General features: G+C 31.3%; 3 protein-coding genes and 1 long non-coding RNA gene across 10 annotated transcripts in view; all 4 read right to left on the bottom strand.

The window, feature by feature from the left end:
• Positions 1–200: 200 nt before the first annotated feature.
• LOC112714626 (polyphenol oxidase, chloroplastic-like) lies at positions 201–2230 on the bottom strand. The gene has a single exon (XM_025766258.3). The coding sequence runs from the start codon at positions 2175–2177 to the stop codon at positions 429–431; it is 1749 nt and encodes a 582-aa protein (XP_025622043.1). The 5' UTR covers positions 2178–2230; the 3' UTR covers positions 201–428.
• Positions 2231–15845: 13615 nt separating this feature from the next.
• On the bottom strand, positions 15846–25267 carry LOC112714623 (uncharacterized). 3 transcript variants are annotated; one of them, XM_072204430.1, is made up of 7 exons: positions 24761–25267; positions 20817–21640; positions 18894–19083; positions 18391–18469; positions 17518–17908; positions 17212–17369; positions 15846–16416 (listed from the first exon to the last, which is right to left on the bottom strand). In XM_072204430.1, exons 3-7 carry the CDS (start codon positions 18983–18985, stop codon positions 16120–16122), a joined length of 1017 nt encoding a protein of 338 aa, XP_072060531.1. In that variant the 5' UTR covers positions 18986–19083; positions 20817–21640; positions 24761–25267; the 3' UTR covers positions 15846–16119. The 3 variants fall into 3 exon arrangements, with proteins under 3 accessions (XP_072060531.1, XP_025622041.1, XP_072060532.1); XM_025766256.3 differs by lacking the exon at positions 24761–25267 and adding an exon at positions 20359–20407; XM_072204431.1 differs by lacking the exon at positions 20817–21640 and having other exon boundaries at positions 24761–25175.
• Positions 25268–39019: 13752 nt separating this feature from the next.
• LOC140175924 (uncharacterized) lies at positions 39020–39781 on the bottom strand. Its single transcript, XR_011867037.1, has 2 exons — positions 39436–39781; positions 39020–39322 (listed from the first exon to the last, which is right to left on the bottom strand). It is a non-coding gene; the product is annotated as an uncharacterized lncRNA (long non-coding RNA).
• Positions 39782–55615: 15834 nt separating this feature from the next.
• LOC112714621 (protein NLP9) overlaps positions 55616–60948 on the bottom strand; it is a 15540-nt gene continuing 10207 nt past the window's right edge. For 2 of the 5 annotated variants that reach the window (XM_025766251.3, XM_072204427.1), the window contains exons 2-7: positions 59215–60277; positions 58482–58526; positions 57637–58335; positions 57449–57572; positions 57015–57284; positions 55616–56933 (exon numbers count right to left, since the gene is read on the bottom strand). In XM_025766251.3, coding sequence (XP_025622036.1) covers positions 56377–56933; positions 57015–57284; positions 57449–57572; positions 57637–58335; positions 58482–58526; positions 59215–60156 — 2637 coding nt within the window. In that variant the 5' untranslated portion in view covers positions 60157–60277 and the 3' untranslated portion in view covers positions 55616–56376. Of the gene's footprint in view, positions 56934–57014; positions 57285–57448; positions 57573–57636; positions 58336–58481; positions 58527–59214; positions 60295–60948 lie in introns of all 5 variants that reach the window. The other 3 variants (XM_072204428.1, XM_072204429.1, XM_029289539.2) reach the window with 3 other exon arrangements.

Genomic DNA, 60948 nt, shown 5'->3' with positions numbered 1-60948 from the left:
ATATTTAAAGTAAGAATATTTTTTTCTTGAAGCAATGCAAGAACTTATTTCATCATCGGTTCATCTGAAATTACAATAATGATAACATATTTAATACGGTGAAAACTCAGATGAAGTCGACTTGACGTAAAGTTAATATCTGAAAGCCTTTAGATAAAAATTTAGTCAAATCAATCAAATCATCTAACGACTCTTAAATATATTAAACTTCACATCTAGATTGCACCTGAGTTTTCACCATTCAACATATACAAATATATTGTATCAACTTCACGTGAAGACTGCACCTGAATTTCCACCATTTAACATATACAAATACATTGTTGTAAGGTATTATTAACGAGGATTATTCTTCGTATGCATGAGAAACATGGATCATATTACACACATGACACATCCATCAAATTATTAATAAATGGTTGAGATGTTTAATCTGCAACAAGCTCGATCTTGATGCCTCTAATATGAACTTTACCCTTCCCATACCTTGGAACCAACGTAACCATAATCTTATCATCATCTTCTACTTCCAAATCTTCCAACAAATCCGTCAACCCTAACCTCAAAACAGTTTTGATCTTCTTGTTCTTGTGCTTGTGAGAGTGAGGCACACTCACAAAGCTTCCAGCAAACTCCGTATTGTTGGGTCCCACAACCTTGTCATCTTCATCGTTGATAAACACATCAAACTTCACCGCCACACTCCGATCAAACTCGATCCCTTCGATCACCAGAACTTCCTCTTCTTCCTCCTTCTCCTTCTTGCTCCTTGACTTCTTCGGCCGCTTCACCATAGTACTCACAACAGAATCCAAAACCAACGGAAACTCGGCATTTCTCGAAGTCTCTGCAGCCAAAGCCGCGCCAACACCAAAACGTTGTGCCACCTTTTTCGCCTTAAGCCCACGCCGTGGCGTGGGCTTAGCATTCAGCCAAGGGATGTCTACGTCTTGGTAGACATACCCAAGGCTTTTAGAGTCAAGACAATCCTTGACTCTAACACGTACAAGGTTTTTGTTCTCGTCATAGAACAAAAACCCTGACTCTAACCAATCAGGATCAGTAAAATCCTTTCTTTTTCCTCCGAGCGATTTCCATACTGACCACATCCTGTCTACGTTGGAATGGTGGCAATAAAATATAGGATCTCTCGCAGCTGAATAGAATGTCCCCATGTCCTCGCCGTTAGGCTGGTTGATATCTCCTGTCCACAAATGGACAGGACCATGGGGAACATTCTCCAACGATCCCAAACCAGGATCAGGATCGTCGCCGGCACGGTAAGGGTTTCCAAGGAAGAGTCTAGAAGTCTTTCCATTGGAAACAACTTGCCTATACATTATAGAGAGGTTGGAGGAAACTTGGCCGTTGGAATTAGGGTCCTCAATATTGAAATCTAGGTCAACTAGAGTTGGTGGTTGATGAGTAGGGTTTCTAAGCTTGTCATAAAGAGAAGATTTGGCGTCAGCATAAATGGAAGGTAGTTGCATGCCACGTGGAGCATCCCAGTTCCAAAAGGGTAGGGCAAAGGTAGGATCATCAATCAAGCTTGCCAAGATTCTCTCATGGAAGTAAAGGTACCAACGGTGAAAAGGAAAGAAGAGCCATGAGTTGTGGACTTGGAGATCAAGATCCGGGAACCCTACTTGGTGATATGCACCATCACAATAAGCACAATGGATATTGGCTTGTTGGGTGAAATTTCTTGGATCATCGGACGGTAGGGATTTCATAAGGTCAACGGCTTTTTTGTACTTTGCCAAATACTCATCGTTGACCAAATGTGCTGCTGGTCTTACCTTTAAGGGTGGGTTTGAAGGAAGCTTGTAATCTATGATGTTTGTGTTAATTGGAGGGCAACAATTGGTGGGTTTTGCACCATTGGGTAGGTCAGGTGCACCGCACGTGCTTAGGTCCGGTGGGGATATAGGAGCAGCATAGGCAAAAGGATTGTTGTTAGCACTTAGGGTATAAGCACCACAAAGCCCTCCTAACCCTATTAGAACATTTCTTCTAGGTGTTTCTGAAGATGATGATTCATTGTTGGTGTTTTGGTTATTATTACTACTACTACTATTGCATACAATTCTATTAGAAACTTGGTGTTTTGAATTTCTACTAGAGACATTATTGATGGTGGATACGAAGGAGAAGGGTGACGAGATAGTAAATGCCATGTTTAATTTCTTAATGTATGTATGTGTGTGTGTGTGTTTCTAATTAGAGTTTTCTCATTCCTTTTATAATTAGAGCTTGCATTGCATTGTGTGAGGAAATTTCTAAAGTAGTTTGCGTGTGGTTCGAAGTTTCCATAGTGCAATTCTAAATTGAACACTCACACCGTCACACACATAAGTATAACTAACTAAGTTTGTATATAGTTGAAACTCGATTTTAGTTAATATGAATAATGAATAATGCACGTTATTTGATATGTATTTTTATTAATATCTGGAAAAGTACGAGGAGCCAATAGAATATTTGTACAATGTGTACAATAAAAGTTTATGGGATATTAGAGATATAATCATCAGTGTTACCTTTTTCTATCAGTTGAAATTTTTGGGATGAGTAGTATCATAACATGGCATTAGAGTACTAGATCCAAAAGTTCAACAGTTCAATCCTTGGTGAATTCCAAAATTGGTTATTCTAGATAATATGGGGATGCTTATTTTAAAACTCAATAACTCATTGTACACATTGTACAAATAGTTCATTGTCTCCTTAACAGAATCTTAATATTTATATCGGAAGTCAATATATATCTCTATTATGAAGATCTTTCGGCCATCTAATTCCACGTACGTAACAATATATATATATATATATATATATATATATATATATATATATATATATATATATATATATATATATTGCACATGTTATATGTAATTTTCTTTTACGATATATGGGAAATTATATTGACTAATCCCTTAGGATAAAAATATAAAACCAAAAATTTCAACTCCAATTTTCCTTGTCACTATTTCAACCACATTTTTGTACTAATAACACGCCATAATTTCTTTGCAATAAAAAGTCTATGCGTGATATCTGCTATCTTTGACAGAACTGATCAAATTATTTGCAATTAATAACTGCTTTATTTAAGATTATTCAAATTAAATTAGTATGCATTCAACGTTAACATCATGATGATGACTATACTAAAGCATGCAATTTAATGCGTAATTAACATGACTTTAAATCTATGACGATGAAAATCGAGTTTAATTGGTTAAGGATTCAAAGTTGCAAATGCAGTAACATGATGAATAAGACATCATACGAAAAGATACTGAAAAAAAAAAAGTGCCACTCTCAAACTTCTTATATACTCTAATAGGTAACTTAATACACTTTATGCAAGGATGTCATATGATTTAATTAATTTTTTGATAATTAGTATTAGAGTTTTTCTTGTGCACAAATTTAACTCTTTGGTTAAATTACACCGTTGTTTCCTACCTTTTCAGTGAAATTGCAAATTAATCTTTACACTTTAAAAGTTTATAATTAGATCTTTAAAGATAATTAAAATTTGCAATTTAGTCATTGTCGTTCAAAAAATGTTTGATTTAATAGAATATTCTCAACATATTCTCTATTTTAACAGAATATTCTCAGCATATTCTGAAAATATTATGTTAAATCAATACTTTTTGATTGACGGAAACTAAATTACAAATTTTAATTTTCTTTAGGAACCCAATTATAAACTTTTAAAGTGTAAAGACCAATTTATAATTTTACTAAAAATATAGGTGTAATTTAACCTAACTCTTTTTTCTTCTTTCGTTTTTTTTTCCGTATTATCTATGAAAACTTAGTCCACCATATTAATTCCTGAAACGTATAATTCATTACCTATATGTCTATAACGAAAATTGGGTTGAATTGAGTAACTAGATTGGTCCTCATCTTGGTTTTTAATTTTACACTTATTTTCAATTTATCTTATAACAAATTAAATACATAAACGATTATAAGTTTATAAACGGTTCATTGTTGTTTAAAAAATTTGATTCACCAATTATACTATGCTCTCGTTCTCTACTTTCTCATAAACAAAATAAGAAATATTAATACACCACCACTTTAGAAAAAAAATAAAAAAATCGACTACTATTAATTTAAATACAAGATAAACACACATAAAAAATGGTTAGAATTTAAAATTTAAAGTTTAGATTTAAAATTTATCATTTTTCTATCAAAATTAAATTTAGGGTATTCACATATGGACTAGTTCGTACCCAAACATATTTTTTGAATTTAAATTTATTATTTTTATTCATATAATTTTTGGATTGAGTTCAATCGGCGGATAGATTTACATTAATTTAAAAGGTAATATTTTATAATTAAAATATATATTTTATGTTAAAATTAATAATAAAATATTATATTTATATAATTTAATTAATATTTTTTTATTAATTTATTATATATAATTTACAGTATTACATACGCTAATTATATATTAAATCAATCTAATTTAACTCAATTTATTTTGGATTAATTTAAAATAAAAAAGTTCAGACAAAATATCTTAATCGAGTCTAGATGTAACCAAAGTGTCATAACCCACAATTTAAAAAAAGAAATATTAAAAAATTATTAAAATTTATTATTTTTAATTATTAATTAATTATTAATATTTAAAATATGAGATAAAATATATTTATATATTTTTTTTATTTTTCACGGTATTTTTTAGTCCGGCAGGCCAATAAATTACTGCATGTACAAAACAAAATTTAAACTTTCACACTTATTTAAACGAACTAGTAAACTAACCATTAGACCAATCCAACTTAATTATATATTATTAAATTTATTAACCCTAAGCGGACATGCATGTAAATGAATAATCTAATAAAGTCTAAACAGATGTGATCATAGTGTGTGGCCAGAAAAAAAAAAAACCAGAAAAGTTTGACAAGCAACTTTTTATGCGTTGAGACCTCACTTATGTTTTGGCGAGGAATTAAGGTTGCTTGTCGGCTTCAACTTTCTCTTTCTCTACTTTGATTTGCTCCTCTAAAGTCTAAACTCGTTTCCAGGCCAATTGCTAGCTAGCACTACACAAGTTACTATATTACTAGTATTTTGTCCGTAATAATAATGATATATAGAAATATAAATATTTAGAATTGTATTAATTTTTGTTGGGAATAAGATACCATTTTTTCTTGAGAAAATATCTTTGACAGAGAAATAAAATAGACACAATCACAATACAAGAATTTAATGTGAAAACTCCAATTAACGAAGAAAAAACCACGGCCGTTGTCAAATGACAACCAGAGAATATCACTATGTGAAAATTGTTACAACACATAGACTTCTTTCTCTCTAACACCGGCACCCCAGTATACCCACACTCTCTCAAAGCAAATATCTAACTACACCTCACAACACTCTCTAATCAAAGAGTATAGAGGAAAAGAAAAATCAGATACAAGCTTAAAGTGTTTCCAACTGGTGCAAAAACAAATGGAGAACTTAGCCTCATATTTATAGCCTAGGCCACCCACTCCATTTGCTATCCTAAGCAATGTGGGACTAATTCAACCAAATCCTAACAATCTCCACCTTGATTGAAATAGTCACACATCTTCAGCTTCCATTGTCAACACCGACAATTCTTTGCTGCCATTGTCTATACCAACAATCATAGTTCAGAGAACTATCATACTCCACCATGAAAGTATACTCACTTGGAATTAGACCACTCCAAGCATTTTACCTTAGTACAGATCGAAACCTTGCTGAAAATTCATGGTGCAACTTCCAAATTGGCTTTTTCTGGAAGTTCTTCAGCCATCGACCTAACTCCGCCACACACCTTGCATCTCAACGCCAACCAATGTCCGTGTGCAATTGTGGACCGATTGCCACAGCTTATCCTTATCCATGGCAGTGCGGTAATACCATGAGGATACTTCTTGTCTTCTAGAGAACATCATCTTCTCTCATAGAGAGAGCAACCAGAGATCTTCTCCTTCAACGCCTTGTGCAAACCTGATTGTATCAACACATCCTTGACTTGTATTTGCCACAAGCCAAAATTGATTCTTCCATCAAATTTCTCTATTTCAAGCTTCACAGCACTTGAATATCCTGACATTGTTACAACCGTATACTGGAATAATATAACTCAACTGTAGACCGTGCACTAGGAAGGGTCCCCAGAAAAGAGAGGTGGGTCACAATGGACACACTTAAATACCAGGTCTTTTCTTAGCCAGAACCTTTCCAAACTGCACTTTCACAGTGTCACACTGCCTTCCAGCAACAACAACAGCAACCAAAGATCAGCCTCAAGCCACAGGACAAAATTATTTTCTGATGTGGAAGGTCAGATTAGGCTGCAACCACAAAACATACTAAGAATAAATCCCACCAAACAGAAGCTCTGATACCACTTGTTGGGAATAAGACACCATTCTCCCTTGAGAAAATACCTTTGACAGAGAAATAAAATAGACACAATCATAACACAAGAATTTAACGTGGAAACTCCAATTACCGGAGAAAAAACCACGGCCGTTGTCAAATGACAACCAGAGAATATCACTATGTGAAAATTGTTACAACACATAGACTTCTTTCTCTCTAACACTGGCACCCTAGTACACCCACACTCTCTCAAAGCAAATATCTAACTACACCTCACAACACTCTCTAATCAAAGAGTATAGAGGAAAAGAAAAATCAAATACAAGCTTAAAGTGTTTCCGACTGGTGCAAAAACAAATGGAGAACTTAGCCTCATATTTATAGCCTAGGCCACCCACTCCATTTGCTATCCTAAGCAATGTGGGACTTTCAACCAAATCCTAACAATTTTATCCTGATATTATAGAGATAAAAAATTTATAGAATTAAATTATTTTTATAAAAATAATTTAAGGGATGAATATTCTCATCAACTAAAAAGATAAATATTTTTGTAGATTAAATAATAAATTTTTTAGTTATTATTTTTATGTGAAAGACTTTAATCTTTTATTAATAATTAATTTTAATATTTATTATTTAAAATTTAAACAAATTTAATATATATATATATATATATATTTAATTAGGTATTAAGTCAATTATACAAATAAAAATACAACAACAACAACAACAACAAAGCCTTGTCCCATTAAGTGAGGTTGGCTACATGAATCAAACGACGTCATTGTGCTCTGTCATGTATCATGTTTACAGAGAGACCGTTTACATGTAGATCTCGTTTGACCACCTCATGGATGGTCTTCTTAGGTCTTCCTCTGCCTTTCGTCCTTTGTCCATCTTCCATCTCATCCACCCTCCTGACTAGATATTCTATCGATCTTCTTCTCACATCTCTAAACCACCTGAGACGCGATTCAACCATCTTTTACACAATGGGTGCTATATTCATTCCTTATTTTATCCAATCGCGTATGACCACTCATCCATCTCAACATCTTCATCTCTGCCACACTCAGTTTATGTTCGTGCTCCCCTTTAGCCGCCTAACACTCCGTACCATACAGCATAGTGGGTCTTATAGCGGTGCAATAGAATTTACCTTTAAGTTTTAAATGCACTTTTTTGTCGCATATAAAACCAGATGCACTCTGCCATTTTGACCAACCTGCTTGGATCTTATGATTTACATCCTTTTCAATCTCTCCATTATCCTGTATGATGCACCCAATATACTTAAAACTTTTAACTTTTCCTAGGATGTTTTCTCCAATCTTCACCTCTATATTGGGATTTTTCCTTCTCAGACTGAACTTACATTTCATATATTCCGTCTTGCTACGGCTTATGCGTAGACCATACACTTCTAAAGATTCTCTCCATAACTCCAACTTCTTATTTAGGTCTTCCCTTGACTCTCCCATAAGGACGATATCATCGGCAAAAAGCATGCACCATGGCACAGGCTCTTGGATGTGCTCTGTGAGTACTTCCAAGACTAATGTGAAAAGGTATGGACTTAAGGATGATCCCTGGTGTAATCCTATACCAATAGGGAATTCCTCCGTCACACCACCTTGAGTTTTCACACTAGTTGTGGCCTCGTCATACATGTCTTTAATTGCCCGAATATATGCGATCCTTACTCTCCTCTTTTCTAAAACCTTCCATAAGACCTCCCTTGGTACCCTATCATATGCTTTTTCCAAATCAATAAACACCATATGTAGATCCCTTTTATTACTATGATACCTCTCTATCATCCTTCTTAATAGGTATATCGCTTCAGTGGTAGATCTTCCTGGCATAAATCCAAATTGGTTCTCTGTTACTTGTGTCTCTTTTCTCAACCTTCGTTCTATCACCCTTTCCTATAACTTCATAGTATGACTCATAAGTTTAATCCCTCTATAGTTTTCGCAACTTTGTATATCCCCCTTATTCTTGTAGATAGGTACCAAGGTGCTCTTTCTCCACTCATCAGGCATCTTCTTTGACATTAAAATCTCATTAAAAAGCTTGGTTAACCAATTGATGCATTTTTCTCCAAGACCCTTCCAAATCTCAATCGGGATATTATCAGGTCCTACTGCCCTGTCATTTTTCATCTGCTTTAGAGCCTCTTTTACCTCGAAGTCTCAAATCCTTCGATAGTAGTCAAAGTTTTGATTTTCTTCCCTTGTGCATAATCGACCAAGGTTCGGAAGAGTCTTCTGTCCCTCATTAAATAACTCGTAGAAATAGCTCTTCCACCTTTCATTAATCTTCTCCTCTTGAGCTAACACCTCTCCATCCTTATCCTTTATGCACTTAACCTGATCCAAATCTATCATTCTTCTTTTCTGGCTCTTTGCGATTCTATATATACATTTTTCTCCTTTTTTCGTGCCCAAAGACTGGTAGAGACCCTCATATGCTCTTGTTTTTGCTTCACTTACAGCCACTTTTGTCTCTTTCTTAGCCGCCTTATATTTTTTCTAATTATCTGCATTGCGGCATAAAGACCACTCTTTAAAGCATTCCCTTTTTATCTTTATCTTTTCTTGTATACTCGCATTCCACCACCAGGACTCCTTGTCTCTTGGTCCTATTCCTTTAGATTTACCAAAACTTTATTTTACTATTCTTCTAATAACTTCTGTCATCTCCCTCCACATCTCTTCCGCGCTTTCATTCTCATCCCACTTTGCTTCTTCTCCTACCCGTCTTAGGAAGCTTCTTTGTTCCTCACCTTTCATCTGCCACCACCTCGTCCTTGGGTTCTTCGTATGATGTCTTTTCCTCAACTTTTGCTCAACGCGAAAATCTATGACGAGCACCCTATGTTGTGTTGTCAAACTCTCTCCTGGGATAATTTTACAGTTAATACAAAATTTTCGGTCGACTCTCCTCAACAAGAAGAAGTCGATTTGAGAGCTTGTCATGCCACTCTTATAGGTTATAAGATGTTTGTCTCTCTTTTTAAAACATGTATTTGCGATGAGAAGATCAAAGGTTGAGAAAAAGTCCAAAATAGTTTTACCTTCGGCATTGATCACCCCCGAAACCATGGCCTCCGTGAATACTCCCATATCCAGTCACTTCTCTCCCAACATGGCCATTTAAATCTCCTCATAAGAAAATCTTATCTCCCAAAGGTATGCCTTGAACCAAACTCTCTATATCCTCCCAAAACCTTATCTTGTGTTGTTCGTTCAAACCCACTTGCGGTGCATAGGCGCTAATCACATGGAAAGCACATCCCTCCACCATAAGTTTGATAGAGATGATCCAATCTTTCACCCTCTTGACATCCACTACGTCCTTCTTCCACTGCTTATCCACAATTATTCCAATCACATTCCTATTCTTCACCTTTCCTGTATACCAAAGTTTGAAATCAGAAGTATCCAACTCCCTAGCCTTTGCACCAACTCATTTCGTTTCTTGTAGGCACATAATATTAATCTTCCTCCTTGTCATGGTGTCCACCACCTCCATGGACTTTCCTGTTAGAGTGCCTATGTTCCATGTCCCAAATCTCAACCTTCTGTCGCTTCGACCTTTACCTTTTACTTTGTGAACTAGCTTATTTACCCTCGTCCGTTCACGAAAACGCGAGAACCCTTGCTCATTTAACACTACATCCGGGCACCGATGCAGTGGCTCTTGCTTTGACACCATACTCGAGCCATACGGCGCGTTGCTTCCGGGCAACGACCTAGCTTTAGCGCAATAATGTCTTTGATTCATGTCATGGGGTTCGACTATATTTTTATGTTGGTTGCCGAAGACCTAACACAACCCTCCTCCTTTATCCGAGCTTGGGACCGACTATGTACCGCAAGTGTAACATAGGCGGAGTTTATACAAATAAAAATAATTAATTTTTATATTTATTAGTTAAAAATAATATTTTTCTCTCTTTTATATAAAAATATAATTAGATATTAGTATAAAAATTTATGTTGATAGTTATAAAATCAACTCAAAATTAATTTTTTAAACAATTGAATCTTGATTTTAATTATTAATTGTAATATTAGTATTCTGTCTAAATTATATGTAATAAATATTTGAAAAAATATATATATATATAATAATATATTTTTTATGTGAATAATATTATATAAAAATTTAATTATATTTGATTATAAATTTAATGTATTTTTTATGATTTTATGAATTTATTTAAATTATATTATTTTATTAATTTTATTTTTTATTGGAATAGATCAGAAAGATAAAAAGAGATAGAGAATGAGAAAAAAAAAGAGACAGAAAGTTAAAGAAAAAGAAAAAAATGTTAATTTTAGAAAAAAATTTATTTTAATTATAAAAATATCTCGTAACACAGTTTAGTTTATCAAATTAGTAATATAAATATAAATATAAATTATAAGTTATGTATAGAATAAAAAGAAAAAAAATTAGAGAAGAAGAGAAGTAGAAAAGATGATGAAAAAAATTTATTAGTTTTTTAAAAAATATTTTATCTCACTTTTAACAAAAAAGTGTTATAAGATATATTTTTATTATTAAATCAGTAATATAATATAATTATATTATTTTAATATTTTAATTTTTAATTTTAATTTAATTACAATAAAAATATTATATTATATTATATATTTTAATTGTCAATTTTATAATTAATTATGAATAATAATATATAAAAAATAAAATGAATAAAAAATGAAAAAAATAATTCTTTAATTAAAAAGTAATTTTAATTATAATAAAAAATAATATATAATATATTTTAATTATAAAATTAATAATATATCATTCGTTAATAATGCATCATAATAATCAAGAAAATTGAAACGAATATTTGTTGTGTTTCTGTAAGTTCAGTTGTGACGAAATGATGATGTTATACATATCAAGGAACACATACCATTCAATATCAATTAAAAGTCAATACCATCGATCACATACTTATTCAAGGGGCTTTCCTTTTTTTTCAAGAGCTATTTGAAATAAAAGAATAATTGACTTTTGATCCACGTAAAATGTTTTTAAAAAATATCATAATAGATAATGAATTATTCCTAAAATCTGAAATCAAGAGTTTTTATTAGAAAACAACATATTAACTAATATTACGTTTAATTAATAAAATGACGGATAATGTCTATTAATTTACTAGTAGTAGTACATAGATATAATTAATTTGTTGACACAAAATTGAATAGAGATCATTTATATTTTGAGATAAAATAAATAAATCAACCCTGCTATCAGAATATTTATTAGGTTAACTAATCTTAGACGAGAATAAATTATGCTACTAAATTTAAGTCTTTTAGCTTGAAAGCTTAAATTTAAAATGTACAGATGGTCTTTTTTTAAATTTAAACATTTATTTAATCAGACTAATAAATTAATTACTAAATCAATTCAATTTAATTATATATAAATGGTGTTTAATAACATACTTTGAATTCTTCTATGTTTAACAGAAAAGTAAAACAATACGACATTAGGGTTTTTCTTTTTGCTCATGATGGAAGTTGAAAAGTACCATCAGTAGACAATCGAGAAGTTCCGTTTTTATGATAAACAAATAAAAGATAACAAAAAGACAAAGATTGAAATGGAATAAAAAAAATATATTGAAATTGAATAAAAATAAAAATGATAGATTGAAATTGAGTACAAAAATTAACTTTATTTTTGACGCAATAAGAAAGGGACTTTTTAACCTAATTTATCAACGCCATAATTTAGAAGAGGGCTGCTACACATACAAGTTTTTTTGACTTACAAGTCTTACAAATTGGTACAAGTTTAACAAAATACACGCATTACACTCCCACATTCAAGAATAAATAAACGCACGTTATTCAACCACTTCCTGTTTTCAAAGCGCACTACTCACCATGCATTATGAACGACTCTTCTTCTTCCTCCATGAAAACGAGTTTCTTGCCAAATTTAAAGATAATGGAACTTCAGAAATACATCCAAATGATTACAAAAATACACCCAAATGATTACAGAAATACACTCAAACGATTACAGAAATACACCCAAAGAATTATAGAAATACACTCAAACGATTACAGGAATTCACCCAAACGATTATAGAAATACACCCAAAGGATTACAGAAATACACCCAAAGGATTACAAAAACTACACCCAAAATTCGTTGAAGTACACCTTATGCATAATTTATAACTCTTTCTCTTTCTCCTCTTCATCTGCTGCTGCTTCTTCTTTAAAAATGATTTCAGAGTTTGATGTAAAAAAATAATGGAAATCGAGAATAACGAAGAAAAAAAATAGAGAAAAAAGTACGTAAATGAAGAAGGAGAAAGAGAAGGCAAGAAACAAAAGAAGAGAAGAAGAAGGTGCAATGAAAACGTGCAGTAATGGTTGAAGAAGGAGAAAGAGAAGGCAAGAAACGAAAGAAAAGAAGAAGAAGACAAAGAGGAAGAGGAAGAAGAACGTGCAGCAAGAAGAAGAAGAAGGTGCAGTGAAAACATGCAGTAATGGTTGAAGAAGGAGAAAGAGAAGGCAAGAAACAAAAGAAAAGAAGAAGAGGAGGAAGAGGAAGAAGAACGTGCGCAAGAAGAAGAAGGTGTACTTGTAAAGACTTGTATAAAAAACGCTTGTATGTGGAGAATTTCTCAATTTAGAAATTAAATCGAAAGGACTCCTCAATCTTCTACGCAATTTTTCAATACAATTAAAAAGGGACTCCTTAACCTCAATTGTCCACACTAGGGACGGATCCACTTCTTAGGGTGTGAGGGCAAGCGCCCCCACTACAATTTGAAATTTTATTAAGTAGTATATAATAATAATATTTATTTACCCCCACTAAATTATTAAATTTGATCTCATAATAATTTTTTATTCAACTTTCGACACTTGATAGCCAATTTGAGAACATCATATTAGATGTCCATTATAATGATCAATTTTCATATTTAAATAAGATTAATGTTCTTTCTTAGAAATCGACTCGAAAGAATATTATCTATCCATTCGTGTTTCTATTTTTAAAATTAGCTTTAGTTTTTTTCCGTAATAACTACACTAATTGAATAAACTTTTTCAACTATAAATATCATCAAGAGCTAATGGCATGAAAGTTGAGTTTTAAATAATTGTTTAACGATATATACAAAAAAAAAGACATTTTAATTATATTGTCAAGGTTTTAAAATATAAATATAAAAAATTAAATTTTAAATTATATGTTATTATTTAAATTACTATTTTAGTATTTTAATTTGTAATTAGATATTTTGAAACCTAATCATATTTTACAATAACAAAATATAATTATATCAACAATTATGCTATGTATATATAAAATAATCACTTATACAGAATAAATCTTAAAATACAAATTTTAAAACACAAAATACATATTAAAAATAAGTTAAATGATATTTGTATTTATACACAAATTTATAGTAGATAATTTGATAGCTAATTTTTTTATGTTAACGTAATATTTTTATTATAAAAATTTTTATCATGCTATATATATTTTACCCTTACTATCAAAATTTTTTGGATCCGTCACTGGTCTACAGCATAATTTCATCACGAAACCAGAAAAAAGGGGTTTTTGTTGACAAAAAATATTGGACATTATTTGAGAAAATTTTTCGTTTTGGACATAAGTGGATGTTTTCTCATTTTTGGACAGGATAGAGCGGGTGATGATTTTTAATTAAGTACTACAGATTTGTTGCTTTGTTGGGCCTCTATCCATTTCATACTTTTCTTTGGGCCTTAATTAACCCTTGTTTCATGCTCAAGTTTCATGAGAAAGATGGAAGTATGGAACACAATTTTTTTTGTTTGAAAAAAATTCATGAAGAAACACTTTCCCTGTAGGGTTATTAATTTGTGTTTATTAAGCGTATATTAGTAACAAAAGTTTTTGAATTTTATTTACTTTAATAAATACATAGAAAATGAAATATTAAAAATTTAAATTATATATTTTTTCTAAAAAAAATTAATTATTGATAATATTAACATCTATTCTAAAAGTATATATTAAAATTATGGCTAAAATTATTGCAAATTTTTACTTTAATAAATACATATTAAATATATTAAAAACTTATATTTTATGTAAATTTTTATAAGCTAGCTACCATATATGATTCTATGAATGTGCCTTTGATTGATGCATATTCCAATTTCTAAGACAGTGCGCATCATTAGCTAATGGGAAAAGAATGAAGAAGCAGCATAAGTTGCCTCTAAAAATGAAATTACTACTTTGTATACTCTCATTTTTCGACCAAGCAAAATTCATTATCATTGCACTTTATTTTAGCAAAAAAACAAAGATGAGTTGTCGTTAATTAAGTTGACTTGCTTGTTTATAGTAGTTGATAGTGAAATTGTTGCGCATTGAATCAATTCAATAAGCTTGTAAGAAAACCATAGCGGGCCACCTCAAAGAAACAAGTAGTATATATATTAAGGCTATTTATATTGCTTGGAATATTCCTAAACAAGTTATAGAAAATAACGAGAAAAATCTCATAATAATATGCTGCTTCTACTATAATGTATAATAGGTTCAAGAACAACTTCGCTACCACAATCTCAAAAGATATAACATAAGAGGCAAAGAAACTACACACTAAATCTTAATAATAATAAAGCCGCAGGCAATGACCATTTATTTCAGCCAATGAGCTGGTAAAGACTGATTATGCGACTAATAAAAATACTATTTATATATTAAAATCATTCATTAAAATTAATTACTAATATATTTATATATAAATAAATGTAGATTTTATACTAATTAATTTTAGTATATATATAACATAATTCACTAAAGTTACATGTAATGGTGGACTATACCTGCAATTACATTTGTTGACCAAAAAAATTGGTTATCACATAAAAAATTGTTAGTGACATAACACAATTTTTATCTGCAATTTAAGTTGTTACAAAACCTTTTACAGCAGTATTTTTTTTATATTAATGGTTGATTTTAATGTACATATAATATTACAGGACCCACCACTACTAACCTAATAAGATTGGGTTCATCCATTAGAATATTGCTGTAAGTTGAAAGTTTTAGGCTTCTTTTTTTTTTTTGGTCTGGACAACTCGATTCCTTTTTAGGCCTTGTTTGGAACCAGTAGCATAAGAAGACAGGCTATAGACAATTCATTATGTCGTGTTTCATAGGGGTCTTGGGGAAGAATTAGGATAATGTTATGGTGCATTGTACCTTTCAATGAAGAGTGAAGATTACTCATTTTATAATAGAAAAAAATCGTCTACAAATTTAGTTAGAATCTTCACTCTTCGCCGAAGAGTTTCCAAAGAATTAACACGGATGAAGAGACATATAGAAATCCATCCTAGCCATTGTAAGGGTAGTAATAGCAATTTTCACCCAAATCATGCCTGGGGGTTATTATAGACGAGATATACTGTAAAGGAGAGTCAGCAAAGAAGTCAATGTTCAGAACATATCTCAAAAGAATGTGGATTCGAGTCCTTTCTAGTTTCTATTGCTATGAACACTCTTTTCATAAGCACAGACATACACTCTGACCTTGGTTGACTGACCAATATTAAAGCCACCTAAACTTTGTCAATACCCATAAAAGAAGGGACAAGACACTATAATCAATACCCAGAATTCTTGGCGGAAGAACTTCTAAGATTGCTTGGAATCTTTTCTCACTCTACTCTTAGAATATTCTAATGACGAGAGAAAAATTACAAGAGTTGATAACAAGGCTACACTAAATGTAATGACAAAGACTAGGTTAGAATGTGCCTTTTTCCCAGAAGGAATTCTCCAAAGAACATCAGCTTCATACATAACATCAGCATCATTGTTGGTCAATTTGAAGAAATAATTTTGATTTTCTGACCTTTCCTTTGTGCTGCAGCGCACCAGAATATCAGGCATACCAAGTTCAACTGTGGAGTAGCCACTTTCATTTAGAGGCTGCAATAGAAGGAGAAGGAAGGAAAGAAAATCAGGTAACACAAGAATAGTCTAATATTCAAAGAAAACTAATTTTTGTTCTTTTCCATGTTACAACTACGAAGATGTTAGAAGTTTTAAGACTACTAGTAAAATTAAATTATCCTGATGAATAGATATGCTATTGATTATTAATGACTAAGTAGATACTGTCACCTCATTTCATCCAATAACTCATTATTTCTATTGAAGATTTCCACAAATATTTTGACTCAATAGCATTTCTCATTTTCAGATGGGGTTAAATTCCACTTGGACAATAAATATTTTGAAATTTGATTTGTGCTTCCAGAACTTTCAAAACAAGAAAGGATGCCATTGCCACTCGACACTACTAGAACCGATAACAGTAGAGTATTACCACATATCAGGGAGCCTCATGCAACAAAAGGGGGGCAATTCCTCCCCCCCCCCCCTCCCCTCCCCCCCAAACTTCAAATTTTCTTTATAAGTTGCAAACAAATTTTAGTTTACCCCCCTAAAAAATTTTATTTTACTCTCTTTCTATTGCAAAATTAATTTTTGGCCCCTCCCTAAAAATTCAACCTAGCTCCACCCCTGCGCCGTATATAGCACCAGTGAATAACAGAAGCAAATAGAAAAAAATGACTTTCCCATCTTTATATCATAGCAAATGCAAGACTATACTATAAGCTTTTATTTTTTAAAACATTAGATTAAAAAATATATAACTACAAGGAGCTAATTGAAAATGGCACTAAAAAAGAAGGGTAATTGAACTTAATAGCCTCTTACTTGATATCGCGCATGCAATGGAAGCTCAATCTTGATATCAGTTGGCTCTAGAAATTTATTTGGGTCAACAACCAAATGTATTTCAACAGCAGAACGATTAGACAAGAAGGAAGGAAGTTCCAGATTTGTATCACCAAAGACATCAACATCATTGAAGACTGCAAGGAAAGAAAAAAGTTCATTGGCATGAAAAAATGAGATAGTCCTTTTTTTGTGTCTAAAAATTAGGTTTTTTTAAACAAAAGTGATAGTCCTGAAACTATGAATTTCTTTTCCTTTTTATTCTGAAGCATGTAAAGTACATACCACCACGCTGAACAAGTCGCTGTAGTTCAAATGGATCAGCAAAAACCCCGGTAGGTAGTCTTTCAATAATTATGAAGTCACACGAGGAGCTTAGAAGTTGGGACGAAGACTCTAATTGCTGAGATTGAAATTTTAGTAACGTAGACACATGACGATGAGAACCTTCGCCAATAAGATCTCGCTTCAGAACTGACAATCTTGGCACAAAATCATGGTTTTCTGGAAGCACTTGACACAAACCAACATTGTCTTCTTGAGATATAAAATTATCAAAAACTGAATCATGTAATTCTATGTGCCTGTCAAAATAAGATTGCATCACAAATTTCTTGACGGGATGAAAGGTTCTTTCATTTCCACTGTTGAAGTTTGAATTTGCAGAATCCACAATCTAGAATTGCAAAACACGATTTGCCAAAATTAAAAGAAAATAAGGGCATGATGTGGATGTCTATATGAGCACGAGCATGATTGCATTGAATTCTTTCATGTGTGTATCAAAGATAATAATCATAAAATTCGATTATTGCTTTTGTCTTTCAGAAGTGACTTGGGCTAGAATTCTCCAAAATGAGAATTCTTACACTGAAAAAATTTAAAAAAAAAATTGTTTACATTTGTATAAATATATTGCATTGAGTGTAGATCCCCTTCCTTGATTTACAAGATTCTCACTTTAAAGGGTACAAAAGTACAAAACCACGAAGGTAATAGACCAAGCACAACTGACAGATCTGTATAGGTATGATCTAAAATTCTAAATTGCACTAAACAAACATGTAATGTATTTTTTATTTTGATAGGAAAATAAATACTATTGGAGAGAGAAGAGAGTAAGAGACAAATTAACTAAGAGGATATGAGATAGCTTACAGGAGATGATATAAATGAACTCCACACCAACAAATATATACACAGTCCAATAAATTGCCTCCAAGTCTTCATGGAGAAACTGAGTAACACCACAAATTTGAAACAGGTGAAAGATTAGAGAATCACTAACTAAATGATCAATGAATCACATATGCCATTTGTTTTCAGCTCCTGCATCATAGTTCATAGATGACAACTTGGCCAATTGAAAAAACATACTAATGTTCCTTCTTTTTCACCCAAAAGAAAAGGCAATAATCATGCTAATAATCATCAATTTTTTTCCGGCGAAATTACTGGGATATCTATTTAAGGCTAGTTAACTATGAAATATAGGCAGTGTTTGTGCAGTCAAAGCACAACACCATTTGCATTTTCTAAAATAAATCATTGAAATTCTGATTGTTTAACGAGTGCTTAAAAGTTGTATCAGACATTTACTGGATATAATAAAAGGGGTGCGCATACACACAGAGAAGAGCTCACATGGAAAGAGACCTTACCTGTACGCGTGAGTAAACCACCAAAAAGTTTCACTTAAGATCTTTGGTGTTACTACAGCACCAGCTAATTGAGAATTAAGACGAGACACCATCCTCTACAACAGAATTGTATGTCTTTGGCCACATCAACACTGAAGAAGCAGTAGGTTTATTTTCTGTTTAACTTTTCCAATCAGGACCTTGAACAGAACTGCAATAAATAAATAAATAAATAAAATTATAAACACAAACAAAAGGATAAAGAGCATGAAGGATAAGAAACCCTCAGCCTTGATACCAAGAACAGTAACTTACAAGCCTAAATCAAGTGTTGACAAAGAAAAAGGTTCAAATTAAGTTGAAAAATGATTCAGAACAAAAAGGATGACTTATTGTGGTAAAAGGATTTACTTATGTAGTTGACAAGATGACATACATTTTCCAAAGAACAGAGCACAACATGCATAACATGCTCTGTGGTAGGGGTGTTCGCGGTGCGGTTTGGTTCGGTTTTTGATGGAAAAGTCATCCGATCCGATCGTCTAATTAAACTGCGGTTCGGTTTGGTTCCAAAACTATCCGAACCAAACCAAACCAATTAAAATCGGTATGGTTTGATTCGGTTTGTTCGATTTTTTCAATCAATTCAAAAAAAAATACTACCATACTATTTCACAAAGCTATAACATTGAAATCGACAAACACAAATACACAATAGCTAACAAAGTTAACCACTGATAAGTGATCACAACAGTTGCCAAAAACAACATCAAGTTCCATCGCAATTGAAGATGAATTTGAATCTACATCTTTATCAAGGGGCAATTGTGATCACGTCACCTTTCATTCTCATTCAAAACATGATATTTCAAGTTTCTCACTCCAATATGATACTTGAAAATAGTTTAGTTACATGTTACCTTGTAATCAAGTAAACGATTAATCTTGATCCCAGATCAAGATTACAAAATGGATCAATGGAATGAACAACAAAGAAGCTCCATCTGATGGAGTACAAGAAGGAAAAAATATCTTGCCACTAAGAATCACAATAATCCTTGAGGAACAAATATAAATTTCGCTGGCAAGCATGACAGATATGTGAGGACCAATACATTTATGCAACTGCTAACTTTATGAATTGCAAATAAAACATAGCACATGTAGTAATGCTTACAAATGCACGTCTAAAATTTAACACAACCGTCATAATTTACGCAACTGCCAGGACAAAATTCCAAAATTCTTATGAAATGTCTCATTATATACCTGAATCATATCCTTCTAACTCATAAAAGGAGAAAAACTCACACTAATCAACTTCATTCTTGCAAGCACAAATTATCAAACGGAATTCAAGGAAGGGATTATCAAGCACAATTACTTAACTGTATAATATGCAAAGGAACAAGATGTCAATTATATTCCAAAATAAAAAAGTCTCCATAATTCTAAATTGATAATTTTAAGGCTCTATCATTGTCACCTGTTGCCATTCCCTAAATTAGGTGCCCAAGCAACATCTCGAACCCAATCTGTATGCATTTGAAGAGCCGGGAAGCAGTCCAAGTTATCAACATTCAACAATAAATCAATAACCAGCATCCAGCAATAAACTGAACAATAAATCAATAACCAGCATCCAGCAATACCAAATTATCAACAATAAAATGAACAATACACTGATCTCAATAAACTGAACAATAATTCAATAACCAGTAATACCAAATAACAACAAAAACTGAACAATAATATGAACAATAAAATGAACAATAAACTGATTTCAATAAACTGAACAATAAACAGCAACCAGCAAGGCAGCAACAATACCAACAATAAAATAATTCATCAATAATTCAATACCAAGTTACCAACTTTACCTAACAAACACTCAAACAGCAAGTAGCAACAATGCACCAGTAAACAGCAAATGGTAAACATTACCTGAATCGGTGGCTCGGGCTCCATATTAACTTGGGAGGAAGGCTGAGTGGGAGACTGGGAGGTGCTGGGTTGAACTGATGATAGTGGCCAGAACCCATAAACGCTGCTGGGTGGTGGCGTCTCAACGGAGACGGCGTGGTGCTGGGCTGCCCTGTTGAGTCAGTGGCTGGCGTGCTGGCCTGATGTGCGACAGCTTCGTGTTGGGATCTCTGCTCTGTCCGCGTCTCCGCAAAGAGGAAGGCTTCGGCGTTGGGATTCGGAGGAAGGCTTCGCGGTGGTGGGGCTTGGGAGGAACGTGGGTGCCGCAGGTGTGAAGATTTGGAGAAGAGAGAGCAACTGAGTACTGAGCTAGGTTAGGGATTGGGGATACGGGGGTTAGGGTCAGGGACGCTCACACTCGCGCAGCACCACGCGTTTCATTCGTTTGGGGGGGGGGGGGGGTTGGGTTAGTAATTTTTAGGGTTTTTTCCTAACCGGTTCGGTTCGATTCGGTTAGGATTTTTATAGTCAAAATCAAAAACCGAACTGAATCGCAAAATACAGTAAAACAAGTTTTTTCGATTTTTTTAGTTTTCGATTTATTCGGTTTTCGATTATTTCGGTTCAATTTGTCGGTTTAATTCTGTTTGGATCGAGTTTGAACACCCCTACTCTGTGGGTACATAGTTTAAATTCCCACAAACGCTTAACTCTACTTCTTGAAGTGCAGACTCACTTTGAAAATTACAATGGTTGGAGTGGTCAACTTTCCTACCTTTGGGAAGTAAATTCTTATATGAACCCCTAATTGTTGCGTTGAAAGGGGAGAGAAGATATGTGCTTTCCTATAATAAAAAAAAGCAAAAATGCAAATCAATTTGTGTACAAATTGTCTTTATATCAAACTCAATTATACACAAGTTTGAGAGTCTAACTTTACCTATAGTTTTTCTTTAGGAATGTACTGGTTAATTTTGTTCAACATGTATCAAGATTATTAGACTTTTATGTTTTAATGTTTATCAGTTGTATTCTGTTCAGTTTTGAAGAAGGAATCCGTAGGAGCTTAAAATATAAGATATTTTATTTTGGTAGGCAGCAATTAAGATGCTAGTAAGTTAAATGTTAAATCATGAAAATGTTATGTACTATAATTATGTTTATTTACAAATGCTTTTGTCAATGTATATTCTATCCGGCATAAGGACTGAGTCCACAATTCAAGTCTGCAGTAGCTCAACAAATATATGTTAACTCTCCAGCTTGATAACCATGTTGCAGAATGTCAAACAATCCAACAACAATCAGCTTTCAAAAAACTGTTATATATTTGACAAAAATGTGTAATATAATTTCCATTTTGGTGAACATAGGCGGAATAAGCATTATGCCATTATATCTTCATCTAGCATCATTAAACAACAGGAAAATCCAAATTTCACATGAAACATGTATGCTGAAGCTTATTGACATCCATATAAAAATCAACCAATCTCCCTAAGCACTTTAGCAAATTCTAAGACACCAATTCAATTCATACAAAAATTAGCTCGTGCACTTATGCTAGAGAGCTAACATATCAGTGTTTCTTAAATCTTGAAATATATGGCTTGCTAGGTAAAAAAAAAACAAAAAAACAAAAAAACAAAAACAAAAACTTGTTCATCAAAAGAGACTGACAAATGAGATGTGGGAATGTATTCCAAACTCCAAGCACATTCATAACAGCACAAGAAGCCTGACTAATTCCAAAAGAACTTCAATTTGAGCATTATTATTATTATAAAGAACCCCTCACTGCACAATTAATACAACCACAAGGGTATATTAATGCTCACATGTAAATAGCAATATCATGTGTTTAAAAACAAAAACAAAAACTTGTCCATCAAAAGAGACTGACAAATGAGATGTGGGAATGTATTCCAAACTCCAAGCACATTCATAACAGCACAAGAAGCCTGACTAATTCCAAAAGAACTTCAATTTGAGCATTATTATTATAAAGAACCCCTCAATGGCCAATGAATACAACCACAAGGGTATATTAATGCTCACATGTAAATAGCAATATCATGTGTTTAGAATGAGTCTTTGACTTTTTTCTCTCAGCCAAATCACTACTGCATTGGAGATTAAGAACTTCATAGAAATGCTTTGCACCACTTAATGTCACACACATCAAGCATATCCACATTCTTTTGCACTTAGATTGGGTGTGGAAACAATATCAAATAAATCTCCCACCTCATCTGATAGTGAAAAATGTGCATCAGCTTGCTGTATGAGACAAAAAGTGCTTACAAATAACATAACTCGGCATCCAAGGTAAAAAATGGATTGTATCAAAAAGCAATGAATTGAACAAAGTACAGGAAAGACAGTGAAACTGTGAAATGTACCATTGGCAATAAAAGCACAAGGAATGTGACATTCCATTATCATTCCTTGGCCAATGAAAAATAACATCAACGGATCTGAAACAATTTCGTCATCCTCAGACACGAGAAAGGTATCAATGAACAACCAACTCGCTGTAAAGATGACTCCAAAATTTCAAGCTTGCAGAAAATTTTAGGAACAAAAATTATAAAATTATAAAAGAAAAAAAAACTGAAGATATAAATGAGTCAAGAACAACATTTAGCAGCACGATTAACTTAGCAGAAAACACAAATGAAAAAGAAAAACGAATATGAAATAGCATTGTACTGTGATCATTTGGATTCCAAGGACTAAGCACTTTGCTTCAAGAGAGTGATCTGCGGCTATTCCAAACTCGATATATGAAGGTTAAGCGCGATCTAAACCCTAGGAGAAAAGGGTGTAAATTTATTCGTGTAAAAGGAGGACTCGCTGATTCAATTTTCCACAAACCGGATTCAATTTTTGAACCAGTTAAAACAAACCAAACCAATTCAAATCGGTTGGATTCGGCATGGTTCAGTTTCAGTTTCAGGTTCTCAACGTCGCTTACCACCGGATCGGGGTCTGGGTTCCTGGATTTCCTTGGCAGGGCTCGTTGGCCCTGCAGAGCATGGGCAATAATTCAAGATATCCAGATGCTTTTGGTCTAACGGGGACTCCCAGGGATGGAGTGAGGGGTGTACATGAGCCGGGTGAAATAGAGTTTGTCCTAACTCAAATCCGACTCTAAATATGTACCGGACGTATTTTACAGACCCTAATCTGGTCATAAATCCGATAAAACCTAAACACTTTTGGGCCACAATTATACGGGATAAAAACCGGGCTTTTACTAATAATTTGTTACAAAGAAGTTGTTAGCCAAAGTTGAACTTGAATCTCTCCATGAATCACAATTCCAGATGCTAGGAGACACAAAATGTAAACACTAATGCTAGTCATATCAATCCCAAAACTTATTGAATTCTCTAGGCCTTTCTTTCTCTCAAAGTGAACCTTCTCTTTTTCTTTTCCATCATTGCATTTACCATCTTTGAGACTTTCTGTCTCTAACCTCATTCTTCCATGCTGCCCTTGAATTCATCAATAGCAATGCACAAACATTAGAAGAACACAGTGCTGGTAAAAAAGAAAATCTAAGATGGTATTGAGCAACAAATCACCAATAATTAAGCATTGACATATTTTAATTAAAATCAGAACAAATCAACAATAATCAAAACATGTTTTAATTAGGATCAAAACAAATCAGAACCAAATAAGGAGAACAAAGCAACAATAATCAGAACATATTTTAATAAATTCAGAACAAATCAGACCCAAACATGGAGAACAAATCACCATTATATGTAATTAAAATAAAAACAGATCAGAACCAAACAAAGAGAACAAATCAATAATAATTAGAAGTTCAGAACAACAAATCAATCTTATAAATTATAATAATAAGTTCTGAACAAATCTAGCATTATAAATTATAATAACAAAGCTCAGCCCTTAATCCTAGTTTAGAAAAAAAAAAGGTTCAGAAGCATTACCAGAACCAGCGCCAAGAAGAAGAAGAGCGGCTGAGCAGGGGCTTGTGACCTTCTTCACCAAAAGAGCACTGGCGCCGAGGAGAAGAAGACGAGCAGCGCCGAAAAGAAAGGAACAGGGGAAGAAGAGGAGGAGAAGCGCCGAGGAGAAGAGGAGCAGGAGCAGAGCAGTGACCTTCACACTTCGCGGCCGCTGTTGGTGGCGTCGTGACTAAGGTTCTCCGGCGGGCAGTGCGGCGCAGAGAAAGCGCGGAAGCAGAGCAGCTGGTTCCGAGAAGCAGTCCAGCAGAAGCAGAGCAGCGCCTGTTCCGAGGAAAAACACAGTGAGGCCAGTGATGGTGGCCAGTGGGTGTCTGAACGGTGGCCGGTGGGTGATTCGAACTCTTACTGGGCCAGGTCGAGTGATTCGAACTCTGGCACAGATCCGGTTGAACGAGAAAATCTAGGTGTAGTAATTTTGTTAAAATTTGGTCAGTACTTAACCATCAAAAGTAAAATAAATAATTCTGCACTATTAAATGTAATCTCCTACCATTAAATATACTTATGATGGTTGATTAATGGCTATATATCACAACCGAAAAGTTCGGCATACAAGCGATTAGGACTTCTAAGCATTACAAGTTAATTAATTCCTAACCCCCTAAAATTTGCTCCAAGTGCTACGTCCGTTACATGTATTATATATAACTTCCAAATTTAAAAGATTTGTTTCCTTCTTCGTTCTCTTTCTTTCCAAATTTCTTCGTTCTTCTTTTTGCGCTTCTCCCCTACTTTTTCGATCGTTCTTTTTCCTTCTTTTTTCATTGGTTTGTTCTTCGTCATTGACGTTAGTTCCTCTCTCTGTAACTCTAGTTTCGTTTTCTTTTCGATTTTCTGGTTTTTGAAATCAAAGTTTGAACTCGTTTTGAATAGAATGGATAATTCAACCTCAGATTGTCAGCTGAATCAGGGCGAAGTGGATTATGAATTTGAATCTAACGTAGTTGTTGAAGTTTGATTTACATACGATTTACTCTGAATTTTGTTGCAGTTATTTGTCTAAAAAAATATAAAATGAATGTTGATTTATATAGTGATATAACAAAGAGTAAATATAAAATGTGAAAATGAATTAGAATTATCTCAATTTACACCTATTAAAAAGAATTTATTAATATTGAAAGGATATAATAACCTATATAAAATTAAAGAATAAGAAAATATAAAAAATAATATTTAAAAAATCCTATTAATATTGAAAATATAGAGTAATCTATATAAAATTAAAACACAAATAAAATTGATATATTACGTATCAAATACAATTAAAAAATATGGATATACTAGGGACTATTTCAAGTGTAGAGTTGTGTACAATTTAAATTTCTTTTGAATAGTATATGATAATAATATTTATTTGTTCCATTAGATTATTAAATTTGATCTCACAACAATTTTTTACTCAATTTTTAGTACTTAATCGTAAATTTAAAAATTTCATATTAGATATTCGTTAGAATGATCAATTCTTAGATTTAAACGAAATTAATATTCTTTCTTAAAAATAAACTCAAAAGAATATTATTTATTTTCTTTTGAAATTAGCTTTAATTTTTGCGTAACAACTGTATTAATTGAAAAAAAATTTCTAACTATAAATATCAATAAAAGTCAGCTTCTAATTATGTTGAAAAGTAAATTTTTAAATAATTGTTTAGTAATATATATAGAAAGAGAGAAATTTTGATGGCAGTGTTAAGAGAAAAATTACTTAATTTTGTAAAAATATAAAATCTAAAACAATAGAATTTTAAATTATATATTATTATTTAAATTACTATTTTAGTGTTTTAATTTGTATATTAGATATTTTGAAAGCTAATCGTATTTTATAATAACAAAATATAGTCATAACAATAATTATGTTATATATACATAAAAAATAACTATTTGTATAAAATATATATTAAAATATAAAATATACATTGAAAATAAGTTAAACAATACATGTATTTATACACAAATACATAGTGGCTAATAGATAATTTAATATTTAATTTTTTATGAACACATACTATTTTTATTATAAAAATTATCATGTTATATAAATTTCGCCCCCACTACCAAAATTTTCTGAATCCGTCACCGAGTCCTATGATAAAATTTCTCTTTGTCAAGGAGAAGACACGAGTTCAATTCCCGCTATCCGTCCCAAAAAACTATATTAATTGTATGTCAGTTCCAAAAAAATGCACCTTGAGATCCAGAAAATTGTATGGTAGTTCCAAAGAAACGCACTTGAAGATAAAAAAAAATCCAAAAAATTCTTTGAAAAAGAAAAGATTTTTTGACAGTATTAAAAGCTTAAAAATCTATATTAGTTGTATGGTAGTTACAAAGAAACCCACTTGGAGATAAAAAAAAATACAAAAAACTCTTTGAAAAATGAAAGGTTTTTGGACGACATTAAAAATTTAAAAAACTATATTAATTGTACGGCAGTTTCATAAAGAAACGCACTTTGAGATCCAGAAAAAATCCAAAAAATCTTTTGAAAAAGTAAAGGTTTTTGGAGAGTATTGAATGCTTAAAAAATTATATTAGTTGGATGGCCGTTCTTGATTCATCTCGTCAATATTGTAGAATTCTAAAAAAAAAATAGTAAATTTCTATAAAGTTAAGAATGAATCTAAAACCACTTAAAATTGACGTAGCATCATATTAAAAACCTAAGAAATTAATAATAAATACGGAAGTTACTTTTACCTCTATTATAAAATATTACTAATAAATAGATAAATTATGAAAAGATAATATAATTATTTGAGGAATTTTTTTTGTACCTAGTAAAATGTCTCTAATATATTTTCTTACTTTTATCTGTTACAATTTTTCGTTATGTAAGTTTTTGGATAAATAGTACACCAAAAACAGTAAAAATAATAGATATTATGCGCTGAAAACAGTATTAATTTCTATTATTAATTAGATTATTCTGTGAAAATAAAATCAACAAAATTATATAAAAACTTATTTACAATATCTATCCCCAAATTATTAATGATTTTATATAAATACTGGGATAAAAGCAACTTAGAGCTATTTATCTCAATCTTAATCGTAACTATTTAACTATAAAACTCTATAAGTTGCATCCGTCATGTATAGAACTATGTATTTAACATTCTAGTACTTACTTGTGACTCTATTATCCTATCTTCCAAAAATAGATACTTTGAAAAAACATGATCATGCTTCAAGGTCCTTTCCTCTGTGAAGATTGAACTATAAAAAATATTTGTCCAAATAACCTTAATGTCACATTCAAAAATTTTTATAAAAATATCTTTATCTGATTTGTGTGATTAAAAAGTAATACTTATGAAATATTATTGACACATTAAATTCGTCTGTTAATAATATTTTATTAGCATTGTTTTTTAGTCACACAAATTAGATAAAGACATTTTTATAAAATTTTTTAGATGTATTATTGAAGTTATTTTTTATTTTATATATATACTATATTTTATGTCTTATAAAAATTTTAAATTTACGTGTTTCTTTTAAATTGTGTCTCATACCTATGTTAACATCTATGTATCATAACTTTAAGCACTTTTTGTCTCATTTTTTAAATCTATATCTAAAGATGCAGTCCAAAAAAATCTTAAAAATCATTTTCATTGTTATTTTTTTATTAATTGCATAACATCTAATTAAACATACAAATATCATGAGTTTAATTTTATTATGTTATTTTAGTATCATATTTGTATTATTATTTAATTGAATCGTTCTTTTTAATATAATTATGTATATTGATATTATATTAATATGATATTATATAATTAATATAAAAACAAATAATAGGTTTTTAACTATTTTTATAAAAATATATAAATTCGAATTAAAATGAATCATTCGTAGGTCTTTAACTATTTTAAAAACTTAAGACAACTTATATATCTTAATAGAAAAACTTATGAATTTCACAGATATTTATAGATAATTAAATTTTGCTAAAACATAAACATTTTAAAAAAAATTAAGAAATCATTTCTTACTTATTTTCTTTCTCTCATTTTATAATCGATTTCAAGAAACAAAAAATCAATCTGTGAAATACGTAAGTCTTGTCTTTATGTGGATATTAATCTAATAAGGTTGTAATCTTGAAAAAGGGATACCCAACAAGGAGAAGATTTACATTTTTGTCTTCTTTTTCTTATTTTATTCGATTTTTATCAAATATTTTTTAAATTATTATATAGTTTATGTGTATCTTTGTATAGCTAAGTTTTTAAATTAGTGAGTGATCAAATAAAATATTTGTTCATATAAGACTGCAATTCTTTGTGTGGATATTAATAAAATCTGATAAGGTTGTAATCTTGGAAAAGGGATCGGATACCCAGCAAAAAAAAAATTTACATTCTTGTCTTCTTTCTCTTATTTTATTTAATTTTTGCCAGATATTTTTTTTAATTATTATATAGTTTATGTGTATCCTTGTATAGCTAAGTTTTTAAATTAGTGAGTGATCAAATAAAATATTTGTTCATATAAGACTGCAATTAATTATTATTATTATTATTATTAGGGGTAAGTATGATTTTGATCTCCAACGTAGGGGCTGAAAATTTATTTCGTCCCTCGCATTTTTTTTGCTCCAAAATGGTCTCCAAGGTTTCAGTTTGTTTTAAAATCGTTCTTTTTACCAATTATATATTTTTTTATTACCAAATTACCCTTTATTAAAAAAATTATAAAATAAAATAAATATAAAATAAATAGAAAAAAAGAAAAAAGAAAGAAAGAAAGGGGGATACAGAGAAGCGGGGTGGTGGGGAGAGAAGGGGGGAGAGAAGGGGGACCCCATCCGCCGCACCGCCGCCCCCGCCCGCCACTTCTTCTTCTTCTTTCCGCCGTCGCACCGCCGCCCGTTTCTTCTTCTTCTTCTTCTTCTTCTTCTTCTTCTTCTTCTTCTTTACCGCCAACCCCACCGCCGCTCGTCGCCCGCCGCTTCTTCTTCTTCTTCTTTTTTTTGTGAAATTTCTGGATTTTTTTGTGAAATTTGTTGTGGAATAGTATTGTTGCTGAAATTTGAATTTGGAGTATTGTTGAATTTTTGGAGTATTATTTCTGGAGTTCTTGTTTCTAGGTTCTTGATGATGATGATTTTTTGAGTTGAGTTCTTGTTTGTCTAAGTTTAAGTTCTGGATCTAAGTTCTGGGTTCTGAAGAGGATGACGATGATGACGTTGATTTTCTGAGTTTTGGTTGGTGTGATGCAGATGGTGATGGAGTGGCAGTGGGTAGGGGGTGGGGGGTGGTAGTTCTGGTTCTGGTGGTGGTGGTGGTGGTGGCATGATTTTGGGAAAGAAGGGATAGGGGCATTTTGGTCCGAAGGACGATTTTAAAACAAACTGAAACCTAAGGTACCATTTTGGAGCGAAAAAAAGATGAGGGACGAAATAAATTTTTGGCCCCTACGTTCGGGACCAAAATCATACTTATCCCTTATTATTATTATTATTATCAATTTAAGTAAATTAATAAAACAGAAAGAGTACATAAAGAGCATGCAAGGATAATAAAATTGTGAAAGAATAAGGAAAGAAACGATGAAGAAATTTTATTAATTGTTGATTGATTGAAATTGTAAACTATAAAGGTAAAACTAAATATATATAGAGCATTGACCTATGAAAGATATAAAGCAAATAAAGATAAGATAAAGATAAATAAAGATAAGATAATAATAAAGACTAAAATTATAATTGAATTTGTGTATTCTGTTGGGTTGAATTTGTAGGCCGTGAGACTTTTTTATTGTTGTCATGGACTAAGGTAGAAGAGTGGTTTAATACCCCCGCAAACTGGAGGATGAAAGATGTTAAGAACACCAAGCTTATTCAAATTAAGATGGAAGGGTTGAGAAGACAAAGGCTTGGTGAAGATGTCAGTTAGCTGCCCAGAGGAGGGAATAGGGAGAAGTTTCATCACTCCAGCTTGAACTTTTTGTCGAACCAAGTGATAATCAACCTCTAAATGTTTGATCCGTTCATGAAAAACTGGGTTAGCAGCAATATGAAGAGCACTATGATTATCACAATATAAAACTAGTGGGCGGATAAGAGAGATGCCTAAAAATTGTAACACATTTAGTATCCATTGAAGTTCATAAGTTGTGTTAGCAAGTGCACGATATTCTACTTCAGTGGATGAGCGAGCAATCGTGGTTTGTTTCTTGATCTTCCAAGAGACTAAAGAGCTGCCTAAGAAGAAACAATAACCAGTTAAAGATCGCCGAGTGTCAGGACATCCGGCACAATCAGAGTCACTAAAGCCGAGAAGTTGAATTTCTGATTCTCTTAGAAAAAAAGTCCTTTGTTAGAGCTAGTTTTCAGATATTGTAACACGTGCTTGGCAGCTTGAAGATGAGATTCAGTAGGTGATGCCATAAATTGACTTAATTATTGAGTGGCATACATGATGTCTGGTCGAGTAGTGGTGAGATAGATAAGACGCGTAACCAAACGGCGATATACAAAAGGGGTCAGATAGTAGGAAACTTTTGTTTTGATATAGTCTTGTGGTACTATCCATTGGAACAGAGGCAGGCTTAGCACCTAATAAACCAGAATCCTCCAAAAGATCAAGACCATATTTTCTCTGAGATAAGCATTCCCTTTGCTGATTGAGCAACCTCAATACCCAAAAATTATTTTAATGGACCTAAGTCTTTAATTCGAAAGAGTTGGTGTAAAATAGACTTAATGGCAGCAAGTTCAGAAATGAAATTACCAGTGAGAATAATGTCGTCAACATAGACTAGAAGGATAGAAATTTGAACACCAGTAAATTTAACAAATAAACTGTAACACCCTAATGCTCTTAAACTGAGTTAAGCTTTATTTGAATTATATTTAGTAGCTGATATTCAAAAACTTTGCAAAATTTTTCTTTTTAAAACAAATATAAAATAATTTATATGTGAAAAAATATTAAATAACTAGTTTTTATTAGAATAGTATCTAGTTGAAAAATATAAGTAGATCTGGAAATTTTAACATGAAAAAACGGGCGTGCTAAACTATGAAGGCACAACAATGACAAGCTTTAATCATGCCAAATAATCATAACAAGAAACATCATAGTTACAATTGCAATCACTCAATAAAAATAAAACAAGACACATAGGAAATCCTAATTCTCTTAATTTGTATAACTATGGCTAAAACAATCGCATATTCTTCCTTCTTAAGGTAAACGCTTAATGTTTCGTATCTACATCCTTGATAGTTCGCTTCTAATAGTGCACTTGTCTTTTCACCTCAACTGAGCAGTGTATTGCTTTGTGCTGCATCCTTCCTAAAGATGGTACGGAGAGAGGGGTGAAAAATAAAAGTTTCTCAATAGTTTATCTATATGGTGTCATCGTATCCATCTCCAGCCACTCCGAGTTTTAAAATAAAAACAGTGATAATGCAATGTTATTCAATTATTATTTTCAAAAGTCCTTGTTAGTCGGAGTGGTGTGACTTTTAGATGCTTCTCATTTACTTATGTTATGATATGTGTGATGCATACAAAATGCCTATAGTGTTAATACATATAAATATAAACTCATAAAATTTGGTATGATGTCCTCATAGGCCATAGCAAGGCAAAACAAATAATAAATAAGAGAAGAATAGTAACATTGCCATAGATAAGTCAAACAGAATAGATCTGAATAAAATAAAGATCTTAAACAATGTCATACATCATACAAAAGAAATTTTGGATAAAGGAAAGATCTTTAAATGCAATCATAATCATAAATTAAAAAGGATAAAAGAAGAACAATCATGATCATACTTTTCATTGTACTTTTCATTACTTTTTTTTCTCATAGCTTTTATGGAAGGTATTGAGCTCAAACCGGTATAAAAGGTGGGAGTCCCCTTCCCTTACCGAAGGTTCTTATCCCAAACGTTTTGGCGATCACTTTCCCTTACCGAAGGATCATCTCGATCAATCATCTTCCCTTACCAAAGGATCATATCGATATCTTGTCTTTGGGGGTCACCTTCCCTTAATGAAGGATCATTCCCTCAGTTTAATTTACAATCAAGGTTATTTAGACATACACAAGAAAAGAGTTATATCAACAAAGATAACTTATTATATAAAATTGATGGGAGTCCCTTTCCCTTACCGAAGGTTCCCAAAAGTTTGCCGATCACCTTTCCTTACCGAAGGATCATCTCGATTCTATCACATTCTCTTACCGAAGGATCTTCTCGATTATCTTGTCTTTGGGGGTCACCTTCCCTTACCGAAGGATCATTCTCTCAGTTTTTTAATGCACATAAGATTGTTATTATAATGCATAATGTATATGAAGGAAAGAGACATTATATCATGACATGTAATGCTAACATCTATATCCCAAAAACATTTAACATATGACATAAAAATTAGCATAAAACCTACCTCGAGTGAAGTTTCGATAGGTATTCTGATGCAAATAGATGCGGTTTGTTAGTGAAGAGAGACTTGTTCCATAGCTAGACTTTGTGTATACTAGAATGCTTTGTATAGAAAAATGGAATAGAATGAGAAAGGAAGGATCAAATAGCTCTCAGGTATCTGCAGATTATGTTAAGAGGCATTTAGCTAAAATCTTCAATCTGAATTGTCACTTTGTGAGCCCTATAACATTTTCTACGTTTGGAATTTGGAAATAACTATTAGAGACAAATTTCTAGAGAATTGAATTAGCTTTAAAACGAATCTTAAACGAAATCAATTGGATAAGCATAGCTTGAGATATTCCCGAAATACTGTTAGTATATCAGGCTGGCTGATAAGAGCGCGATTTTCTACTATGAACTTATAACCGATTTATCTACCTAATTTAATTTGAATTTGATTTTATACTGAACTTAAGAAATAGAGCTATTATTCTTATCTTTTTATATAACTAAATATCATTTAAATCTAATAAATATAGAATTAATTATGACTATATTTTAAAAGGTTGTTTATTGTCGGTTAGAGATTTACTACCACTAGTGTTTTCATGTGTTTAAATTTTAAATTCAAATATTAAATCATTACCATTTTAATTAATTAATTAGTTATCAAAAAAATGACTTGATTCAAAAAGTTAGTGTAAAATAGACTTAATGGTAGCAAGTTCAGAAATGAAATTACCAGTGAGAATAATGTCGTCAACATAGACTAGAAGGATAGAAATTTGAGCACCAATAAATTTAACAAATAAACTATAATCAGATAAAGTCTGCTGATATCCATGAGATAGCAAAAGATGAGAAAGTTTGTCATACCACATACGACTAGATTGTCGTAAACCATATAGTGACTTTAGTAGCTTGCAGCATTGATTTGGTCGAGGAGATGTAAATCCGGGTGGTAGAGTCATATAAACATCCTCAGAAAGATCCCCATATAAGAAAGCATTATTGACATCCAACTGATGTACGGTCCAATGCCTCATAGAGGCCAATGCCAAAACTAATCTGATGGTGGCATGCTTGACAACAGGGAAAAAAGTTTCCAAGAAATCAACACCTTTAGTCTGAGTGAATACTTTAGCCACAAGGCGTGCTTTATATCGATCAACTGAACCATCAGGCTTGCGTTTTATGCGATAGACCCATTTACAACCAACCGGCTTAACGCCTGCAGGGCAATCAATGAGACACCAAGTTTTGTTCAACTCAAGAGCATCCAGCTCATTTTTCATAGCACTTCGCCAATTAGAGTGTTGATTGGCATCCTTAAAAGACTTTGGCTCAACCTCAGAATGTAGAGATAAAAGAAACTTTTTATGTGAAGATGAAAGAGAAGAAAAAGATATGACTGAAGATAAAGAATACTTGCACTTTGAGGGAGATTGATTTGTAGAGATGAGAGATGAATTGCACAAGTAATCAGAGAGATATGCTGGAGGTCGGTGAGGCCGGTCGAAATGACGAGGATGGGGTTGCTCAGGTGGTGAATAGGGTGACGGGGGATAAGGAGGTGATGGTGGAGTAGTGTCTAGTGCGGAAGGGGAGATGGGTGTGTGTGTTGAAGGAGATTCAGTGGTCACGGCTCACGGGTTCAACTTGGTTAGGAAATGACAATGAAGAAGAATGAGAGGTTGTTGGAGAAAATAAAGAATTAGATGGAGTTGAGTCAATGGGTATAGGTGAGGGTTCAATTGGAAGACTAACTGAATCTTGTTTTTGAGAATGTGTGTTTGGCAATGTTGGGATGAGTGTATGGAATTGGACATTTTTGGTGACTAAGGGCAAGATCGTTTCATAAAAATTCACATTTCTAGAAATCTCAATTCTTTTATTTTCTAAAATATAAACAATATATCCTTTAAAACCATGTTAAAGCCAATAAACACAACCTTTTTGGCTCTTGGACCAAATTTTGATCTGTTTGCGATTAGGGTAGAAACAAAACATAAGCATCCAAAAACTTTAATGTCATGATAATTTGGTGGATGATTGAATAAAATCTCAAATGGTGTTTTAAAATTAATTGCGGATGATAGAACTCTGTTAAGTAAATAAACAACATGTTTAACATCATAAGACCAAAAAGATGATGGTAAATTAGATTGAAACATAAGAGCACGAGCTATATTCAAAATATGTTGATGCTTGCGTTCTACCCTTCCATTTTGTTGAGGAGTTTCAACACAACTACGTTGATGAATAATGCCCTTTGAAGCATAAAAATCATGTGAAACAAATTCTGGTCCATTATTAGAACGAATAGTTTTGACTTTAGAGTTTAATTGTGTTTCAACTAAAGTAATAAATTTTTTTACATGATTTTGCACTTCTCCTTTTGATTTTAATAAAATAACCCATGTAAAGTGGCTAAAATAATCAACAATAGTAAAAAAATATTTATGATTATGAATAAAATTTTGTCGAAACAGACCCTAAATATCAAAATGTAATAAATCAAAACTTCTATTGGCTTTGTTAAAAATTTGAGAAAATGAAAGTTTCTTTTGTTTAGAAAGATGACAAATGTCACAAGCCTCGTCGTGATGCATAGAGGTAAAAGGAAAATGTTTATGTAAGTGATTAAGTCTTTGTCTAGAAAGGTGTCCTAAACGAAAATACCATATATTTGAAGGTGTAATGGGTGGAGATTGGATGAAATTTATGGAGTGTGTAGTAGATGAATTTTTACCAAAATTGGGTTCAAAGACATATAATCTCTCTCTCATTCTGCCCAAATCAATGGTCCCTAAATTGTTGCTCTGTAGAGTGCAAGAAGAAGATGAAAAAGTGAGTTCACTTATGAGTGCTGAAGTAATTTTTGAGACGGAGATAATATTAAAGTTGAAATGAGGTAAATAAAAAACATCATGAAGAACCAAGTATGGTGAAAATTGAATAATACCTTTAAAAGAAACAGTAGTTTAAGAACCATTTGGTAAATGAACAATAATGAGAGAAATTTGTATATAAGAAATAAGCCAAGACAAATTTGATGTAATGTGATCTGTGGCACCAGAATCAATGATCCAAGTATTCAAGAATGAATCTCGATTTAAAAAATTGTTAACAATAGAAAAAGTATTGAAAGAACGAAGATAATGAGTAATTGGATTTGACAAAAGCTCAAGTGGATTTGAAGGACGAGTTTCTTCATTGGAAGGAAGTGCCACGAAAGAAGAGTGCTGGGCTGACAAAAGATCTAAAAGAGGCTCCTCATGAAGTTGCTCGTGTGCCCTTTTTTCTTGACCTAAGACAGAATAAGGAGGTTGATTATTCATAGTGGGAGGTAGGGCTGGCAATGGGTAGGGTAGGGTAGGGTTTGGACCCTACCCTAATCCTACCCGCGGGTTGAAAATTTCATTAAAACTCTACCCTACCCTACCCGCGGGTTGAGAATCTCTCAACCCTAACCCTACCCGCACCCTAAAATTCTAAACCCTACCCTACCCGCAGAAATATCAATTTTTTTCAAAGTAAATATAAAATTCAATTATTTCAAATTTTATACGTATTAATAACATAAAAAATAAAAAACTAATGCTCTAAATTACTAAATTAACTAACTAGTTTAGTGGTTGTTCACCTATGAATTGCCAGCCCTAGTGGGAGGGGAGGTTGAAAGGGTTTTAGGATCTGAATTGGTTGGTTTATCCATGGATGTCAAGAAGAGGGCCTTCCTCTGTGGGACCCGCCCCACTGACAGGGTATATAAGGGGAGGGTCCTACCCCTCCCCCAAGGTACGCCACCATACTCTGAGCTCTCATATCACCTAAAATACTCTACTGACCCCTCGCTCGCACTACCCTTTGAAGATAGGCGAGAACTCACACCCCCGTCCTCGAGATCTCCACGAACCGTCCGGTACCCGACCTACCGAACATAAACTATAAAGGTAAAACTAAATTTATATAAAGTATTGACCTATGAAAGATAAAAGCAAATAAAGATAAGACAGAGATAAATAAAGATAAGATAATAATAAAGACTAAAATTATAATTGAATTTGTATATTCTATTAGACTGAATTTGTGGACCGTGAGACTTCTTTATTGTTGTCATAAGTTAAGGTGGAAGAGTGATTTAATATAAATATTACATTTGTCAATTTTAATCTTTGCAAAAACTTAATAATATTTATATTTTATTTTGTTATTTTTTACATATATGAGTTTAATTTTAAAATAACTTTTTTTGTATAATTATCTAGCTAATTAATTAAATCCATGCACTTATATATCTTTTTAAGTAGTGATTGTGAAAATTAATTATTTTTACTAATATAATAATACATGATTAGTTATTCATAAATCTTTTATACTAAAAAGAATGGAAGAGATTAATCAAATGAAATTGAATCATAAGCCTTAGAAAGTAAGTCACTTATTTTTTTTTACGAATGATTCAATTTTATTTTATAAAGTAAGGAAATAAAATGTTTCAACATGTTAAACATACTACAAAACTATCGTAAAATTAGTAATTAAGTGGTAAATCTAGATAAATTTTATGTATTTTTCAACAATGACGCTTCTATAAAAATTATAAAAAGGTCGGCTGAAATTTTATAGATCGATAATTTTAGAAATCAAAACAAATATTTTGGATTTTTGTCAGTGGTTCAGAGATCCAAAAGAGTCATGTATACTTGGGTATATCAAGGACAAAGTGATTAAGAAGCTGCAACATTAAAAAACGCCACTTCTTCAATAATGAAAAGGAAGTTCTAGTTAAAGAATTAGCCTTGGATGTCTCTTTCGTTTTTAGATCAATCTTAAAAGTCTCGGCTCAAGATAGAGAATTACAAAAGAATTTCTCATGAATCTAATAATCCCCTTTAATAATGCCATAAAAAAATTTAGATTACATAGACTTAAATCCAATTAAGCACATTTAACATATTTTTCACTTTTTTAGTAACACCTACCCACCAACATTATAAATTACCACAATTTTATGACTCACCAACCACATACATGCATATATTACATAAAGACACCTTATATTACTAAGTATCTATATCCTTTATTGTAAATATATGTATATATCATTTGATTCATAAACTCCCATGATCGGAACCATTTGTCCTTCTTGTGTACCACTTTCATATGTTGAAAATTGTGGATTTTATTCTTTGTTTTGTTTCTCAAAAATCGTAATTTCCAACTAATATCATTTTTTCTTTCAATCTATTTAACAATATTTTGGCAATTAACTATCATTGGCTATGGCACCAACTTTTTCCAACAAAAATTGAATTGCATCTTCCAATTTTTGGAGTATAATCTCTCTAGTCATGTTTGCTCTTGTAACATTACCCGTAGAGTGCTTTATCTCTCCCCAGTTACTAGTTAAATAACCTTCAACTACAAAAATAATTTAAATTCTGTTGTCCTAGTTGTTTTGAGTTTTACATGACTTTAATAGATGAAATTCATAAACTTGTTCTATAGTTTTTGTCGGGTCAAAAGAGAATGAAAAAAAATAACGCAATAGGTTAATTGAGAGATAATCAGCAGACCAAAAGTTTAAGATGGATTAAACTTTGATTTAAAAGTGTTTAATTTTACCCTCTTTAAAAAAAACTACAGATTGTAAACTAAGTAGCCCTCACTTTCTTTGAAGTATGCCAAAGTAAGTATTTTAGGTATTTTACATTCCTAGAGGTTGACATTGGAATAAATTCCTCAAGAGATTGGAGGAGTTTGCTAGAAGGTAAGAAAACAATCATGTCAAGTCAACACATACAAGACTCTTGGTTCAAACAATTTAACCCCATAAAAAATCATTGTCGCAGAGTGCAAATCAACAACTTATCTAGATTTCAACTTTAATTGTAGATAGTGAAAACACCAAATAATTCAACTTTTTAATCACAAGTTAGTACAAATTATTCTTCATATTCCAGACTCTATTTGGGATGAAAAAGACATTCTTACCAGGTTAGAACTTGCAGTACTCAATCTTTTCGGTAATTGGCTTATCAACTATTGTATCTCCCATTAGAGTGATTACCAAAGCACTGTAAACAAATGCCTTTGTACTCATGGGATAATCTCTGCAAAGAAAGGGATGATAGTGACAGTGGTGTTGATGATGATGATCATGATAAGTTTCATGAGGATAGAATATATTCAAACTATGAAGTAGAAAGTATTAGGGATTTTGTACCAGTTTTGTTTCAACCCTCTACTTCCATTAAAGAGGAAGATGTTTCATTCTGTCCACCTATAACAAGTGGGTGGGAGGTTTTGTGGTGCTTCACCCGACAGAGGAATATATTGAGAATGTTGTCAATAAACCTGCTTTACATGAATCAGATACTGACATAGATATGAGAGATTCATCTTGCATGTCCTGGAAATAGAATCCACTTCCACTAAGCAAAGCATCAACAGGAACCAATACCTAGCCATCCAAGATGCTTGTCATAAAACAAGTATGCTTGCATATAATCTTGTAGGTCATTTATTGAAGGAGTTTGCCATAATTGAAGGCCTAGATATAAAAGTAAACTAGAGATTATACCTCAGAAGTGATAATCCAATTGAAGATGTCCAAAGTATTAAAACTGTCTACTTTTTTTTTCTTTTCTTTTTTATTTTATTTTCATTTTTTAAAAGAAAAAGAAAAATAAGTAAGACTTTTTCATTTTACCTGTTATGATGATGAAAATAACTTTTCTATTGTTTCTACTAATTTGGCGATAGCATGTTGTTTTACTTTTACCATATTACTCTATTTTATAATATGTAATTTTCAATTTTTCATCCATTACTATCTAACACATTTGATCAGTGTTTGCATCCTACTATGAGAATTGTGTTATTGTGTAGTCAATATTGATTTTCTCTTTGCTGTTTTATACAGAAAGGGAACATTTCTCATCTGAAAATACAGAAAGTTCAACTGTCATTGTAGTTAAAGAGCTGGTTCCAGTCCTTTCAGATAGGTATTTTTTTTTGTCCCTCGTCTATAATTTGTATTGATGGCATTATTTAAGTGTTGTAAACAATGTGATTTTATTCACCTAGACGATCCTCTTATTGGAAACAGCTAACAAGCCGAATTTGTGTATTTCTTGTTAACTAATGTTATGTGAACTGCAGTGCCATTGAAAAACTGAAGATATTGATGAGCTGATGCTGTTTGACAGACTAAAAGCTTTTACTCAACAAAAGCATTCTGAAATGGTTTCTCATTTGGATCAAGCTTTACTCAATAACTCAACTGTTGAGTTTGTTTAGCATGAGATTTACCACTTTGCCTAGTGTTTTCTACATATGGCCCGGCAATTAACTACAAGCAGCATATTTTTCCTCCATAACAACTAATCAGTAAATTTTCTGTTTTGGATGGGCTTGGAATGCCACTGAGGAAGAGAAGTAATGTGCGAACACCTTCCCCTTTGAGTAGTCTTTCTTTTGTTCATGCACCATTTAACTTATTTACTGTATTTAGATTGTCCGTGCTGAGTTTGATGGTGTGGAGGGCAGGAAAGAGCGTGAAGTCTCTAATGAGGAGATTGGCGGAGGTGCAGAGAATTGTTTGAACAGCACATCAGAGGGAAACATTTCACCAAATGTAGTTAATGAGATTTATGCTAGTTTGGACGGGAGTGGTAAGCAGCATGTTGGCATATGTCTGATGAGAGGTGATGCAGTGTAGAATTCAGATTTAGAGGATGAGAATACAGTGGTAGAGGAAATTGAATTGGAGGATGAAGGGGCTGTAATAAACTTGAAAGATTCGGGAGACTTAGAACAGGATGTGACGGTGAAACTAATCAAGATGAGCACAGAGGAAGCTGGGATAAAGATATGGCTGAAAATATGGCTGCTTGGAATATGATGGTCGAATCAGAAGCTGTTTTATATGACGAGGATGAAGACATTATGGCTATTCTTCAAACTCAGAATGAAGTATTGGCACAAAAAAGAAGGCAAGTAAAATAGAAAGAAAAAGCAAGAAAGAGCCGCCCAAAAACGGGAATAAGGTGTGTAATAAAGTTTTTAAATGATTTTAGTTAATAAAGTTTTTAAATGATTTTAGTTCGTAGAATATGAGGGGTTTTGGGGGTGTTTGAAAGTGAAAAATGATAAAAAGTTAAGCGTAAAAATAATGTGAATATGTATGATGCGTATACAAGGAATGAGAAGCTTGCTGTGTGGGAAGAATTGAGTTTTTTTTTTTATCGGAAATATGTCAAGCTCCTCTTTGCTACATGGGTGTCTTCTATGAGAAAGGAAATGCGCTAATGTGTTAAGAGCAATATGAAATTGGTGGATATAGAGTTGAATGACCGTAAGTTTACGTAGTTTAAGAGTCCATTGTGCAGCTGAATTGATAGAATATTGGTGAGTTTGGTTTTATTGTTATCATTTGGAGCATTTGGGTGAAAAGGAATGACAAAATCTTCAGGAATCAAGAAATAGGTATTGCAGGAGTAGTCAACAGGGCGATTATGAGTTACAAAAAGTGGAGTGATATTTGATCTTTTGGATTGTTGCTGGTTTTTGCCGAAAATGATTAGGAATTAATTTATTTTATTTATTTAGTACTTTTTTGTTGATGCTCCACCTTATTGTGTTGAGCTTTTTTTTCAAAAAAAAAAATACGGTATAAAATATATAAATTAATTTAAAATTTAATATTATATAATTTAAAATTTACACATAATTTTTTTAAGTAAAATTATGAAAATACTCAATTCAAATTTATTTATTTGATTTTATATTATTTTATTTTTATTCTTTTAAGTAGTTATTTTTATTTATTTATTTTTTTAGATTATATTTAAGTATTATAGCACAAATATAAAACTGTTAGATAAAATACAACATTAAATATAATATTACAATAGTTGAAATTAACATTCAATTTATTTTATTTTATTTTTCATGATTCACAATAAGATTATGTATTTTTAATAATATTAGAATTAAATGATATCAAAAAATGTAAATGGTTGAAACAAAAAAGAAGTGATATATGGATGATATAATTAATGAATACAATTAGATTAAAAAAAATAAAAAAATTATAAAGGACATGATATATAGCTAAAATTAATATTTAATTTTTTTTAATTTTATTTTTCATGACTTACAATAATACCATGTATTTCAACATATCATAATTAAATACTATTAAAAAAATATAATTAAATTGTTGAAAGAAAAAAAATGATATATAAATGATATAACTAATAAATACAATTAAACTAAAAATTAAAAAAAATCTAAAAAATTTTGAAGGTATAGAGTTTTAGGAATTTGTTACCTAATATATGTTTAGCAAACTAAAAAAAGAGTTGTGGTCAATAACCAAATTCTTTCAAGACTTGTGTCAAATATCAGTAAGAATCAAGGAAAAAAAATAAATAGCATGATATTATGTTAAAAGAGGAGATAAAGAAGAGATGTGAAGTGAATATTGATTTATATGAAAAACATAAAAAAGAATAAGTATGAAAGAAGATGATGAATTTTATTTTATTACTTAATTTATACATATTAAAGAGAAAGAAACATTAACATTGAAATCATCTAGTATCTTATATAAAATTAAAGAGTCAGAGAATATAAAAAATATAGAGTAACCTAAAGAAAAATAAATGACATAAGAATGAGAAAAAAAATGAAGAATGCTAAGTTGTAATGCTATATAATAATCATAAAAAAGAGTGAGTATAAAAGAGGATGGATTATGTTTATACCTAATAAAAAAATTATATTAACATCGAAGACATATAGCATTCCATATAAGAGTAAAAAGTAAGATACTATGTGCAAAATATTAGTAAGAATGGAGGAAAAAGAATAAGTGGCATGATATTATGTGAAAAGAGAAGATAAAAAAGATGTGTCAAGTAAATGTTGATTTATATAAAAAATATAAGAAGAAGTATGAAAGAAGAGGATGAATTATGTTTTATTACTCGCTCAATTTATACCTATTAAAGAGAAATAACATTAACATTAAAACCATATAGTATCTTATATGAAAATAAATATTAAGAGATTATAAAAAGCATAGAGTAACCTAGAAAAAATAAATGACATAAGAGTAAGAAAAAAAATGAAAAAGAATCTTAAATTGTAATACTATATAATAATCATAAGAAAGAGTGAGTATAAAAGAGGAGAAATTATGTTTATAGCTAATAAAGAGAAATAATATTAACATTGAAGACATATAATATCCTATATAAAAGTAGAGAATAGGAGAATATGAAATTATAGAGTAATCTAAAGAAAAATAAATGTCACTAGAGTGAGAAAGAAAATGAAAAAATACCTAAGATATAATAATAAGGCACATGAGAAGTAGAAATAAAATAGTTAAAAGTAATTCAATTAGAAACAAGGATTAAAAAATAATTTAAGTCAAGTCTTCTTTTTCATGGTTGGTTGAGTCACTATTATTTTTTCTTTACTTTCTTCCGGATAAATATAATTACATAATCACTTACTACATATATTTAGCAAAATTGGTAGGAAAAAAAAAGAGATATGATATTATGTGAAGATGGACAAAAAATTGTGTAAAATAAATGTTGATTTATATAGTGATATAACAAAGAATAAATATAAAATGTGAGAATAAATTAGAATTTAACTCAATTTATACTTATTAAAAAGAATTTATTAATATTGAAAGGATATAGTAACCTATATAAAATTAAAGAATAAGAAAATATAAAAAATAATAATTAAAAAAATCCTATTAACATTGAAAACATAGAGTAATTTATATAAAATTAAAACACAAATAAAATTGATATATTAAGTATCAAATACAATTAAAAAATATGGATATAATCGAATGGTAAAATTTCTCTTTGCCAAGGAGAAGACGCCTGCCTTACTCAAAAGAATCGACACTATAGAATTCTCGGGATAGGAATAAACAAATCATGAATAAATCTAAGCGACTCTTTCTTAAACCCAAACGATCTTTTTTGTATGACAATAAAAAACTATATTAGTTGTGTGACAGTTCCAAATAAATGCACTTCGAGATCCAAAAAAAAAAATCCAAAAAACTCTTCGAAAAAGGAAAGATTTTTAAACAGTATTGAAAGTTTATTCATTAGCGCAATCAATTTCTACAGAAAATTAAAAAAAATTATATAAAAAATACAAGTGTTGAAATATTCTAAATTAGCTGGATTTTATTCTCTAATAAAATATAGAATTTGTATATAATATTAATTAAATTAGTTTCAAATAGTTATATTTTTAATAAAATCAAAGAAACAAAATTTTAGAATTATTTTTATTTAATTTTATTAAATAAAAATTTTTATTTATAACTCATGTAAATATCTGATATCCTACTGAATCGAACATCCGTAAACTCCCATTGTACACATTATACACATACTCCATTGGCCCCTATACTTCCTCTTTTGGAATCTATTTATTTTATAAGAAAAGAAAATATTTTGACGAAATACTAAATTGGTGATCTAAAAATAATAAATTTTTGAATTTCAAATCTTGTCATCTCTATCTAGAACTAATACTTATCGTAGGAAAAGTAATAAGAGATCAATTGAGACCAATTCAAATTGGAGATACATATATATCAATATTTATATATAGTATATAGTATATGCAGGCAAGATGTATTGAGGTCACTTAAAATTTAATAATATTTTATTAATATAATATTATTATGTTATTAAAAAAATAAATAATGAGCGCTTTTAGTCCAATTCGATAAAACGTGGGTCTCCAAAATCTTACCGAGCGTGATTCTATTCTTATTATGTTGAGAATGACAATGAAAAAATTAAGTAATAGTGCTCAATTTGACTTCCTGAGTCACTTCGTCAGTATTGTAGAATCTTAGAAAAGAATAGTAGAATTCTAAAAAGTTAAGAATAAATTTAGAACCATTTAAAATTAACGAAACATCATATTAAAATTTTAAAAAGTTAAAAATAAATACAAAAGTTACCTTTAGTTTTATTATAATATATTATTAATAGATAAATAAATTGTAAAAAGATAATATAATTATCTGAGAGATATTTTTTTATACCTAATAAAATGTCTCTATTATATTTTCTTGCTTTTATCAACTTTCTTTTGCTGTGCAAATTTTTGGATAAATAATAAACCAAAAATAATAGAGATAATAGTTAATAAGCACTAAAAACGATATTAATTTCTATTATTAATTAAATTATCTTATAAGAATAAAAACAACAAAATTATAAAACTTATTGATCAAAACTCTCCACAAAAATATCTTGTGTTCCTCCTTCAATGGCAAAGTGAACCCACTAATCACACTTCCATATTTTCGAATATATGATCTATGCATTGTGAATTTTTCAGAGTCTATGTAAAATTGTCTTCAAGCAATTTCTTTTTCTTGCATCTCTGAATTTGAATAAACCGAACAACTTCGATCTAAATGAATAATCAATGTATTTTTTTTTTATAATTTTTAGATCTAGACCCGATAAAGTGATGAATTTAAGCCTGGTAAAAGATTCAAAAAATTCTTTGGAAAAAAAGGAAAAACTTAAAAAATTATATTAATTATATGGTCGTCTTAAAGAAACACACATCGAGATTAAAAAAAAATTTAAAAACTCCTTGAAAAAAAAGGTTTTTGAATACATTAAAAGTTTAAAAAATTATATTAATTGTGTGGTAGTTCAAAAAAAATATATCTCGAGATCTAAAAAAAATTTTAAAAATTCTTTAAAAAGGGGAAGATTTTTGGACAGCATTAAAAGTTTAAAAAACTATATTAGTTGTACAGCAGTTCCAAAGAAATACACCTCGAGATTTAAAAAAAATCCAAAAAATTCTTTGAAAAAAGAAAAGGTTTTTGGACAACATCGAATGCTTAAAAAATTACATTAGTTGTATGGCAGTTCCTAAATCATCTTGTCAGTTTTGTAGAATCATAGAAAAGAATAATAAAATTCTAAAAAATTAAGAATGAATCTAAAGCCACTTAAAATTGACGTGGTATCATGTTAAAAACCTAAAAAGTTAAGAATAAATACAGAAGTTACCTTTAGCTCTATTATAATATATTACTAATAGATAGATAAATTTTGAGGAGATAATATAATTATCTGAGATATCTTTCTTTGTACCTAGTAAAATATCTCTATTATATTTTCTTGCTTTTATCTGTTATCTTTTTTTTGTTGTGCAAGTTTTTGGATAAATAGTACATCAAAAACAGTAGAAATAATAGTTATTATACATGGTATTAATTTCTATTATTAATTAGATTATCCTATGAAAATAAAAATAACAAAATTATATGAAAATTTATTTATAATATCCATTTCAAATTATTGATGATTTTATATAAAAACTGGGATAAAAATAACCTAAAACTATTTATCTCACTCTTGACCGTAACTATTTAACTATCAATTTGAATAAAACATGAAATCAATTTTTGTTCTCTTAAAAAAAGAAAGATTGAGTTAAAATTTAAAAATTTGTCATTTTTATGAGAACAAAAGAAAAAAAAATTAACAAAAATTTCTTCTTTTAGATTGAGTTTTTTGTCCTACTTTTTGGAGCCATATTTTTTTTTGAGATTTTTTTTATGTATTTATCTCTCTGTTTCTCATTTTAAGTACTTTTTGTCTTTTTTTTTTTATTTTATATGTAAAGATACAATCTAAAAAAGTCTCAAAAATCATTTCATTGTTGTTTTTTTATTAATTTCCATAATAACATGTCTAATTAAACATACAAATATCATGAGTTTAATTTTATTATGTTATTTTAGTATCAAATATATTTATATTATTATTTAATTAAATCATTCCTTTTAATATAATTATGTATATTGATATTATATTAATACGATATTATATAATTAAATATAAAAACAAATAATAGGTTTTTAAATATTTTTTTATGAAAACATATAAATTCGAATTAAAATGAATCATTCATAGGTTTTTAACTATTAAAAATTTAAGACAACTTATATACCTTAATAAAAAAAAAACTTATGAATCTCACAGAAATTTATAGATAATTAAGTTTTGCTACAACATAAATATCTTAAAAAAAAATCAAAAACTCATTTCTCATTTATTTTCACTCGCATTTTATAATCGATTTCAAAAAGACAAAAACAATCAATAGGTTACGTAAGTCGGCTAACTTTTTTTTGCATATGACACACACTTTGGTGTAACGCCGGATATGAAACATAGGAAAGATTTATACTGTTGTGACGGCGGTTAGGTAATGGAGAAAAATCGGACGGTCCAACTTCTTGTAGGTGAGAGGGGACACAAACCGGACTATAGTCCGATTTGTGGTTGATGGATGGCTGTGTGCAAAGAAATTAGACCCACTGATTTTATGCATGGATGATGAAATTTTTTTGGTCCAAATAAATCGGACCCACCGATTTCAAGGCTTCTGGACAAAATTTTTGCAAGGAACTGAAATCGGACCCAACGATTTCTGGGTATCCAATTTTTTTGGCGGGCCGTTCACTAATTGGACTGTCCAATTTTAATGTTCAAAAAAATTTGAATCACCAAGAAAGCAGTCAGACGGTCCGATTTCAGTTTATATATATATATACCCAACCCAAACTGAGCATCCCACTTCATCTTCCTCTTCTCCCGTTCTCCAAATCTCTGTAGTCCGCCTCTGTTTTTCTCTTCTTCTCTATTATCATGGCCAAATTTTATTACAAACATCTGAAGGAGTAAAATTTGTGTGTGAAAATCCATTAGATATTATGATTCTATTCACACTGTCATTTGAAGAATTAAAAGGTGTGATTTGTGAGAAGATAGATTCTCAAATATCTCAGAGAGTGTCGTGTATTCTGTACAAATATCCTATATCTGTGTTTGGTGGGTTCGTTCAATTTCAAACGAAATATGTGACCGAGGAAGCGAGCATGCAAGAAATGTTTTCAGTGTATCTTGAAAGTTAATCCCGAATATCGTTCATCGAACTGTATATTGAGTTCGAGCAATCTGCAGCAAACCGAGATATTGAATTGGAAGATTACAACAGTGATAGTGAGGAAGAGTTTGAAAGTAACTACGAGGTCGTTGATCCGGGTGTAGACGAAGATCAAACTGACGATGCTATGGTGGTAGATGTGGCAAATGCACTAGCAAACCAGCAGCCGTTTGTAGAGCCAACTTTTATGCAGTCGTTGTATTTGGAGGCCATGCATGCACCAGAGTTTTCTTAATATGTAAATGTAGGTACGTCATAATTTTAATAATGATTTGTTAAATTATGATTTGTGCATATGTTTTGAGTTTGAGACAAATATTTAAGACAACGGTAAATAGGCAAAATATAGCATATAATTAGTAGTTGTTTAATGTTTAATTATTAATTAAACATGTATGTTGAGAAATTTAGTATTTGGCATTTTTGTGTTATTATTAATTTATTAAATATCATTTGATGACCTAGTTGATTAACTTATTAACTGTTGAATGATTTATTTTTGATTTATGGATCATAGATTTTATTGATGTGACACGTATTTAAGAATGATTTATCGAAATATAAAATTTGTGATATAATTGCAGCAGAGCTTTCTGTTATGACAGATGGTGAATTTATCGTGGAAATAGAATTCAGTTCTAGGGAGGCAGTAATTAAGGTGATAAAAGATTATACCATCCACAGAGGTGTCGATTATCGGGTGCATGAGTCAGAACCGATGATATTCTATGCTAAATGCACCCAGTATGGCACAGGCTGTGATTGGCTGATCAGGGGTGAGCAAAATGTCCAAGAAGTACTATTGGGAGATAAGAAGGTACAATGGTAGTCACACTTGTACTAGAGCCACCATTTCTCAAGATCATTTGAAGCTGGATTCCAACACAATTGTAGAAGCAATAAAGTCATTGGTAGAAGTTGACCCATCTATAAAGGTGAAATCAGTGATTGTGAAAGTACAATCGAAATTTAACTACACCATAAGTTATCACAAAGCATGGTTGGCAAAACAGAAGATAGTGGAGTCAATTTTTGGAGGTTGGGAAGCTTCATATGAAGCTTTGCCGATATGGTTTGAGGCCATGTGTCACAAGGAGCCATCTGCAGTCGTTCATTTTGAAACAATGCCTGCGTATCAGGGGGATAACTTGGTTCCTAATATTCGTGTACTACACCGAGTCTTCTAGAGTTATTACCCTTGTATTAGAGTATTCAGACATTGCAAGCCAATAGTGCATGTAGACAGAACTCATTTGTATGAAAAATATAAGGGTTGTTTGTTGGTTGCAGCCTCACTGGATGGCAATAACAACATCGTGCTTATTGTATTTGCGATAGTTGAGGGAGAGATATTTGATGCTTGGCACTTTTTTCTTAGTAACTTGTGACAACATGTTGTGATACATGATGGTGTGGGTCTTATCTCCGATCGGCATGATTCCATCATTTTACGAGTCTAACCAATAAATTATTTTACCTGCACTAGGCGCTGGACCATCATTTGGACCATCACCGTCGTCATCATCAGCATCATCAGCATCCTCATCGTCATCGTCATCGTCGTCCTCATCCTCGTCCTCGTCCTCATTCTCGTCCGAATGGTCAACCAAATAATCATCAGCCTCATCATCAACTGTCTAGTTGCTCTCTTGAATTAGACCCATCGGAATACGACGTAGATTTCCACTCTGTATGATCCCCCGTGGCATCATCACTCCTACTCGAGTCAATAAAAAGTCTACCTCTGGAATTACCAAAGGAAGTGCGCTATCAAGGTCTCGTATCCAATGACAATCTTCTTGGAGCAATCCCACTCGGTTGAGCCCTCTGGTTGGTAGGAATGTCTCTGTAACCTAGATGCGAGTAACCTGGCACATGAGCCATGAATCCAAGCAGCTGGTTAAATGCCCTAAGTCAAGCCAAATTGCCTCCTCAATCTATTAGATGCATGCCACTCAATGCATATTCAAAAGATATAAGTGAAAATGTGACACTCTAAATAGTCGAATGCTAACGGATGTTAGGAGGAATCACGTCTGGATCGATCCGACCAATTGCATAAGCCTCCCAAACAAATTGCACACATTATACAAGTAGAAGAGGATTACACACCGAATAATAATACGGCTAAACGGAAACAACTACTTATTTATTACAACAAACTTGTCCTTCTTGCAGATCATCCAGTGCTCTCCTAAAGTAAGGAAGACTACGAAATCTGTAAGGCCGATTCTTACGATCCCAGTTACGCCACCTGGCATCAGACAATTCGTTAATTAACATTTATCAATCAAATTTAAAATACACTTTTTCAAAGCATTTAGTAATTAAATTTACCTATTTGCAATCGGAAAGAGTTGATAATTGCCAGGAATCGACGCAATAAATGGTAGACAGATCCAAGCTCAAGTAAGCAAAAGTGTCAGTGGACCATCAATCTCCTTACATTCGACACGAGTTTCCCTACACAACGCTCTTTACAGATGTGCCAAGCATGCCGATCCCCAACTAAACTGTATGATCCCGGCAAAGTTACGGAGTAACGGCAGAAACTTCTAGTGCACCCCTGTCCCAGACTTATCTCCAAACACAACGGTCCCAAACAATAATATTATGTGGTACTTCGCGTACCTCTGAATCTGAATATCATCAACCAACACTAAACGATCTTTCAATCTTCGAAACCACGTCAACTTGATGAAACTTCCTCTATAGTCTGTCTTCCTAGGTGCAACACCAAACTGATCTAAGCATTCAATCTCTAATGCCTCATAACTACTGAGTGTCGGTCCTGTAACTGGTAGACCATTCGTCGGAAGACCAAGAATTAACGCCACGTCCTCCAGCGTCACGACACACTCACCAACCGAAAAATAGAATGTGTGAGTCTCAGGGCGCCATCTCTAGATCAGAGCATTAACTAATGCAGATTGACATTGGACAACTCCAATCTGTGAAACATAATAAAAGCCGGTGTCCCGTAAATGCCCCTCCACTATTGGATTATACCGATCCAGCAGCATGCAGTGGTCACTTTGCAACATCCACGAACCCTAGAAAGCGTAGCCATAGACCATATTAAACAAATATAACCTTCTTTAATTAACAAATTAAATTTGAATAATAATAATAATAATAATAATAATAATAATAATAATACATTAATTATGTCATTTTCAACAATTATTATATTAAAAATAATTTTAATATTTATACTTTCAACATAACAAATAATAATCTCAGATAACTATTCTATTCTACTCTAACAACACACAATGATAAATCATTAATAAATTATTAATCCTTTATTAAATATCTATATTACACTCATAAAAAAAATAATTAGTTCAATAATTTTGATATATCTCCTATATTATACTCATAATAATTATTTATTGTCATACCTTAATAAAAATTATTACTACAATTAATTTATTACTAATAATTAATACTACTTAATTTATTTATTATCAAACCTATAATCTTAATAAAAATTATTACTATATTAATAACAACTTATATTATTTAATTTATTATTACACGTATAATCCTAATTATTGCAATTAATAACAATTAATATTAATTATTTTATTATCATTCATACCTACACACTTTAATAAAAATTATTACCACAAAACAATTGATAACAATTAATTTATTATCATACAACCATAATCTTAATAGAAATTAATATTACTACACTAATCTCTAACATAATCACTAAATTTATTATATTATTACTAATCTTTAACATTAACACTATTATCTTAATTAAATCAAAATATTTAAACATTAGCAAATTTCTAACATTGTCACTATATTTTATCACCGCTAACTTCTAACTAATATTATCACTATATTTTATCACCATTAATTTCTAACATTACTACTATTATTTTAATTAAATCAAATTATTTAAAAATAAAAACTTATATAATTAAGATGATCAAGATAATTAGTAATGTAGAGTTTCGGACGATTGACGTCTTTTATTCTCTTTTTTCTTGGCATTGTTAAAGGCTGGTGGTCCAAATTTTTTTTCAAACTTTGGATTTTATCATCGATGGAGGTTGAAGATGGTAAGATTGGAGAATGTTAAAACGAAAGCGAGAGGGTGAAAGGGATGGGGGGATTTCGGGCTATACAAGCAGAGAAAATGGGAAGGTTGCATGGCTGACGCGTGGCTTAGGAGTGCACAAATCGGACGGTCCAATTTATGTACCTGCCGAGCCTTAAATCGGACCGTTCGATTATCGTTCCCAAACCAGACCATCCGATTACTTGATCACAGTCGTCATACGCCGGTAAAGTCCTATGTACTCCCATAAACTTGTTATACATTATACTTCTCCCAATATTAAAATTAAAAAAAGTGACGTAAGTCTTGTCTTTCAAGAACTCATTTTAGATTATTGAACCCAATATTAAAAATAAATTACGATTTTTGCTTTTTCTTCTTCCTTTCAGCATAACAATTTCATCTATCATTACTATTGAACACCTGTCGTCACCATTGGCTGCCATCCTGCTACCTTCTCCGATCATCCTAAATTCTAAGTTTTATATACTAAATTTTTAGTTTTAAGTTTTAAATTTTAAATTTTAAATACTAAATTTTGATTTCTAAATTTTAAATTTTATATTTTATATTTTAAATTAATTTTATTTTATTTTATTTTTAAATATTCTTTATATAAACTTTAGATATTTTTATTGTTTTTAATTTTAAATATTTTTTATGTTTATTTTTTTTTATTATTGACTGATTTTTAAATTAATTAACTATTGACTTGCTAGACTTTTTCTCTATATATTATCTTCTGTTGTAAAAAAGAAAAAAAAAATTCATGGCTGCTTTTAGATGGTTTAAATTGCTGAAGTAAGCGACCTCAAGAATCAATAAAGGATCCAAGACTGGCCCATAAAATTCTATAAGTTTCCATGCATGTGATGAAATTTAGATTATGAAATGAGATATGAAGGGATTATTATTTTATTACCATTATTCTTTTTTATTTTTTAGGCTTTTCATGAGCATCAAGAGACAAGAGACCCAATCCAATAATCCAAGCTTAGCTTACACGTCATGCATGCGGCTATTCAAGTTCACAAAAAGTGGTCAAAAGATTACGTTTTGACTTGACCTTTGGAGGGTATACCCGAGGCCCTTGTCTATAGCTACGTAGTTTCATTCTCCCTGTCTTAAGCGCCAGCATACGTACACAATTTTGTTCCGTAAAGTGTCTTGTGTCTCCTTACGGATTTTTTATTTAAATAAATAAAATAAATTTAGTAATTATCTAAATAAATCGTTTACAAAATAATTAAGAACTTATTTTTCATTTATTTTTTTCTCTTATTTTATAATAATTTTAAAAAATAAAAAAATTAATCAGTAAATTACGTAAGTCTTCTCTTTATGTGGATATTAATATGATAAAATTGTAATCTTGTAAACGAATATCCAATAAAAAGAAGACTGAAATTCTTGTCTTCTTTCTTTTATTTTATTCGATTTTTGTCAGATATTTTATTTAATTATTATATATTTTATGCATATCCTTATATAACTAAATTTTTTAATTAGTGGGTGATCAAATAAAATATATATTCATATAACTGCAATTATTATTATTATTATTATTATTATTATTATTATTATTATTATTATTATTATTATCAATTTAAGTAAATATTATATTTATTTGTCAATTTTGATCTTCACAAAATCTTAATAATATTTATATTTTATTTTTTTTACATATATATAAATTTAATTTTAATATAAATTTTTTATATAATTATCTAATTAATTAAATTCATGCATTTATATATATGTCTTTTTAAGTAATGACGGTAAAAATTAATTATTTTTATTAATATAATAATGGTTTAATTACTCTATTAGTCTTTATAGTTTGGCCAAATTTTTAATTAGGTCTTTATAGTTTTTTTTCTTTTAATTGAGTCCCTATACAATTTTTTTGTTTTAATTGGGTCCTTACAATGACAAGAAACGTTTGGAGTAACGGAATATTCCGTTCCAAAATAGAATATACCCAGTTATAAACGTTTTTACTTATTTTGTATTGTCAAAATTGTCCCATCCTTAATAAAGGAATAACCCTTGATCAAAAAATAACCCTTCCTTTTCACTGTGGCAAAAGAAATCCTTCTTCTTCACTCCATCTCCATTTCTGATTGTTCGAGAACGCATTTGCATTCCACCATTGTTTGATCGAGGTTTGTTATTGTGTATCGTCGCCTTCTTTATCGAAGGAGCTACTGTCGTTATTGTTGCAAAGGTACGAGTTACACTTTTTTCCATTCTTCATTCTTTCAAAAGTTGCCGAACGTTATGGCATTGAAGTCATTAGCATTGTTGGTGATATTTGATTAGGGGATGACTAATCAGCATTTTTCTTTTTTTGTTGTGTAGCAATGGGATCAGAGTTCACAATAGAACTCCATCACGGAAAAAAATTTATTGACACGAGAAGTGAAATATTATTGGTTCAGTTTGTGTATATTTCACTTATATAGAAGTGAAATATTTAAGTAAAATATTTTTACATATTTTTCATATATAAAATTGTAAAATATGACTAAAATTTCTAATATATATTTTGTAATTTTGTTAGTGAAATATGAAAATGATATATAAAAAAATAAATTTTAAAATTTTTCACAAATTAAAAATTTTTTAGAGAAATAAAAAAGAGCAAAATTAAATATTCTAATATTATTTTTCAACTGTTTTTAATAAACTTTTAGTTCTATAAAATTTATGATAATATATGTATTTAAGAGTTAATTTAAAAAAATAAAAAAATAAAGTTTTATTGTTAAAAATGGCTTAGAAAAAAATGGCTGGACATAATTCATATAAATCATTGAGAGAAGGAGTCATTGTATATTACAATGAAACGGTCCAAGTTGGGTAAGTTAGACATTTTCATCCATTCCAAACTGGAAAAAAAAAAATCCGTTGCAGGCTTTTTGTATACCTTTTGTGATTGATATGCACAATATTTTTATTCATTAAATCTTGACCACATATATTATTTAATATATATCTCAATAGTTGTAGAAATTAAAATACCATATTCCAAGCAAATAGAGTGACATATGTGAACATCTTCCTATAATATATAGTATATGGTTATATACAGGTAAGATATATTGGAATCACTTAAAATTTAATAATATTTTATTAATATAATATTATTATGTTATTAAAAAAATAAATAATAAACGTTTTTTCTTTCATTTTAGCCAATGCATAATTTCACAGACAATACACTAGAAACAGTATTAATTTTTATTATTAATTAGATTATCTTATGAAAATAAAAATAATAAAATTATATAAAAAATTATTTATAATATTTATTCTAAATTATTGATGATTTTATACAAAAACTGGGATAAAAACATCCTAGAGTTATTTATTTCACTGTTGACTATAACTATTTAACTATAAAATTCAACCTAGAGTTATTTATCTCACTGTTGACTGTAATTTTTTAACTAGAAAACTCTATAAGTTATTTAATTCTCATAGAGAAAAGAACTTTGAAGCATGATCATGCTTCTTCAAAGCATCTATTTTCAGAAGGTAGGATAATAGTTACAAGTAATCACAAGAATGTTAAATACATAGTTCTATATATGACGGATGAAGTTTATAGATCTATGCAGCTATATGACGCTATAAGCTGTATCTGTCATGCATAGAACTATATATTTAACATTTTAGTACTTATTTGTGACTATTATCCTACTTTCTGAAAATAGACGCTTTAAAAAAACATGATCATACTTTAAGGTTCTTTTTTCTACGAAGATTAAACTACAAAAATTTTTTTATCCAAATAATCTCAATGCTACATCCAAAAAACTTCATACAAACGTTTTCATCCGACTGTGTGCTTAAAAGGTAATGTTAATGAAATATGTTGATAGAAGAATTCAGTTGCTGGATAGAATTCGTCCGTCCGTCAACAATATCTCAATAGTATTGCTTTTTAGCCACACAAGTCGGATGAAGACATTTCTATAAAGTATCTTGAATGTGTCATTAGGGTTATTTGGATCAAAGATTTCTTGTGGTTCATTGAATTCATCAAGTGTTACTGCCACGGCTGCTCAAACCACTAGGGATGTCGAGAACAAGAAATTTCACAGCACGGGTGCCATGATCATCCAATATTTCCATGCATTCTTTCAAATCTGAGTCATTTACCATCCTCACCCATTCCTCGTCATCGTCGAGATACTTGAGCTGGAAAGATCCGATTTGTAATTTGAATCTTGTTGCAACTTCTTCATAGAGCTGGAGACAGCCAGCTGCAGGATCAAACTTGAAACGGATCATATCTTCTCCGTAGGCAGCTTTGACAACAAGTTTTGATCCATTATCAACACAAGGTGATTTGGCTTTCAAATGTTTCCGATTCTCAAATTTCCGAGAGCCACGCAAAATTGAGCCAGAGCCATTCGACGAGTCTGACATGCTTGAAGTAGTGGGATTGTGATGCTCGCCGAGCTTGTCAGCCATCTCATCGGCAACCAGGGTGTTTGGACTGTGATATGCTATATCACACCAAGAACTTTCCAAAATAGAAACCGGAAAGGGTTCCTGCCGTAATCCACCATCATCCATGGCTATTGGCTTTGAATCTACATCAACAGAAAAAAGCTTCACAACTCACCCTTGGAATTACATATAAGCATGTCTGAATGCAGAAGCTAAATTCTCACCTTTGCTACCAGCTGCAGGATCAGGATATTTTACAGAAGATTTCTTCCGGAAGAGAGAACTTTTATGTGCATTAATTTCTTGGTTGCTTGATCCTCCCGACATAAATCCCCCCTTGTAAGGATCAAACTTCAGTCCTCCTTCCACACCCTTGACTGAGTCAAGCACGGTTTGTATTTTTTTTAACGAACGATTAACTTTATTGATCTTGCGCGATGGCCATCTTGAAATTCCGTGTTGCCTGCATATCTTTTTCAGGGTTGTTGGGCAAACTGTTAAAGAAGAATCACTTGTCAATAATAATCATCTTGATGTTTTTCATAAATATTTATCATCTATATATTTTTAGAACCAGAATCTAGCATCTAACCCAAAGTAATATGCTGATTGAATAAGTTAAAAGAAATCTGCAGGAACAAAGCTGTAGTAGTCTTACCACCAAGGCTTTTAGCCGCATCTTTAAGACTACCGGAGAAATATTGCTGGAGAACACTCAAGCTAATATTCTTCTCCGCTGGACTTTTCTTTTTCTCAATCTGCTTTCTTGATCCATCCATTGCCTACAAAGTTGAATCATAAATTATAATAAATGATTTCTCAAATGAAGCAACTGTTAAGATATACCTGGTTATGAGCAGCTTCAGTTTCATTGTTTGTCAATGACATAGGCTGGACCGAATCATGGTCACCATCCGGTGCCATATGAGAGCCTTCTTCCTTTGAAAACTGCACTTGCGAACCTTCTATCCCGTATAATTCAGCATCCGAAACTGTCCTCAAACTCTGACACATTCTCTGCATAGTATCTGATAGATTGTTTAATAAAAGTTGCTGTTCTTCACTTCCATTCATATTGACAGGTAGAAAGAATTCTATTATGTAATCATCATCATTGGTATGAATACTCCTTAGCCTGACTGCAACGGCAGCATTCAACTTATATTTTCGCGCATGGTGAACAAGGGGATATGCACTAATATTATAGGCCTTCACATCGGAATAGAAGAATGGTCGATTTGATTGAAGAGCTTTCCCAGCTACACCTTGCCCTTCCTCGAGATAATGTTCAACACATGCATGAACAAATCCTCCTACCACAATATCATTTATATAGCAAGCTGATTCTTCAATGCATAGTACAGTTTTTTCACCAGGAATTCTACCGCCATCTTTAATCCGTATTCTTGAAGCTTCATCTCCTACTCCCTCAGTATAACAACAGGGGATCCATGTCAATGCCAGTGGCAAACTATACGCATGACACAAAGCTCGCAACACATCAATTATCTCTGTTAAAGCTGCTCTTTTGTTATTTGATAGACACTGCACAGAAAATAATCAATCTGAGTAAGAAGTTTTTAAATCCAGATAAAAACACATCATTCTGAAAGTTCAACTTTGTTTTTGCCCCTTGTCTTCTATTTATTGTTGTTGGGGCGGTTGGGGGAAGCATGTTCTTTACAGAGTACCTGGGACATAATTCTTGGAGGCGTAGTAGTCCTTAAATTAACAAGCTGCAAAAACAAATCAAAAGATTTCCCACTATAAATAGATGTGCATGTATGAGTATAGCATTCAAAAGATTACTGCATATGATTTCTATAGTTTCACTTATGGCAAAGTAGGACTAATTTCATATGCAGAGAATTTTTTCTACTTGCCTAACTGCTCCTCAACTATGGTTACAACATCATATTGAATGCATAAGATATAAAACAAAGCAAAACACTTTTTCTCCAACAGAAGTATGCAGTATCAAACATTATATGAAGAATCAAGGAGACAATAAAATCAATACATTTAGATTTGAAATGTTGATTAGGAAAAAAAATGGCTACCAAACTTTTGGTTGAATTGAATAAGTTGTTCTGTCCAATTTTTTTTTTTTTTGCCACTATGCTTTTTTAAAAGACTTGGTTACTCAATTTTATTCAATATAATTAAAAACTTTTCAACTATAAAAACCTAATTGAAAATTGCATCAAACTATATATAGTGACTTGCAATATAATTAAAGCTTCTTACTATAACAATAGCCAGGGCAGAAATTTCTACATGACAACCTTGGAGTAAAACATCCAAGTCTCTAATGACAATGTGAAAAGAATATGAAACATCAAACAAAAAACACATTTAACATGTTTCCCAAACATTATATAATATTAAGTGAAACAAGCAAATGGGGGTAAAAGAGAAACTAACCTGGAGTGCACTGCTAACAATTTCTAGTTCTTTGTCAAAATCAGGCTTTTCCTTTGTAGTGACAAGTTCTAGTACAGCACAACAAGGTGGTTCAGCGAGCGTATCAATTATGGGAACCGCAATTGATCCACGAACCTCGTGATGAATTGCATGCTCCACCCTCAGGAACTCACTTTTATTGTAGTACCCAACATTGGAGGTCCATTCAGGAATTTGGGAGATAAACACACGTCCGGGAAGCCCTGGAAAAGACCCTGGTTTATCTTCAGCAGAAAAGGTAAATTCCCTCGACACGTCTCGATATCCAGCTAGCATGTGATCTAGCAAATAGGGTTGCTCACTTGTGCTTAAGATGAAGTCATTACCATGCCTCATTGGTGCCCAAACTTGTGTCAATATTCCATCACCAACTAATTCCTTAAACAAGTCCATAGCCCTCAGCATTCTCTCATTAAGCGACCAAGCAAATGGTCTAGGCACCAAGCAATTTCCCATGTCAGCAGCACTCAATTCTTGAAGTGATTCATTTATGTTATTCATATCATTTGCATCTTCTGACAACCCAAGTTGGGTCTCCAATTGCTGTAACACAGCCTTCTCATCGAAACCCAAGGAGGTTTCAATAGCATTATAATTTCCACAATCTTTTGTCATAAAGTATGGATCATTGTCCTGTTCCACTAAACTGAATGCATCAGGTGGAGAATACGGCATAGAGGCAAGTGATGAAATTCCATTATCTAAATTATGATCAGTCACAGATGGAATATTACCCCAACCAGCAAGGTTATCGAAGTTCATGAGATCAGGGAGGTTGTCAAGCATCTCCTCTGATACAAGATTTTTTATTCCGTTGTCTATCATGCTTGGTCCATCGAATTGAGCGCCAGGAGGTGTCCAATACCCAATTCCCTCTCCCTCAGAGAAAAACTTATCTTCCATGATTATGTTAGAAAACAAACTTCAAATCAAAATTCAGCCTGTGTTAGAGTTCTTTTGTTGGAAACTTTGTTGGCAAGTTTCCACTTGAAATTCCTTCCCAGATTACCAGCGTCCGACAAGCCTGAAAAGTTAACACTTCTGCCAAGTCATCAGTAAAGAGTAGGAAATTAAATCAAAACTTAAACTACAAATATTCTCTAGACAAATAGAAAAAATTGGGTAAACTGCTATTTTGGTCCCCAACTTTTGGGTTATATTTTAATTTAGTTTTTAACCTTTTAAACTTCTATGTTGTTTTAAAAGGTTTTAAACGGATTCAATTAAATTTAACACATAGTTAATGGAATGATTGATATGGTTAACAATTTTATTGTTAAGTCATATCTATTTTTTGGTATTAGAATCCGTTTTTGAAAAAAAAAATTTATTAAAATATGACTAAAACATAACATTTCAAACTTTAAGGACCAAATTAGAACTTAGTCTCAGGTACAGACAATCAGAGTATCAGACATACATAAATTTTAACCCAAGAAAATTTATACGAAAAAGTTTTTCAATAAAGCAAATTGGATTTTAAATTGAATTATATACAATTTGAAAATTTATGGAACACTTTGTTGACTTGATACAAATTGCTCTCTAAAATTTACCATGCTAACTCAACTTCAACCAATCTCACTATTACAAAACCCATCGTTTCTCTCAAAATCATTTTTTCAAAGCCATCAAAATCAATATTCATTAACTATTTTCCATTTTTTTTTAAACTATCAAAAGTCTTATTGGAAG

The sequence above is a fragment of the Arachis hypogaea genome, chromosome 10 (genome assembly GCF_003086295.3).
Source record: "Arachis hypogaea cultivar Tifrunner chromosome 10, arahy.Tifrunner.gnm2.J5K5, whole genome shotgun sequence".
Classification (NCBI taxonomy): Eukaryota; Viridiplantae; Streptophyta; class Magnoliopsida; order Fabales; family Fabaceae; genus Arachis; species Arachis hypogaea.
The sequence above is the reverse complement of the archived record's forward strand: the minus strand, read 5'-3'. Positions and strand labels throughout refer to the sequence as shown.

Bases quoted from the DNA above. Each gene is read 5' to 3' on its own strand.
- LOC112714626 (XM_025766258.3), bottom strand. From the start codon at position 2,177: ATGGCATTTACTATCTCGTCACCCTTCTCCTTCGTATCCACCATCAAT.
- LOC112714623 (XM_072204430.1), bottom strand. From the start codon at position 18,985: ATGGTGTCTCGTCTTAATTCTCAATTAGCTGGTGCTGTAGTAACACCA. The intron at 18,470-18,893 runs GTAAGGTCTCTT...GGTGTTACTCAG, and splicing joins TGGTTTACTCACGCGTACAG to TTTCTCCATGAAGACTTGGA. The intron at 17,909-18,390 runs GTAAGCTATCTC...TTGCAATTCTAG, and splicing joins GTTCATTTATATCATCTCCT to ATTGTGGATTCTGCAAATTC.